The sequence below is a fragment of the Polyodon spathula genome, chromosome 3, assembly GCF_017654505.1.
Source record: "Polyodon spathula isolate WHYD16114869_AA chromosome 3, ASM1765450v1, whole genome shotgun sequence".
Classification (NCBI taxonomy): domain Eukaryota; kingdom Metazoa; phylum Chordata; class Actinopteri; order Acipenseriformes; family Polyodontidae; genus Polyodon; species Polyodon spathula.
Genome location: NC_054536.1, coordinates 61,467,957 through 61,540,045, shown reverse-complemented (window position 1 = coordinate 61,540,045; position 72,089 = coordinate 61,467,957).

Genomic DNA, 72,089 nt, shown 5'->3' with positions numbered 1-72,089 from the left:
TAGTACACATACATGTAAATCAAGTCTAGGCGTCTGAACACTTTGGAAAAAGTCATGACCTGTGTCAGTACTGGACACACTGATTAATAATAATACTATTCAATATAATACTAATTATAAGTTATATAAGTTATAATAATATCGTCAAAATTTATGTCAGAATTACAATTTAAATGAAGTACGACATGCTGTGGCATTCTTTGTAACACATAAGGGGCCATAGGCACCGTTGTTTAACATGGCTGTTATGTTCAGTTTTAAAACTGATGCAGTACTACAGCACTGCTATTACGTTATGGACTGTCGCAGTAGCTACCGTAAATTCATTTTGACAGCAGTTGCAAAAGAGACATGTGCGTCTGTTTGGCTAACAATGAAGTGCCGTTCCTGATCATCGCTAAATTCTGTCTTGTGAATACATCAAAATGGAATCCAAGCAAAGCACTGGGTGGGATTTCTTTAACAAGCAGGAGAAAATGGAATTAGCAAACTGGCAAGGAAATATTTCATTCACAGGAGGAAGTATATTTATTTAATGTAGTCCAAATTAGTTTATATTTATTTTATTTATTTGTTTATTTATTCTTAAATAAAGGCTACTTATTTGATCTCTTTGGTAAGTGATTATATCTGTGCAATAACTATAGATAAAGCATTCCATATTGGAAGCCACACGGTTATTGTTAATGGATACCACAGAGTTATCACTGACATAAACTAACAGGATGTTGTTACGCCCCTGTGGGCCATACAGTGTAATAAGTAGTACCATTTTACGAATTTGTATTTATGCTAAATGTAATTAAAATTGTACACGTTATACATTTAAACTGTACAATAACTGTGCCAGCAAAAACTTACAAGAATAAAAGTAAACTGTAACTGTTTTCCTGCTTGACTTCACAAATGCCACCATGACTGTCATTTACTCTTCTGGAATTTATTTGCATAAAATATCTACCTGAGGAACAGGAAAACTGTATGTATTAAACCATATATACGTTATAAGCGAGTCTGTTTTAAGCAGAGTAATTCCCCATTTAAAATCATGTTGTTTGGCAGGAACATGCCTTCTCAAAAGGTTGTAAATGGAACTCCATAATAACAGTGTAACAGGAGCCATTATAAGTGGAGTGCTCCTGAGTTATTTTTCTCTGTAAAGCCTTTCCCAGGATGCACTAGATATACACATTTTACTTTTAAATGTATTTTATTTCACATGCCCCAGAAAACAGCTGCCATCATATTCATTGTTTTTAAGGTTGAATAGAAAAATGAATCAGGAGACTAAATTAAACATTTACTGAGGCTCACTGAGAGGTTTAATAATGATTGGCACCAAAGCTGCCAAATAACTTCTTTTGATATTGCTGTCAAGAACTAAGGTAAATAAATCATCCATTGCCATTGGTCCATTTCGAGACTATTTTATTGATTGTTTACTTTCTGCGACGAGTGTTTCCTAACAGAAAGCTAGTTGACTGTGTAAGAGTGGATAGAATGCATGTGTGTTGGATGAAAAGCAGGTAAAATACATCCTGGTTCCGACTAACGGTGTCACAGGAAATACGTTAGCCGTGAAATAAGTTAGCGTTTGCCTTTTTGAGCCTTTCTACGCATGCGTGAATCTTAGAGCTTAAAGGCAAGTTTAAGCCGCCGACTTTCTGTCTGTAATTTTATTCAGAACAGACTATTATTGAGATGTTTCCAGTGTGTCAAGTAAATAGTTTTACTCTTGAAATGTTGTCAGGATCTTTTTTGAAAGCTACATTATCTGTGATAAAAATCTAAAACATGTCGCTGTAATATTAATAACATGTTTTTCATATTATTATTTAATAATATGTTAACTTTAGGCTACGTGTATATGGGTTATGACATAAACTAAAATAATTTATCAGTTGTCAAGTGATTTATTTTTATGTGCAATTATATTGGTATGTAATAAGAGTTTCTAATACGACATATTATCTATTTAACAATAGGTGTTGTTTAATTCCCAGTTCACAAAGACGTGGCAAACTCTCACCAGAGTTGTAATTTTTTATTTGTAATCGCCGCGGATATTTATAGTTTTTGTTCGTACAAATAATACAGCGAAAGAGAAATAAATACTTGTATACATTGAATGTGTGGATATACTGTATCAGAAATCATTATGCATTTGTCTTGTGATTTATTTTGATGTGCAATTAGCCTATATACTGTGGTCATAAAACAGTATTGAAAGCTATCAGACAGTTTTGAAATGCCAGTCAAGTGTCAGACACTTATCTTGCATTCAGACGCTTAATATTTGGTTAATGATATATTCCTAAAAAACCTCCAGCATGGAGTTAAACCACACCTTATGTAATCCTTCCCTTCCCATACCCACCCTTACACCTTTGTTTTTATTGTATATATTGTTTTATATTTTATGAAATGTGTACGTGTATTGGTTTGTTTTACTAAAAGTGCATTTTTTAAATATCGATATCTTTGTTATTGAGAAATGTATATAGACATAAGTATTACTGTATGGTATGCAATGTATGCTATATGATATCTACATTATATTCATGATATCTTTATATTTGATAAATGAGATCTGGTGTAAAACATAATAATTAGAAAATAATGTTAAGAGCAAGTTCTCACATGGAGTCGCACATAATAATCGACAATCTACCCTGTGATATGATGTTTTATCTTTCCCGAACTACTGATGAGTTTTATTGTAGAAGTGAGGATCAGAGATTTCCATGGGGTACTATATTAAATAGCAGAGCTATCTGAATTATTAGTACAGTATTTGGTGCTGTGCGAGTACATCCACCATGTCAACTAGGATTACAGATGTTCCTGTAATAATATAACTGCACTTTTGGACGGTATGTATAGGATTTTAAATATCCTGTAGGCTTGATTACAACATCAAAAACACTGTTCTCTACATAAAGAAAAGTGTTTGTACCCACTTTCCCACTCCATTTATTGAAAAGGTTCAAAGTCACCGAGCAATTTACCATGAAATTAATATAGCTGTTAAAGTGACCTTACATAAACTCTTATTAAACACTTATTTGCTTACCTCACAGTATATGACATGTCCACAAACGACATTTTTTAAAGGAAATACACATTTGGCAAGTAGTGATTTTAACTATGTAGACAAATTACACCGACAAATAAATGTTTTTAAAATATTATATTTATTTATTTAAAAAAAAAAAAAAAAAAAAAATACAGCGAGTAATTTCCTGAAGATAAAATGTACTTATAATACAAATGAAATGTAAATATACGTTACGATAAATGTCACCTTTAAAAAAAAAAAAAAGCTGTCTGCAATACACGTCGATAAATAAGATGACAACATATTTAAACAAACAAAAATTACTGTCTGCACTGCAAAACTTGTTTTTGTTTCTCAAAAAAATACAAATGGCATCCTGTAATTTTTAATGACTCTCCAGCAGAACCTTGCCTTTAAATTCTAAAATTCGCACATGCATAGAAAGACTCAAAAAGGCAAACGCTAGCTTATTTCACGGCTAACTTATTTCCAGCGACACAGGCATTAAAATAAGTCCCGGTGTACTGAGTACCAGTGAGTACTGAGCACCGGTGAGTACTGGCAGAATTTCATAATTAAATATTAAAATGTCATACATTTTTTAAATTAAACACTTAAGTATTCACACATTAAGCTGAGCTTCTGTGAGTGACATTTCCCTCATGAATGTGTATGGACTGGCAATAATTCCACTTAAAAAAAAAATAAATAAAAAATAAAAAATCTAATATAACAATTACAGTTGTTGATATACCAACAATCGCCATCTGTTAGGATGCATGGCATTGTCACCTGCTGTCCTGTTCATATTGTGAATCTCAGCAAAAATTATTTTTTCAGGAGGTTATTTGGTTTGTACTTTTTTTTTTTTTTTATTCACTTACTACTCATTGCACCATGTAACAAATTTACAGTATAATCGTAAATCTCGAAAAACTACTCACTTCTAAATCTTTTGTAGTCATTTTTGTATTACTTTAGTATAAATACAAGTTAATTTGGATTCATATGTTGTTTTTTTCTGACTTTATGTGAACAAAAAGACACACATTTGCCCGTTTTCCTATTGGAAATAGTGATATTTTGAAATATCACTGTCCTAGTCACAAAAGCAAAGTCTGTGGGGAGTAATAGCCATTTTCTATACGTTTGAGGCATAAGCAGTTAGGAAATAACACTTACTACCCAGGAACAAAAATTGTGTTACATAGTGTTGTTATTTCCAGTAATGTAACAGTTAGATTGATCTTGCAATTTCCAATAATATAACTAAAGCTAAAAAGCTTCATAAGACGAAAGATACTAACTCCATTCTTGCCTGAAGGTTTGTTTTTGCTGATGCTAAGCAAAAAAATACTTATGTTGGATGAACTTTGAATACAGTGAGGAAATTAGTTGATTACACAGTGCACATTTTGTAAGTTAATGTGGCTAAAACTGAGGATAAAGCATTTTCTAGATTATCTCTTTCCTGGGTTCCTTTTCTCATGCATGCATGATTTCCTTACCAATCGAACTATTTGAACCACAAAGAATAAATAAGAATATATGGCTTACAGTGGAAAATTATTGCCTGTGGCTTTGTACATTATAACTCATATTTTTGTCTAGAGATTTTTTTCATTATCATAAAAAAAATAAACAAATAACTTCAGTCACTACTAAACCAAATTAGAAACCAAAGTACTCCACTTTAACTGGGGTGTGACATCAGAGAGCAATATTAGTTTAAATATTAACCACTACCATGACTAATGGATTATGCCTTGACCACTAGAGTGACTATTCACCTATTTAGTTTAATGCTGAAATTTACAGTTACTAAAATAGTATTTTCATACTAGGTTGTTAAATTTTAAGGTATTGTTTTCATATAAATTGTAAACAGTATTTTTGCTACCTTCAGTGTTGGAATAAAATGTTATTTTAGATTTTTTTCAGCCATGTAAAAATGTCTGGCTCGAGGTCAACTTCTTAATGACCACGTTTAGTTCCTGTACCAATGTGTGAATTACTGGGAGGCAATTAAAATTGCTGGGTATTTATGGATTAAACAATTCAACATTTTTAGCTGAGCCATGGCATGTAAAGATTTATACAATGCTAATACTAATTAGGCAAGAGGAAGAGAAAATGTAGTTGTCAAGGTTATTAATTGCCCAAAAAGCACAAGGCAGAACCAGAAGGAAGGAGACATAGCAGTGTTTAGTTGTGTGTGTGTGTGCGTGTGTTTATGATCATAGTTAAACGTGTGTGTTAGATATGTGAATGTGGTGGCATGTGAGCCTTAAGGTGATCCTTGTACTTGTAAAACACATATCAGTTTTTGTAATTAGGTAAAACGACCTAATTACCAAATTATTTTTTCAGTCTAAAGCTGGGTCCACACCTGAGCGATCAGATGCGCAACTTAATCGCTTTTATGTGGACGTCCCTGCAACCAGATGTGAGCAGTTGCTTGAAGTAGAGCCGGGCTTTACTTTCCAAGCAACCTCCTGAGCGACTTCTGGAGACATAGGCGATCACGTGGCAATTTGCAAACTCTGATTGGTTCTTATAACACTGACTGCACGCCTTGCGAATCCTGTCATAAAGAAGCGCTAATTAAAAAAATGTTGGCGGTAAAATTAAACGGTTTCGTCCAGCTTTTACGTAGCTTTATTTTTTCTTTAGGGAATATGGCATTTAAAATAACAACAGTTGAAAAAATAATAACAGCCAACTCTTCCTCGTAAATTACTGGACATGTTACGACCTGACCAAAAAAAGAGTCACCTCAGTTATCAAAAAAAAATTTAATAATTACAATTCTAAACTTGTAGACAAAAAAAACGTGTCAACTCAGTTGTCAAAACCAAAAAATAAAACAATTTCACCTTATAGATGGAATGAAAAATATCTTTAAAAAATTAAACTTGTAGACATGGGAACCTTGTTGCACAAGTAATTGCTCTGATGTTGCACAATTTCGTGAGCATTTGAGTTGTGCAATTGATCGCTCAGGTGTGGATTCGGCTTAAGGTTGATGTCTATTCTGACATGCCTAATTTCAAAATTATTATATTTCTGATGTCTATAAACATAAAAATAATAATGCCTAAAAGAAGCTCATCCAGGTCTTTAAATATCTAAGTTGTTACCCTTAGTCATTGATCATTCTTCAAAAATGTATTCAATGCCCCCAGCAAAACTGATTTGCGTTGGCAACACAACTGCATTTGGTGCAAAGGGTCAATGCAATGAGAAATTAAACTGCTGTGGTGCATAGGTTCACCGCCAATATCAGCAATAGCTGGTACATGGAGAACGACAAGGAAAAGTGCTGAAGGCTCATTATAGTACAGCAAAGCTACCCCTTGGTTGGTCCCTACCACTACTATCCAATCCAATCCAAGTCTAATATTAGTATGAAGTAAATAACCGCTACTCTTGCATAGGAAATAGACCCCCTTGAAGCTGGTTAAGCTTAGCCACCCTAGCTAGCAGTATCCAGTTCTGCAATTTCAGTTTGAACAAGATGCTGGAGACACCCGCGTGAGGCTTCTAATAAAGGGGTGGAGGATGACTCAAGTTTGGATAACATGGTTAACAGCTTAGGAAAGGAAATGGATACAAGAACAAATACTTTTTACAATGGAAAATGCAATTGTGCAGCTCAAGACCTGCAGTGAGAGCCCTTGGGCAAGATGTGGCACTACAGTTTTGTAGCTATGGCTTGACAAAGCTAACAAATGTCAGGGGTGTGAATAATCATCAAGGGAGAAAGGGTCAAGTCAGATGAGTATTGTTCATGTTTATTTAAACAGGTGATGTAATGGTATGATTTGAATATATTTTGTTATTTTCTTGTTGTTTAGTTTAAGTGTGGTCTGGCAGTGGTGGTGTTAGCAGCTTGTGCGTGGTCGGCAGAAAAGTAATTAACAGAGTTGCTGTATGACCATGCAGATATTAAAAACCCTGTGCAGAATGTGACCAATTGATTAATGTATTGCTAATCTGGAGATGGTCATCGTGTGGGCGTTCAAGAGGAGGAACGTGTGTGAGAGCCAGAGAGAGAGAGAGAGAAAACAAAAATAAACCAGTTATAGGATCAATGAAGGTGACTGCCTCTCCTGATCTAGATATTGTGGTGCTTTATGTGCTCGAGAGTTTGTTTTGTTTAAACATTTTATTTTTGCTCTGTGAGCAGTGTTTGATTGTTGAAATATTTATTTTGTTTTTGAATAAAAACAGTGCACCAGGGTCATTCCGTGTCAAATCAACCAAAATCCAGGAAAATCCCTGCCTCAGGATTTAGATTTAGATCATATTTTGTGTAGTGGAAGATAGTGAGATATGAAACCAGGCCAAATATTTAAGATTGATGAAGATTTGTTGAGATACACCCCCTTCTGAAGGGGCGGCAGGGGGGGAGGTTAGTCATACTTGAAACACGTCTCATTTTGAGTGATTTTGAGGATCTAAAACTGATATTTGGAATATCAGTAGCCCTATGAATGCTTCTGTACAAATAGCCAGGTAGGCCTTCTGTAGAATTTGTGCAAAATACGTACTACCACTTTAGTATTTCTGTGTTGCTGGGGGCCGTAAAACTGGAAAACAGTCCACAGTTTAATAATTCTCCGTCCAGGTGGGGCACCACCACTATTTAAAGACTTTAATCAGTCGACAGCAAGTCACAATCCATCACAAGACTCACCCTTCATTCAAAAACATTTCGTAAAACATTTTCTATACCATTGAAAAAAATTGATGGAGACCGATTGCCAAGTCAATTATTTCACCACAAGTCCTTTAAACGTTCATCTATAACTCATGAATGCAAGATTCATTTTTTAATGAAAAACCACTTGCATATAAAGATTATACACATTTTATGGTTTTAGTTTATGGATTTATTTACTTATACAAGGTTTATGGTTTCTCTTGGTTTAAGCTCAAACTATTTGCTAAAATTATAAAATTTAACCCAAAACATAAATGTGTGTTGTTCATGTTTGTAAATTTATTAAACTGTGAATTATTTTACCACAATTCCTTCAAATCCTCATCTACAAGCCTACCAAAGCTCAGTTTGTTAACTCGTGTCCCACAAGTGGTTTCAGCCCTTCAAAGATCGGGCCATATTCAATACTTTCATCCTGAAGACTTTTTGTGGGTTCATTAAATCGGACAGTAAAGTAGGTAGACAGTGGCAGAGCTGCATACAGAAAGACAGTTAAATTATTAGTGAAAGTGATATCTCTTCTGCTTTAGAAGGAACATGCTTTTAAAAATCACTCAAGAATTTGACAATTGGACAATTTTTCATTTTCAAGGCCTCCAGCAACACAGAATAACTATGACTCCAGAAAAGTCCACATAGCAGCTGGAGATTGAATTCCTGGTTTGATGAAGGAGACAATTCAGAAAGCAGCTGAGGCAGGCTGAAGAAAGTCAGACGCCTCAGTCTTCTGCAAAATGATCTAAAACTTAGTTACACAAGTTTACATAAGTTACACAAAGCAGAGCACCTATGAAAGCACTGTAAAAAGGAGGAGTATGCAAGAACCAGCTTTTCTAAAGAGCAATTCAAGTTTGTGAAGAATGTATTTACCACTGGAAATATTGGCATTCTTGCAGCAACTAAGCCAGTGTTTGAAATATATCTTAACGAGACACACACTAATCCAAGAAAAAGGCAGCCTATGTCAATTCCCTCTGATATTCCACCTATTAATCCACCTGAATATCAAATGGACTATGCCCCTGTGAAAGGAGGTAGAGCAAGCTGTGATCTTCTTTGAGTGATGGTAGTGTGTCACTACTGCCTTGCCCAAAATCTCAGGAAAATTCTGCATTGACACAAACTTGCCAGCCCTCCACATTGTACTGATATCAGTCCTAAATATCCTTTTGGAGGAATTGCAGTCCAATATCATCTATAGCCTTTTGACATCCATGGTACACACTGTTACATTTTGCTCATCACAAAAACGTTCTTGTTTTTTTTTTTGTTTTTTTTTTTGTCAGCATGAAACAACTGCTGGGCTTTCTGTAAAATCTAATTTTGAAGAGTGCCCAATTCAGTACTGCATTTTTACAATGTCATTTAGAAGTTTAGGCTTGTTTTTCCTCCCTGTTACAAGCACTGTCAACTTTCTTTGCAATTGCTTTGCTGTCTGTAGAATGTGAAGAAGTTGTCATGCGACATTATTGCCTTTGGGTCTTAGATTCATTTTTAACACTGCTAGCATCCCCGGATTTCTTTCACTTCACCAAGCATTCCTTGTGTACACTTGTAATTAGTTTTGCAGGTTGCACATATTTTTATGTCATATTTAGTGGGCTTGTTAGGAATATGCTGCCTAAAGGGTCTGCATCCTCTGAAGGGGACGTTACGTTCATCCACTGTAACATTCGATCCTGGAGCAGCTCATTTGTTTCTTTCACGTCGGTTGGCTCTGGTATCACAATTATCAATGCAAATCACTCTAACAATGAAGTGAAATGTTTCCAGTGACATACTGGCTGGAAATATAGCCATACAAGTTTTTGTATTCCACAAACTAGAAATTGCTTCTCATTTGAATCTGTACACTCCAGCTAACAAAAGTAACACAATGTATGCGTGTCTATCAACCTGATAACAAGCCTGCCTTCCAAGTTGGTAATTTCAAGTATTATATTTCCGATTGCTGGTGGTATAAAAATATCAGATGTTGAGGATATGTCATGAATGCGAGTAGCAGCTTTTCGAATAGGCCAACAAACCATTGTGATCACATTGGAATTTGACAGTTGACCTTGAGTAATACATGTTATAAAAATGAAAGCATTTTATTATCTTCATGCATATCTACATAGATAAATACCTCAGGCCACATTGATCCAAGACATTGCGTTTGTTATTCAAGATCAGTTTAAAAAAAAAAAAAAATAATCAAGTTCTTACTTTTTGTTTATAAGTTCCTGACCCCAATATTTAACCCTTTGCAAACTAAAAATTCTACCCTTTAGAGGTCTGTGAACAGGCTGACTGGTGGTGACGTCATGAAGTAAACAGACAACAATAAATATGAGGGTTTATTACAAATCAAAAGGTTTAACATAAATAAAACACTGCACACAAAAGAAAATGGCACTTTGGCCAAAACAGACAGCCAAACAGACACTGGTCCCACTGGTATAAATCCAGCACGAATAGCATTTGTAATGATTAAGCTTTTTAGTTTCTCTTTCACTCACATCTTGTTCAGTCTCTGAACACACTATGTTCAGCCAAAGCTGCTGGTTTTTATATTGTGGCAGAGGGATTAACTGGCTATCAATTGTCTGGTTTATTTGGCACAGGTTTTCTTATATGTGTGGTCAACAGTCAGTTTGTCAATAATCACTCGCTCTTGACTGTGCATTCTCATTTTATCTGGATGGGGCATTTTAACCCCATCCAGGATGTCAAACAATAACAATAAAACTGCATGTTTTAACACACAAACAATACATTTTAAATAATAATAATAATAATAATAATAATAATAATAATAATAATAATAATAATAATAATAGAACCTATAGAAAATATAAAATAATACATATGCACACAGGGTCCAACTGACATGACTTGGCTTTAGGGCATGTATCGGTGCAAATATCCACTGGAAGTATACAGTAATATACTTTTCTAAACAGCTGATGGTCTGATGATTATTAAGAAAATAAGATTTACACTCTATGATGAAATATATCCCAATTTACCTAATTTGAATTCAAAACAATTCACTCAAACCATTTCTTTTTAGAAATGTCCTTATACAGTAAGTGTAATTTAGTGATCTGCCTAAAAACTGTAAAACTACCAGTGGTAGCTACAACCCCGAGGAACTAGGAATTTATAAATACCATGTATGGTTTTGATTTTACACCAAATTGTTTGAGGGCTGCGCAAGCCCATCTACTTCAGATTATTTTCTAGAATCAGTGTGAGCGACCTGTCATCCCATCAACATCTTCTGTGTTAGGGTCGTTAAGCATTCTTAGTTATGTAAAGCAATTGAGTATGTTCTCTGGTAATGCATGTGCTTTAAAGCCAAGAAATACGGTAATCCAAACCATAGATAGTGAAATGCTGCACCACATAAAAGAAGTATCGTTATTGCCATGAGGCTTCAGTAAAATTTATTTCGATTGGGGCGTCATCTGTGAAGTTTCTTCTGTGAATATTTTACTAAGTTAATGTCCCGACAGAAAACAAAAAAACTAAAACGTAGTTATAAAAAAAAAAGAATGATATATTGCTCTTGGCTTTAGAACATAATAATTCAGTTTTGGTTGATTGTCTGTAGTTTATCAAAGGGTTTTATTAACCTCAGACACTTGGGTGCTCACCACCATACACGCCTGTTACACACACCATCACATTCTCTAGTCTGTCCGGCTGGGCGACTGGTTTACTACTGTGGACTTAAAAGACGCGTATTCACGTTCCTATTCATCCTGCACACAGGAAATACCTCTGCTTCACTTTTCAAGGAAGTGTCTTCAAGTTTTTCCGTGCTGCCATTCGGCCTCACCTTTGACCCCTGCACGTTCTCAAAGTGTGTGGACGCCATCCTGGCCTTTGCGGCTGCATGGGACCAGGGTGTTGAATTACCTGGATGACTGGTTGATCTGTTCCCAGTCGCAGGAAGGGGCAGTGGCCCACACTGCTATAGTGACGGAACCTCTGTCGAGGCTGGGTCTCACCCTCAACGATAGCCAATTAATCCCAGTGCAAAGTATGGTTTACTTTGGGACTCTAGCTGGACTCCTTCACAATACCAGCCTATCTGTCAAATGACAGAGGGGCCGCCATTCAGAAGTGTGTATCCCTGTTCCAACAGGGATCGATAGTGCCTCTGGTGTTGTGTCAGAACTTGCTGGCTTCATCAGCCCTCCAGCTGGGGTTACTCCATATGCGGCCGCTTCAGGTGTGGTTCAGTGCCTTCCGGCTACACCCCAAATGCAACAGACACCATGTGCTGGTGGAGGCGAGTATCTCACATGCGCGAAAGTATAAGGATGGGGGTTATCCACAGTCGTCAGGTGGTGACAACGGACACATCCAACTCGGAGTCTGCGGGCCCTGGTCAGGCCTTTGGATATCCCTGCACATAAATGAGCTGAAGTTGCGAGCAATACTGTTGCTCCCGGCCTTCCTAGAGAAAGTCCAGAGAGAACAGACGACAGTTCTGGTGGCTGCCAGGTGGCCCAGGAGAATCTGTTTTTCAAACCTTCACCAGCTGATGCAAGGCTAGCCCTGGGAGAGCCTAGATCTCCTAAGTCAGACGTAGGGCACACTCTGGCACTGAGAACCGGGCAAACTCCAATTGTGAGTCTGGCCCCTGAAGGGGACTGTCTATTTGCCTTAGGGCTCTCAGACGCAGTCATCAGTACACTGCAGAATGCTAGGACCAGAGGTCATGACCCTATTTATTGCCCTATGGCAATTATTTTAGATCTGCTAGGTGGGTAGGTCTCCCTCTATGCTGAAAGTGTACCAGCTCTATCTACATGCCATGTCCCCATTGACTCCTTGGGCGCTTATTTTCTGGTGACCAGTTTTCTAAAGGGTGTTGGCAGTTACGTGCCAACGTTACGTTGAAAGGACTTCCTCCCTGTGTGGAGTCTAGACGTGATATTGGAGGCTCTTACTAAGGCCCCATTTGAGCCTATACATTTCATAGAGTTGAATTATCTCGCTATGAAGACAGCCTTTTTGTTACCCATCACCTCCACTAAGCAGTGCACAGTGCCTGTATGTGTATTTGGGGGATGATGGAAATAGGGTATCGTTATATAAAAAAAACCTAAGCTGGTTACGACTTTCTACTTAAACCAGTCAGTGGAACTAGAGGCATTCCATCCCCCTCCTTTTTCTTTGGAAGAGGATCTGAGATTAAATTCCCTCTGCCCGGTTTGGGCATTGAGAGATTATGTGGATTGGATGAGAGCGCTGCGTCAGTAGACCAAAACTTCGTCTGTCATGGTGAAAGGACCCTGGATCAAGCCCTCTCGAAGCAACGACTGTCCCACTGGGTTGTGGATACATTTTCGATTGCATATACTAATGCCGGCTTACCCCAACCTGGGAGGGTGGCCGCACACTCTACCAGAGGAATGTTTATGTCATGAGCCCTCTGGGCTACTCTGCATACATTCACCATGTTCTACCGACGTAACATGGTAGATTCCTCTATGCCTTCATTAGGCACAAGGGTCCATGAGGTTGCACACTCACACCACAAACATTAGTTTGGAGGTAGCGAGACGTCTCTCATCTACTGTCTCCGCTCACTCTCCCTCGCAATGGTTTTGATATACTTTCCCAAAGTATTGTTGAACGTCTTCGAATTAATCCTTTGCAGCCCTATGTCGGACCAAATCCTACATTACAATTTTCCCTTTCCACTCCGTAAAGATGTAAAGCAGAGGTCTCTAGCCTTTTTTTTCTGTGGAAAAAAATGAGAAAACCTTTCAATGGCCGAGTGAGACCGATAGGAGCCGAATGAAGCCGAGAAAGGGCGTATCTGATAGCCCCATGCACCACAGAGATAACATGGACATAAATAAAGGAGATAGCTGCTTCTGCATCCAGCCTCAAGGAATATTCCAGACATTTGCAGAGCTTTTTGGGATGTTATTGTAATAAAATAATAACTTGGATCGCATTGCTGATGCTTCTGACTTACTGTTGGAATCAACTACTGCCACATGCCCCTGGACCCCTGGCCGACTAACATTGTCCGTCTCTGTGCTTCTGATCTTGCTCTCTCCATTACGCACACTCTCAACCTGTCCCTGGACACTGGCTCAGTTCCTGCTGCCCTCAAGCTTGCCAGGGTCATGCCGGTATTCAAAAAATGCTCCCTTGACCCAGCTGACTTATCTAATTTCCGTGAATCTCTAATCTTGTTTCCAGCCGCATACCAGTACTGAAACTGCTCTACTCCGGATTGTGAATGATCTCCTGCGCAATGCTGATGCTGCTGCTCTCTCTGTGCTTGTCCTTCTTGACCTAATAGCTGCTTTTGACACCATAGATCACAGCATTCTTCTTGACCACCTTCAGAAGTATGCTGGAATCTCTGTAACCTATCTCTTCTGGATGTCCTCTTACCTATCCAGATGCATGCAGTCTGTTTTTTATGCTGGATGCAGTGGTGTTGCAAACCCAGTCACGTGGTGTCCCCCAAGGATCTGTTCTTGGGCCCCTTCTCTTCAATATCTACATACTTCCCTTGGGCCACCTCATCCGCCAATGTTTCACTCCTATGCTGATGACACCCAGCTCTACTTAAAACTCCACCCTCGTAGCCCCTCTGCCATGGTCCAGCTCTCTGCCTGCATTCAAGACATCGAGGCCTGGATGTCTGCCAATATTTCTTCAACTGAACACTAACAAATCTGAACTCCTTTTAGTAGGATCTAAAACTCAACTTAAGAATCTCAACATAGCTGCCCTGAACCTCAGAGACTGTCTGCTGCTGCCTTCCCCCAAAGTAAGAAGCCTTGGTGTACTTCTCCTCCGTGGTCAAATCTTCCTTCTACCATCTTAGAAACATCTTCAAAGTCTGTCCCTGCCTTTCCCTCCTGGATGCGGAGATACTTTGTCATGCATTTGTCTCCTCTCGACTCGACTACAGCAACTCTCTATATGGTGCTAGTTCAGAATGCTGCTGCTAGGATCCTTACCAGATGTAAAAAACGTGATCACATCATCCCCCTGTCTTGCTCAGCTGCACTGGCTACCTGTAAAGTTCAGGATTGTGTTCAAAACTCTCCTGCTCGCCTACAATGCCCTTCATCACACAGGTCCCGAATACCTCCTCAACCTGCTGACTTGCTATGTCCCTGCCCTCAAGCTGAGGTCCTCCAACTCTGGCCTGCTTGTTATCCCCAAGCAAAAGTGCACTGCACTTGGAGAACTCTCATTTAGCTTCATGGCTGCGACTCTCTAGAACTCTCTCCCAGCTTTGGTTCGTGATGCTCCGTCTGTAGCTCTCTTTAAATCAACTCTCAAAACCCACCTGTTCTCTCTTGCTTTCCATGCTCCTTAAACCTGATATCTGTTATAGCTGCTGCTACTATTTCACATATTGTTACTATCATGTGTTCTGCACTTTCCACTGTAATGTACTATTTCATGTATTCTTCACTTTCCACTGCATTTAGTGTACTATTTCCTGTATTATGCACTTTCCACTGTATTCAGTGTACTATGTATTATGCTACTATCATGTATTATGTACTTTCCACTGTATCATGTATTATGCATTTCTCTATTTGAAGTATTATGGATTTTTCTGCATCTTGTAAAGCGTTTTATGATGTTGTTCCACTATGAAAGGCGCTATATAAAATACAGATTGATTGATTGATTATTGAGGAGTTTGGTGATAAAACGAGAGATCAGGAGTGAATTTATTAGTTTGCACGTCTATAAAGAGGTTTGTGAAAAATACAGCAAACAAGGGGTGGGACTTGGCTGGAGATACAGTACTGAGTGTCTTTTCGTGATTCAGTGACTTTTAAATCTGTTTTAAAATAAACATGTAAAATAAACAGCACGTCTGAAAATAAATTGGACCTGACGGGCCTGACAAGCACTGAATTAATGGACTGCAAAGAGTTAAAAGGGAGCGTTAGGTTACAGATGTAACCCCAGTTCCCTGAAAGAGAAGACAACCAAAAAACCTTGCGAGGTCGCATCACTTGCATTCATGGGTTGGATGCAAAAGAGAACGTGATATCCGCAGAGTGGCTACTTATTCTGTTGGTAGGCGGAACCGAGGATGTCACTCCCGGAGGGGTCTATCGGCAGCTCTGACATAAAATGCTCGGTAAATACCTGACCTGTGGCAGGCATATCCCAAAAGTATTGTTGATGGTCGTCTTCTTTTTCAGGGATCCGGGTTTACGTCCATAATGTGAATTAAAACACATATACCCATTAGTATGGTGAAAAAGTTGATTCCCATGACATATATGAACAAGATAGTATAGAATAAGAAATGGTAATGGTAATTTAAATGTAATGTGATACATGATTTTAAGTCCTAAAACACACGTTACAGCCATGAAGCATACTCTTACATGTATGTGATTGCTTACTCTTGTCTCAACATTTAAAAAAAAACTGCAGGAATTTTTGTGTGGATTGTGGAGATTGAAAGGTCTCGTTATAACAAGGTGTGAGGTGTAAAGTCATGCCTATACCTGTTTAAGATATAATAATTTAGTAGTGGTATAACTCTTTTGACTGGACAATTTAAATCCACATAAACGATTACATTTTTAGCATATCCAATTATTTATCACATATATTACATTTTTACACTTTAGTAAACAGCACAACTGTGCCATAAAGATTTACTATCATATTACATTTTTTTATTGACATTTTGAAATCAATTGGCAGCATGAAATGCCTATACATTTCAACAAGTTCTGACTGTAATAGACTTTTTTTTGTGTGTGTGTAAGGTTATTACATATTAATTCTGGGAGAACCTGCATCTCTGCATCCACCGGTTCTAGCTCACAGACAGTTACACATGCTCACTGACTGTTTTTTTTATTTTTATTTTATGAAGGTTTGTAAAGACTTGAAAAGCTTAACCAATATGTGAAATTAATTAAATATCCGAAAAATTAAAACATGCTGCTTTGGGTTTAGGCTTAGCCTGAGGATTGTATCAATTTTAAGTGATTCATGTATTATCTGTATTGGTGGATGTCAACCACAACAATACCTTTAGCTGATACTGTTAGAGTTCACCGGTGTCCTTCATTGAATACTGAAATAGCAGTGAATAGTCTGACCTCGACGAGGCCATCCTCACTCAACAGTGCTGATTGATGAAAGTGAGACTTCAATTTGCTTGCAATCTCAGCATCTCAGTCCCTGTAGGCATTCAAGTCCACTGCAGTCTTAAATATCAATAATTGTAGAGTTCAGGGTTAAACATCTATTATACTTAAGGGGGCAACAGAGTGAAATAGGTCTGCAGTTTATGTGGCTGTCAGACATAGCACATACAGAGCTAGGTAATACAAACAACAGTGAATAATTAAAAATGTTGGTTCCCAAGACATATATAAACAAGATAGTATAGAATAAGAAATGGTAATGAAAAGCTTAATGCAATGCGATTTATGATTTTAAAGACCTACGCTGGTGCAAATTAGGTGCGACAATCATGACTGTGACAGAGAGCGAATTAATCCTAGTCAATCTCCCTCCTAACCTGTGAGGGTGCTATATAACAGGAACAGTGTGCCCCGTACTGGATGGTTTGTCCGTTCATTCCAGTGACAGTCGGAATCTAGCCATCCAGGAAGGGGGCAGAGTCACAATGGGAGAAGTCAGCACCCTAATATGGTACGTGATGTGTCAGTCATGGTTTGGAGGATACGTGATTGAACTAGCTATCGCAGGGGGAGTGACTAAGGGTATTTCAGGGGATGTGACGATGCAATCTGTTACTTTTGTTTTGGTTACAAGCGAACAGACCGAAAAATTATAATTGTGAGTGTTGTATTTTGTTTTGTGTCCAGTCTGTTTATTTATAATTATTAGATGGCTAAACAAACTGGGAGCTGTCGCTGTCAAGCCAACATTAACCCTGGATTACAACTACTGCACCAGTCTCTACTATGTATTCACCTCCAGCACAGAAGCACCGCGAATGGATGTGGAACCGTGCCAGGACATTGCCTTTGTTTATTATTATTATTTCAGGACTGAAACCCAGTATTATTTCGCTGAGCAAACTACACATTGGCGTGTAGTTGCCAGCACTATTATTGAACGGTGCCAATTCACGAAAGAGATAATAAAATAACTGTTTGCACCATGAATTCTGTCTGTGTGTTACTAACTACACACACACACACACACACACACACACACACACACACACACACACACACACACACACTACTAACCACTTTGCCACAAAAATTAATTAAATATCCAAAAAATTAAAACATGCTGCTTTGGGTTTAGGCTTAGCCTGAGGATTGTATCGAGTTTAAGTGATTCGTGTATTATCTGTATTGGTGGATGTCAACCACAACAATACCTTTAGCTGATACTGTTAGAGTTCACCGGTGTCCTTCATTGAATACTGAAATAGCAGTGAAGAGTCTGACCTCAACGAGGCCATCCTCACTCAACAGTGCTGATTGATGAAAGGGAGACTTCAATTTGCTTGCAATCTCAGCATCTCAGTCCCTGTAGGTATTCAAGTCCACTGCAGTCTTAAATACCAATAATTGTAGAGTTCAGGGTTAAACATCTATTATACTTAAGGGGAGCAACAGAGTGAAATAGGTCTGCAGTTTACATGGCTGTTAGACATAGCACATACAGAGCTAGGTAATACAAACAAATGTGAATTAAAACACATATACCCATTAGTATGGTGAAAAAGTTGATTCCCATGACATATATGAACAAGATAGTATAGAATAAGAAATGGTAATGGTAATTTAAATGTAATCCGATACATAATTTTAAAGACCTATACTGGTATGCAAATTAGGTGCTAGAATCGTGACTAATTTACAATATGTGGAATATCTTCTTATGTTCTCACAATACCAATGGTATAACACAGTACTCTTCAGACTTGTGACATACAATCTAAGACATACAATCTGATACTCCCAGAGATGTAAATAAAAGCTAGAAACTGGGAAAAATCTATGGTTATTGTCATAAAATTCCTGCCTATTTTCATGAGATGCTTCTGGAAAAACACAAATTCTTCTTACCTATCTTTTTTCTCCATGACAATTGACTGATTGATATTTTGCTTGAGATTAGGAGATGCAACAGGGGGAGATTGGGGGAGATCTTTAAGCAGTGCATAAAAAATGGATGCCACCCACTTCACAGAGATGATGGATCTCCTGCGCCAGACCCTGACTGCTGCAGTGCAAGCGGCTGCCAGACCGGTTGGACCAGATCCCCGGTTGTTAAGACCCACCAAAATGACAGCAGAGAATAGATCTGAAGCCTACCTGGAGGTGTTTGAGGCCCTGGTGACCTCTGCTGGTTGGGACCCAGCCCAATGGGCTAGTTATCTCTTGCCCCAGCTAACGGGGGAGGTGCAAGCAGCAGCAAGGACGCTGTCTTCCAAGTGGATGATGGACTACCCCATGCTGAAAGCAACCATCCTGAATCGCGTGGGGAGCCACATCGCAGGGATACCGCCGAAAGTTTTGGGAGGAGTGCTTCTCACCGGAGGAGCACCCCAGAACCATCGACCATTAGTTGAATGAGTACGCCCTGGGGTGACTGAATCTGGATGCAATCACCAAAGCCAGGCTGGGGAAAATAATAGTGGTGGAGCGATTTCTGGAATGCTTGGCTCCGGGACCACGACTGTGGGTACGGTGGCAAGCACCCCCCACGCTGGACCAGGCGGTCGCACTGGCAAAGCAGCACCAGGCAGCAGAACCTAAGCCAACTAGGCTGCCTGGGCAAAGAACTACTAGATCACCCCCTCCACTAGCCCTGGATAGGGTGAAGGTACTGGGGGGAAGGGGTAGACAAGTTTGCAGATGGGGGTGGTGGTGGAAGTTCCTGGCTCGGGAACCAGGGCAGGGTGGGGTTACCCACGGACTACTGTGGTGTCGGACCGGGTCTCGTGCAGTCACCTTACCATCGAGCCCCATTAATGGCTCCTGTGTTTCCACCCCTTGCTGAGGTTCCAGGGTGAGAAACTAGTCCACTGCGGTGTTGGATGTGCAGGGAGGTGGGCCACATCGCTCGGGGTTGCCCCGTGATGGAGCACCTCAGCCGACCGGGTAAGCATGTTCAATTACCACAGTCACTTCAGCAGACAGTTTTGTTATTACTGAGATGTGAGATGTGGGAGGAACAGAAGGACAATCTGACCAATACCGTCCGGTATGTGCTGGACCTGTGCAAACATCTTGAGTCTGTAGGAAAATGGGTGCATGACGATTTGCAGCAGGCTCAGCACAGACAGGAGACACAGTACAACCGAGGAGCCCGGTTGCACAAATTTCAGCCAGGGGATAAGGTACTTCTATCATTACCTAGTTCCGAGTCGAAACTTCTGGCTAAGTGGCAAGGACCCTTTGAGGTTACACCCCAGATTGGGAGGGTGGACTATGAGATCTGCCAGCCGGAGCGGCAGAAAGAGAAACACATTTATCATATAAACCTCCTGAAGCCCTGGTTGCAATAGGAGGCATTGTTAGTAGCACAAGCATATGACATCCAAGATCTGGAACCTAATCGTTCTGTGTTGAGGAGAAAATGGTCAGTACAGATTGTGGAGAATCTGACATCAGCAGGAAGCTCCTTTCCTGCGAGAAAAACTATATTACCATCGAGAAGAAGTGTCTCGCGGTAAAATGGGCAGTCGTGTAACTCCGGTATTACCTCCTGGGGCAACACATGACCTCAGATCATGCCCCCTTAGCATGGCTTCACCGAATGAAGGATAGCAATGCCAGAATCTCATGGTGGTACTTGGCCCTGCAACCCTATGCCTTCAGGGTTGTCCACCGAGCAGGAAAGCTGCATCAAAACTCAGATTTTTTCTATTGGGAAGGCATAGGGGTGTAAGATTTTCGAATGAACCAGTGGTGCCATTCTGAAGGGGAGGATATGTAACAGGGGGAGATCTGTGCTGACTCTTCTGGTGTATTCAGTGCTGCAAGAAGAGGGCAGCAGCCGTACAATATCCGTCTTATGGTCATGGCAATGACGCAGACAGGTGGGAGAGAAGGTGTGTGGGCTTTCCCTCTCTCTGAGTGGTTGAGAGGCAGGTCTTGGGGGGGGGGATTGTTAGCCCTATAAAATAACATTCTGCTGTTTCCTCAGGTCTGCCGCTGAGCGTGCAGAAGCTCTGGTCCAGGACCGAGAACGATCGGGAGAAAAAACCCTAAAAGAAAAAGAGAACAAAAGAAATCTAGCGAAAGTGAGGAAACTTTGGGCAGATCCCCCTAAATATTCTTACAGCAGGCTGAGGGAGCGACAAGTGTAGGATGGAGACGCAAGCCATGTGAGTAGTGACGGATGGGGTAACACTGCCGAGTGCAGCACCTTTTATTTGTAGTTTGATTACTGTGTTTTATTTTCCTTTTTCCTTTCACCTTTTGTTTTTGGACATTCTTTTGAGCACCTATGAGTTTTAGACATTCTTTTGAGCACCTGTGAGTGTGCCCGTACTTGAACTTGGTACGGCCTCTGGTATTCCTGTGGTTCAGTCTACCATTGTTGGTACACTGGCCATGGTCAACAGTGCCCTCTGCGAGCTAAAAAGTAGAAGCACCCTCCTTAATAAAACTGGGCACCTGTGCAGTGTTTTCAAGTAAGCCTTTCTGTCTCCCCTATGTCAGTGAATTACCCACCACCCTTCCACAGGGGGATTCAACCGGCTACTTCATTACCAGTTACTGTCACACAAGTTTGCAAGTATCAGTGACAGCAAGAATGTTATTAAACTGGAAAATGAAAAATGACAACATCATGTTTTTTGTTTTTTTTTCCTTGTTTAAATTGGAATATTTTAATCTTACTAATGGTGTGTATGGAAAATAGACTTTTTAGATCTAAGCTATTTGGTACCTAGATTTTGATAGTAGTGCTATTTATATATTATTTTAACTTGTTTTATTGAGAACTAATATTTGCTGTGATTTAAAAAAAACAATACAATTCAGATATTTGCTTTGCAAAGCAATGCAAATATCAATAATAGGACATATAAAATTTGAAATAAAAATAGTCTGCCTATGTTTTATTTCACAATATGGAGGTGTCACTGGCATTGCCCCTTTTATGTTTAATTGTTCATTGTAAATACAGCGTTTCAGCTGTGCAGATGTTTGACATGATGTGTTTGAATAAAACATTTGCGTTGTATCCGATAGTTTGTCTTTCATTTTAATATTGATGTTGTTTAAAATGTAACCCTCATAATGACTGCTGGCAGCGGTTTTAGGTATGAGTACAGTGCTTCCTCGCTAAGGCTCTCGATTATAACACGCCTCGGATATAACGCTCTACAGCATGTCCCCCAATTCCCTATACTAGTGATTCATGCAATATTTCTACACTAAATACAGTACCGGTGTTGTTCAATCTGTAAACAACTTCTTAGTCTAACTTCCGTTTTCTGTCTCTCCCTTTTGATAAGGTGTCTGAACTGAAGAAAAGCTGTGCTGGCACTATATAACACAGACATCTTATTCAACATTTGTTTTATAACTAAATAAATATTAGGCCTATTACGTGGTTATCTTTCCTAACATATTTACTTTTTTGCTGCGAGAGGAGCTGCGGCTTTCTCCAGGAGATGAGACACTTCAGCTTCGCTTCAGCCGCCGAACCTGGGGAATCTAACCTTTTTTTTTTTTTTTTTTTTGTAAAAAATATAGCGTTGATAACATGGTGCTTTATGCATGGTTAGTTCATGGAAAGTTACACATTTGCTTCACTATATGTGCATATATATATAGAGAGGGAGTTATTTTATTTTGTATTTTAGTCAGATGTGTGTTGTTATGTGTCCCGTGGCGCCCCCCACCTCCTCCCCCGTTTATATTGCTCTTCAGTTATAACGCTTATACTGCCCCCCGCCCCGAGGGAGCACTGTATCTAGTGTTAAATGGTGAAATTCACAGTATAGGATTTGCCTGAAAAAAGTGTGCTGTGTAAGTCCACTATAATGTCATTGAAATGTTCATAAAACACACATTAACCTTTAAAGCTGGAGTCTATTGTAAAAAAAAAAAAAATGGATTGTAGCTTAACAGGAAAGTGTAATCAATCGGACTCAGAGTCTGTATGTCAGATCCAAAACGAAAAGTGCTTACAATGTATTCAATCAATGCACAGAGCAACTACTGTACTGCATAGCTTGTTCTATTCACTTGAAGTGTGAAATTTGAAATCTCAGTGATTATTCGCACATGGGTTATTTTATTTTAATTTTATTAGAAACAGTGAAAAATTGACATTCAGCTAAAAGTGGAGGTGGGGGGTGTAGATTTTTCAAGCAAAAACTGATGCACTTCCCCAAGGCTTTTTAACAAAAAATTACTTACAGTACAATTGGGATTCACATTGCTTTTGATTACCTGACCTGGTCCCATAAGGAGAGATTCTAATTTTAACAGGAAAATATTGAAAAGGTTTATTAGACAAAAAATCCCATTATATCAGTATTATTCTGGTAACTAAAATTACAAACAGAATAATGTATGGGTCAGTTCATTTTCGGCAGTAATGCATGAGTGGTGAAGCCACAAGTGCAGTAGCAGTCCAAAACCAATAAGAGGCATATATTATTATGTGACATGGAGCAGGGTTCAGGTAACAATTCATTTCAGGTAACTATAATTCTAGTTGTGATTACTGCAACCTGGTTTTAATTTTGGGCCCGACCAGGCTTATTGTGCTACTAGGCTGGGATGTAGAGTGTGCTGTTGTTGCTTAGAAGCCCTTGAGGTTAATGTGCTAGCTGCTTTGACTAACTACTTTTATTTGCACAGTTGATAGCAACTGCTGTTACAGAAGTATATAACTTCTGACAGTCCCAAAATGCAGCCTCTTTCCTACCTCTGCCTTTTTTTGTCTCTATATACTGTCTACACTGTTCCATACCTCTGCTGCCTTCTAACCACTACTTTGTCCACTTTGTCAAGGAAATTCATGGTTAACTTCTTGCGCCCCCTATGTCCCGCGGGCGGGACATGGTACTGCAATTACACATTATATTACAAAAATCATCTGTAATATTATTACAAAAGCAAAACATCAAAAAAAAAAAAACTGACTCAATGTCAGAAACGTTGTTTTCGTACCGGCAAACAGCGAAGGAATTTTTCGAATTCGCCATTTCACCGCTGAGATATTCCCTTCACAATGTGTTTATTATTATTATTATTATTATTATTATTATTATTATTATTATTTATTATTATTATTCGTAATTTTCAATATGCATTTTTACTGCAAATGTTATTAGAAAATGCAACCATTTGACTCTCAAGGGGCACCTAAAAATATATTTTTTTTTTAAATAATTTTTATTGCATAGTAAAGAGCAACACCATGTCTCATCTATGCTATGCTGCTGTATACGGTCCCTGATCTTTACGATGCAATACATGTTGCAAGAATTAATTGTTGCTTCCCGGTCGTCTTTATTATTTTCTCATTGATGTTCATTGATTTAGATTATTGCATGGGAGTGTTTAGCAAACTTTTTTTATATTTCCATGATTACAAGGAGTGATGTTACTCACCTAGAGGTTTCTTAGCCTTTCAAGATAAGCTGTCTGTCTGCTCCAACAATCACTCACTCAGTTCCTTTGTTTGCCACATGTCAATCAAAGTAAAGATGAAAGGAACTGAGGTGTTTTCAGTCTGGCAGCCTGATTTAGAGCAGCAAAGGTGTCTGCAATCTCATTATTATTATTATTATTATTATTATTATTATTATTATTGTAGACATTTAGCAGAAGCTCCAAAAAGGCCACCTTTTGAATGAAATATTGGACAAATAAGTAAAAAAGACGATTACAAAATCTAATTCATGTGGCAATGTATAGCATGTGAGGTGCCAGAAGGTAACCTCCCTTTTAGATCTTGTTCAAGAGACTAGTGTATGACTGGCCATAAAGATTTACACAATATTCATTTTTGGAGTGGTTTGGGGACCCTTGGGCCTAGCTTTATAAAAACTCATATAGAATTTGATCCCTTTATTCAATCAGTTTTTATCCAATGTAGTAGACATGTTGGGGAAGGACTGGAATAAAATCTGGCTCTTTTTATGTGCTGCAAGGTGAAAAAATGACGATAGAATATAAACAAATGAAAAGCGTTTCTTGTTTTTTATGTTTTTTTTTTCTGGATATCTCCTTCCAGTGTGGTACTGAGTAAGACTTATATCAAATCTGAGGTTTTAGTCCTAATGGCCAGGGGGTTACCTTGAATTCAAACCCTGAACCATGCCTGTGCTGTCTATACTTTGGAAGATAATGTGATTTATTTAAGGCCATAGCCCTCCAGGCGGAAATTGCCTGTGGGAGGCTGGGGGTTTAACTGGTTAAATTCATTTCCCAGATATTTAATTCAGACTGTTGTCTGTGTGGTATGCTGTGTGATTGGGTTGTTAACACCAATTCCAGAGCATTCTTAACCAGATATACTTCAAAGCTTGTTGTTTAGACCAAGGCATAGGCCAAAAACTGTGTTAGCATTTTGGAAGGCGAGCTTCAAAGAGTTATCTGATTGTCTGCTCTCCTAATAAATGTAATAATAATTTGGATTGTTAGGTTTCTTTTTGTCTTATATCAAATACACATTTATGATTGATTTGAAATACTTAAACATACATAATGTTAATTGTTAATCTCTTTTCATCATGAATCATCATCATCTTTCATCATGAATCTTTTCATCCTATCCAGTTTTAAATAACTTTAGCATAACTGAGGCAGAAGTGTTAAAGGGACTAGGAGCTCTTAAAATAAACAAATCCCCTGGGCCGGATGAGATCCTCCCAGTAGTACTCAAAGAAATGAAAGAAGTAATTTACAAACCGCTAACCAAGATCATGCAGCAGTCTCTTGACACAGGGGTGGTACCGACAGACTGGAAAATTGCAAACGTAATACCGATCCACAAAAAGGGAAACAAAACTGAACCAGGTAACTACAGACCAGTAAGCCTGACTTCTATTATATGCAAACTTATGGAAACTATAATAAGATCCAAAATGGAAAATTACCTATATGGTAACAGGGTACTGGGAGACAGTCAACATGGTTTTAGGAAAGGGAGATCGTGCCTAACTAACTTGCTTGATTTTTTTGAGGATGCAACATCGATAATGGATAATTGCAAAGCATATGACATGGTTTATTTAGATTTCCAGAAAGCTTTTGACAAAGTCCCGCACAAAAGATTAATTCTCAAACTGAACGCAGTTGGGATTCAAGGAAACGCATGTACATGGATTAGGGAGTGGTTAACATGTAGAAAACAGAAAGTACTGATTAGAGGAAAAACCTCAGAATGGAGTGTGGTAACCAGCGGTGTACCACAGGGATCAGTATTAGGTCCTCTGCTATTCCTAATCTACATTAATGATTTAGATTCTGGTATAGTAAGCAAACTTGTTAAATTTGCAGACGACACAAAAGTAGGAGGAGTGGCAAACACTGTTGCAGCAGCAAAGGTCATTCAAAATGATCTAGACAAGATTCAGAACTGGGCAGACACATGGCAAATGACATTTAATAGAGAAAAGTGTAAGGTACTGCACGCAGGAAATAAAAATGTACATTATAAATATCATATGGGAGATATTGAAATTGGAGAAGGAATCTATGAAAAAGACCTAGGAGTTTTTGTTGACTCAGAAATGTCTTCATCTAGGCAATGTGGGGAAGCTATAAAAAAGGCTAACAAGATGCTCGGATACATTATGAAAAGTGTTGAATTTAAATCAAGGGAAGTAATGTTAAAACTGTACAATGCACTAGTAAGACCTCATCTTGAATATTGTGTGCAGTTCTGGTCACCTCGCTATAAAAAAGATATTGCTGCTCTAGAAAGAGTGCAAAGAAGAGCGACCAGAATTATTCCGGGCTTAAAAGGCATGTCATATGCAGACAGGCTAAAAGAATTGAATCTGTTCAGTCTTGAACAAAGAAGACTACGTGGCGACCTAATTCAAGCATTCAAAATTCTAAAAGGTATTGACAGTGTTGACCCAAGGGACTTTTTCAGCCTGAAAAAAGAAACAAGGACCAGGGGTCACAAATGGAGTTTAGAAAAAGGGGCATTCAGAACAGAAAATAGGAGACACTTTTTTACACAGAGAATTGTGAGGGTCTGGAATCAACTCCCCAGTAATGTTGTTGAAGCTGACACCCTGGGATCCTTCAAGAAGCTGCTTGATGAGATTTTGGGATCAATAAGCTACTAACAACCAAACGAGCAAGATGGGCCGAATGGCCTCCTCTCGTTTGTAAACTTTCTTATGTTCTTATGTTCTTATAATTATGGCAGAATCACTATTTCTTATTGAAGTATTGTGTTTATTATGGTTAATAATTACATTATGAGCGATTATGGATATTTTCTTTAATGGTAATTGGCGAGGACACAGTTGTGATATAAATCCTAGCTATACAATATAAATATGCATGAAAACTTTATCCACTATGACTATCTCTCCTATCCCAGTCATTCTCTCCTTGTCCTCGCTGAATCTCTAATCAGCAGTTCTCTAACCCTTCCAACCTGATCTCTCTACAACTCCCCCCATCCTATGATCCTTCCTCCTGCTCTCTATCTTGTGCATTCTGAAACTGCCAGTAAGACTGCAACAAGGCTGACTTAAACTCTGCCCATGCCTTGTATCTCTCTATAGATTTTCTGGCCCTTGCAAAACATGGATCACTCCTGAGAACACTGCTACCCCAGATGCCCTCTCCTCGCTCGCTGTTCTTGCTCCTCAGGACTGGATTCCTAATTTCTCCATCCTGGAACTTTTCAATCCCCTCTGCTTTCTCTTCTGCTTCTCCATCTGCTTCTTATTATTCTCCATCGCCCCCTGCTCACTTTTTGTTGACTTCTTCTTCTCTTCTAGCACTACCTCTATTCCTGTCATTATTTTAAGCTATTTTATCATTCATCTCTCCAACACAACACTACTGGCTTCCTCTCTCTCTTTAATTCCTTCTCTCTTCAACTCTCCCCCTCACCTCCTACTCACAAAGCTGGCCACCAACTGGAACTTATTTTCTCCAGAAACTTCTATTTTCCTTCTCCTACTATTACCCCCTTCCCCTTTTTGGATAACTTTTTCATCCCCTTTCCTCGCTGCTCAATTTCCCTAACCAACTTTACTTTCCCTGTTCTCTCCCTTCTTCCCCATTGACTCATTCTCCCAGCTTTTGCAGACTGCCACCATGACTCTTTCTTCCTCCCTCACCGCAACTCTTGACTCCTCCTGTCCTATCGCCTCCGCACCCTGCTCACTCCTCTTCCCCCAGCCCTAGCTATCCTCTACGTCACTCATCCCATAATGAGCTGCGCACTGCTAAGTGGCGATGGCGAGATCCAAACTACCCTCTGATTTAGCCCTCACCTTTGCCATACACTCTAATATCGATCTATTAGACTATTCTCTACTAACAACCCCCGGCAACTTTTCTCCAACCTTCTCTTGACCCTTCCTCTGCCCAGAACTATTGCCCTGTTTCTCCTGTTCCTCTCCAAAACTCAAGCAAGCTGTCCACTGCCAGCTGGCATTCTTCCTCACCAAGCACTCTCTGCTTGACCCTCTTCAATCTGTGGTCTGTCCTGCACATTCCATGGAAACCACCCTCCTTTCTGTAACTGACTCCTTGGCTGCTTCCCTCTCTATTCTAATTCTCCTTGACCTTTCCTCTGCCTTTGACACTGTTGATCATGCTATTCTCCTCTCTCTGACCTAGGGACCTCAGGCACTGCTCTTACCTTTTTTCCTCCTATCTCTCTAATGTTTCTTCCAGGTTTCTGGCTGTGGCAATCACTCTTCTTCTTACCTCTCTACAGTTGTACCTCATGGATCTGTCCTAGAACCCCTCCTGTTATCATTCTATACAACCTTAGGTGTTATTCTTGACCTCTCTGTTTCCTTCTCTCATCACATCTCTTCACTGACATGCACTTTTCGCTTCTTTCTTAGCAACATCTACCAAATCAATCTTTTTCTCACTACTTATTCCAAACAACTCCTGATCCAAGATCTTGTACTCTCCAGATTAGACCACTGTAACTCTCTCCTTGCTGGTCTCCCTGCTTTGGCTTTACAGAAACATCGCTCATTACCGAAGAGCAATGATACAACACCTTCTTGGATGTGCTGCAGAAACAACATGGCTTAAATGCTATGATTGCAGGAGATTTTGGATGACTTGAAGGAGCCAATAAAAAACACAAATGAAACAATCAAAGCTTTAAGGGAAGAATTGCTGTACATAGTAAGTCTCTGAAGATGCTTCAGTTCAAATTTGATAGCTTACAATCCACAGAACAGTCAAACCAACAAGATAACAGATTGAACACTTGCAAAGCAAGGCTGCAGAGATGGAAGACATGAGACAAATAAACAACATATGGCGAGTGGGGTTGGCTAATCTAAAGAAGTCTCGAACCCATCTGATTTTTAAAGACCCTACTGCCAAAGTTAATCCCCTCTTTGAGAGGTCGGCAGATTGAAATAGAAAGAGTGCACAGATTGTATAATGGTAATGATTCTCATCAGAACCATCTTTACACTGATATTTAACCTGCTTAGATACAGTGATAGCCAGCTGATACCGCAAGGAGTAAAAGCATTCCCATTGCCCATTGCTTCCCCCCCCCTGATTTTAGCAATGCTACTGCTCAAAAATTTATAGCAATTAGGAAACTGATGTTGGCAATAGGACTGAAGCTGTTTCTCATTTCTCACTTCTCTCAAAGTTGTTCAAAGCAGCCAGCATTATCTCTTTAACTCTGCAAAAGAAGCTGAGGATTTATTAGCATCCCAGTGAGGTTCCAGGACTTAGCCCCCCATCCCTGCAGACGAAGGCGCTTCAATGTTGGAAACAAAACAAAGCACCTCTACCAACCCATCTATAACTTCAGTCTGACCCTCCTGTGGCTTCTGTTGACCCTGCTGTAGAAGGCATGGAGATAGCCTACTGGACTGGGTATTGGATTCTTAAAAATCCTTAAAGAATAGACTAGATATTAGTAATCTTCTCCCCTTTATCCTTTGCCTTTGAACCCCTGCTCTATCCCTTGCTTGTTCATACTTGTTATGTTATTTATGCAACTGCAATTTCATTTTTACCACAAAGGTTAATACGTGCATAGGAAATTATATTATGCTCTACTTTAAAATATGCATTGCTGTTAGAGAATCACGGCTCCTAAGATTTTTCAGTTTTTCCAAACCAGGTGGGTTTTCAGTGCTGAAATCCTTCTGCAGTTTGTCTTTAACATTTGAGTGAAATTATCATGCATAATGTTGGTGATGGTAAAACAAAAGAGGGGATATTTTACATTGTGTTATTTACATTATGTTTCTCCCAGTGAATGCATATACGACATTGTGAGGTTTATACCAGAAAGTTTTTTTTTTTTTATTGTATTTTAATTTTCTTGCTCTTTTACAAGCATATGTTATTGGTTTGAACCCTATTGTTTTAGAGTTCTTGCCATTGTTTAATTGATTGTCTAACTGTTTATTTTTAATTAATTATTTCTTCTCTGTTGTTCAATGCTTGCTACTAGAGTGATAATAGTGGCAGTTGGTTTTTTAAATGAAGTTGACAACCAGGGAGTGTTATGATTTGGAAACATGTATATTATAAGAGTATACTATTTTTCCACAAACCAACACATGTACGTGAGGGTTACATGGATACATTTTTTTTAAATATTGCGTTCTGTTTCCATGGCAGCATAGAATATTTACAAATGGCCTTCTCTGATGTGATAATTTCCTTTTTTAGATGACATGAACAAATATTTATTCATCAGCATCTTTAGCATTATTTAAGTAAAAGAAAAAGAGCATGCATACAGTTATTTGCCCAGCGCCTTATTTTCACACCCAGGATTGCTACAGCTACCTTTTAAAGAACATAAGAAAGTTTACAAATGAGAGAAGGCCATTCTGCCCATTTTGCTTGTTTGGTTGTTAGTAGCTTATTGAACCCCAAATCTCATCTAGCAACTTCTTGAAAGACCCCAGTGTGTCAGCTTCAACAACATTACTGTGGAGTTGATTCAACCCACGATTCTCTGTGTAAAAAAGTGCCTCCTATTTTCTGTTCTGAATGCCCCTTTATCTAATCTCCATTTGTGACCCCTGGTACTTGTTTCTTTTTTTTCAGTTTGAAAAAGTCCCTTGGGTGAACATTGTTAATACCTTTTTAGAATTTTGAATGCTTGAATTAGGTCGTTGCATAGTCTTCTTTGTTCAAGACTGAATAGGTTCAATTATTTTAGCCTGTCTGCATATGCCATGTCTTTTAAACCCGGAATATTTCTGGTTGCTCTTCTTTGCACTCTTTCTAGAGCAGCAATGTAATTTTTGAAGCAAGGTGACCTGAACTGAATACAATATTCTAGATGAGGTGTTGCTAATGCATTGTACATTTTTAACATTACTTCCCTTGATTTAAATTCAACACTTTTCATTATATATCCGAGCATCTTGTTGGCCTTTTTTATAGCTTCCCCACATTGTTAGACATTTCTGAGTCAAAATAAACTCCTTGGTCTTTTTCATAGATACCTTCTTCGATTTCAGTATCTCCCATATGATATTTATAATGCACATTTTTATTACTTGCATGCAGTATCTTCTTTCTCTCGTAAACGTAATTTGACATATGTCTGCCCAGTTCTGAATGCTGTCTAGATTATTTTGAATGACCTTTGCTGCTGCAACGGTATTTGCCACTCCCCCTATTTTTATGTCATCTGCAAATTTAACAAGTTTTCTTACTATACCAGAATCTAAGTCATTAATGTAGATTAGGAATAGCAGAGGACCTAATATTGATCTCTGTGGTACACCACTGGTTACTTCGATCCATTTTTAGGTTTCTCCTCTAATCATTATTTTCTGTTTTCTACATGTTAATCACCCCCTAATCCATGTGCATGCATTTCCTTGAATCTCTGCTGCGTTCAGTTTGACAATTCATCTTTTATGCGGGACTTTGTCAAAAGCTTTCTGGAAATCTAAATAAACTATGTCATATGCTTTGCAATTATCCATTGTTGATGTTGCATGACTGTCTACCAGGATACTGTTATCGTGTAGATAATTTTCCATTGTGGATCTTATTATAGTTTCCATAAGTTTACATATAATAGAAGTATATTAACTATATATAGGGATATTGGTCTGTAGTTACCTGGTTCGGTTTTGTCTCTGTTTTTGTGGGTCGGTATTATGTTTGCAATTCTCCAGTCTGTCAGTACAACCACTGTGTTAAGAGTCTGTTGCGTGATCTTGTTTAGTGGTTTGTAAATAACTTCTTTCATTTCTTTGAGTACTACTGGGAGGATCTCATCCGGCCCAGGGGATTTGTTTATTTTAAGAGCCCCTAGTCCCTTTAACACTTCTGCCTCTGTTATGCTAAAGTTATCTAAAACTGGATAGGAGGAGGTTGACATGTGGGACATATTGTCACTATCCTCCTTTGTAAAAACTTGTGAAAAGTAATAATTTAATATATTTGCTATATTTTTCTCTTTGTCTGTGATTTTGCCATTTGTATCTCTTAGACATTTTACCTCCTCTTTGAATGTTCTCTTGCTGTTATAATATTGTAAAAACTTTTTGGAATTTCATTTCTATCTGCTCATTGCTATCTCTCTCTTAGCCTTTCAAATGTCCTTTTTGATTTGTTTGCAGTTCCAATTACTCTTTCTGTGTACTTTGTTCTTGGTACTTTTTAAGTGCTCTACAAAGTGCCTTTTTTCTCTGAATATTTTGACTTGGCATTGTCCAGTGGTCAGTCTCAGCACACCTTGTTCTTCTGGTGGAGCTAACAGTGCCATGGTAGGATTCTGTGGTTGAAGCACATGAGAGGAAGAAACTATTCTGAGTTACCTGCTGAGGTGGAACAACAGGTGTGGAGAGTCTGTGTTTATCCAGTAGAAGCAGGTTGTCTGATGATACGTCACGCATTCCATGACCCAGCTTCTCAGAGATATTGGATTCAGTGGACAGGAATTGCAGCGTACAGTGAAGGCTTTATCTGAGGCAGCAGAGAATTAGGAACTGGCTCTGGCTGAGTAGGAAAGAGGCCGATTAGGAAGATAACAACAATGAAAAGGAATGGGTGGCTATGTTATGTAAACTCTGCTAGGTTTTTGGGGGAATGGTAGGGAGTGGTGCTGCAACACCAGTATTGCTGTCGAGCCTTCCCAAGGTTATGCAGACTTGTCGACGAAGCAACGAAAATGGGAAGTATATATCACAGTGAAGATAAATCTTGGTTGTTGACCATAACTACTATCTCATTTTATCTTGGCAATAGCAGCTACTCTCAATCAATAAAAAAATAAATAAAATAACAATTACGGACAATAGGACTGTGTGAGGCGAGAGTGTATTAAATGGAATGTCCAGACAGTAATTTATGTGTACAGAAATAAAATAATTTATTTTTATTTTCTATACACAACAAAAGGATTAAATAACAAACAAAAAAACAAAATGGTGTGAGGGAAGGAGTGCAGGGGTGAAATCCAAAACAAACTGATGACTCGTCTTTAATTTGTCTTCGTGGTGACCATAAACAAAAAAAAGACAAAAGAAATGTTAGTATTTCAAAAATCCCGCTGCACAAAAACCAGTCTCTCCCTTCACCCGTTACTACTTTATTTTTTCGGACCAACCCCGAACACAGTAGTACGTTCCCTTTAGTATGTAATGTCCCGCCTCTGTAGTCAGTGGAACACCAATCCCCAACCGACACGTGTCCTTCTCCTTCACTTGACTCCAGTGGCTGGAATTTACATACTCGTACTTCCGCCCCTCACCAAGGTGCCGCCCCTCAAAAGATGACTTTTGCCATGGTCACGAGATCTTGGTAAGGGAAGTCCCGAGTTGGTTTGATGCCATCTACTGTCGGGAGGCTGAATCACAGACCGAAAACCCTTTGACTCATCACAGACTGTCATACAGAATATTTAGGATGGCCACAAATGAGCAGGACTTTTATGTTCAAGAAAAAGGAACATGTATTTACCATGAAGAATCTGGATTTTGTACAGTATTTTGAATACAAAATTGGTACAATTCCAAGAAAATCACTATTGCTGCCAGGACTAGTTTATTTCCATAATACTGGCTTGTATCAAAAGCCATTTATATCCATCATAATTATGCTTAAGTGTTTACTGCAAATGTATTTTGTAAATGAAAAAAGAATACACTAATTAACTCTGTGAGCTAATTGCATTTACATGTTTAAAATATTGATGGAGACAGACGTAGTCACCTCTATTACTAACAGGAGATGCACAAATCAAGCAGGGAAAGGTTTTTTTTTTCTTTTTTTTTTACCTTGGTCTCATAATGCAAGACTGGCTAATAAGAAATGGTGCATTACGGATGCTCACTGGGACACTATGAAAGGGTAAATGTTTTATGCTATATTAAGGCTTAGTTTTTCTTACTTTGGGTTCAGCTGAACGATCCTTTGTTTGTTAGGGGAAATGGAAATTCATTGCAGTGAATTAATGGAAGAGAGTACAACTTGTGGCCATCTTAGCGTAAACGCAATCACTCTGATAAATGCCATTTTGCCAGGAGGCACCACATGCAGGCTAGGAATTACAGTACACAACCACAGTAGAAACAGTAGGAATACAGTTCACAAACACAATTACATGGATCGCTACAATATATATATATATATATATATATATATATATATATATATATATATATATATATATATATATATATATATTCAACAAAAAATAGGGAAAAGTAATGTTAGGGTTTCAACCCTAAGCCCACATCCAACTGTGTCCCCCCTTACGAGCAGCTGAAGAGGCAAGGCAACATAAGAAACTACACTGGGTAAGATGAACAACATAAAACTCTTTACAGGCAACACAAGAGACATCCATCATCATGGTCCACTCCATGTATGAGGTCCGCTGCCATACCAGTGTGTTGGGGGGGAAACACATGCTGATCGCCATGGAAGGCACACTTGGGATATCAATGTATTTTTTCTTGCAATTGCTTACCTGTTCTCAATGAGCAGCTTTAGAAATCCATATAAAATGGGGGAAAGGCAAGACTGAAAGTGTAAACATTGTAGACATGGCTGTCTCATCAGCCCAATTTGTTAATTTGACTGTTAACACTATTATCAATATTGCCCAACATTGGCTTGATTTACTGCTTCAAGCACAACAGGCCAGTGCCAAATGGAGCTGTTCACTCTAACAGCTTCTATCCTTGCAGTGAAAAGGTCTGCTAAAAGAATATGGAGCAGTGGTGTGCAAAGAACTATTACTCATAATTGTACTATGAAACCAAATTTGCGCGGATGCTCAGAAAGGGTCAAGGCAGGGCTTTAATGTTTATTTATTGAGGATTTCGGTCTTTTTGACATCCTGATCTGTAATTTAAATTAATCTTGTGCAATATATATTATTATTATGTATTTACCAGTTACATGGGGCTTTCTGTTGTTTATTGTGATGGGGTGGTGATTTTTTTCACAGTTGAAGTGTGAATAGACCACTTGGAGCAGATTACATTGACATGATGTAGTTACAGTCTTAGACCAATGTATTGGCACCCTACATTTAAGACAAGTCAAGAAAACATGTTAAAATAAGCATTTAGTGAACATTAGCCACCAATTAATATGACATTTACTAATCTGCAATTAAAAAAAATATATTTTCTCCCAATTTGGCATATTTTTTTCAAACTGCAGCCTCACTGTGCAGCCACCTCAGAGGTACAGCATAGGAGGACAATGCAGCTCTGGCAGCTTACAGGCAAGCCTGCAGGCACCCGGCCAGACAACAGGGGTCATGGTGTGCAGTGAGCTGAGGACACCCTGGCCAACCTAAGCCCTAACCCACCCAGGTGGCGCTCTGCAAATTGTGAACAACTCACTGAGAGCTCCCGTCTATGGTCGGCCATAGAATAGCCTGGACTCAAACCGGTGACCTCCAGACTATAAAGCACATGCTGCACTCCACTCGGGGTGCCTTTACCAGATGCGCCACTTGGGAAGTGTTAATAATGTTAATAAAGATTAATAATCTTTATTAATTAATAAACAAGGAGGACCACAGAACAAATTCAACTGAAATGATTGAAAGAAGTGGACATCTAAAGAAAATTCCAGGTACAGCAAGTAGAAGAATCAACCAAGCAACTAAAAAAAAAAAAAAAAAAAAAAAGATTAACAGCCAAGGACTTAAAGAAAGATTTAGAAGCATTAAACATCATACATACCAACTGAGCACAGAAGAGTTGTATGCATATAGACCTCACCGCAAACCACTTCTAAAGAAAATTCATAAAACAAACCATCTAAAATTAGCCAAGAAATGTATTTGCAAAGGTATCTGAAGCATTTTTCAACAAACTTCTCTGGTCCGATGAGATTAAAATATAACTTTCCCCCAAAAATGGACCATAGTATGTTTGGAGAAAAAAAAAGGACAACCCTTGTTCCAACAGTTAAAAATGGAGGTGGTTTGTTCATGATATATGTGGTGTTTTATTAGTTTAGCAGTTTAGGGACATGGATAGATTCATGTTTTTGAAGGTCAAATGAATGCAGCCATGTATTTAAAAAAAAAAAGTTAAATAATACCATCTGCTCAGAGACTGATTGGCAGACAATGTAACTTCCTAGACAACAACAACCCAAAGCATATGGCCGAGTCAGCTCTGGAATTCTTGAACAAAACAAAGATAAAAGTTCTGGAGTGGCCATCGCAATCACCAGATCTCAATCCAATAGAAATTCTATGGGCTGACTTGAAAAAAGCTGAAGCCAAGCATTGTGTATCCAATCTGTCTGACCTGAAGGAAATATACAAGACAGAATGGGCACCAATTTTTACCAACACGATATAACATACTGGTTAAGAAGTATTATAAATGTCTGAAAGCTGTACTAAAAGCAAAAGGATGCCACACAAAATACTAATGTAGGGGTGCCAATACATTTGTCATGAATGAATACTTGAAATGAAATTAATTTTTTTCATAAAGATTTTTTTTTTAAATTACTATAATTTATGCATTTTGCTTTTTGCTTTGTTAGAAAGTGGTTAAAGTTTACTAAATGCTTGTCCTTAAACTGTTACCTTGATATGGTATGGTACAATATTATTATTATTATTATTATTATTATTATTATTATTATTATTATTATTATTATAAATGTTTATTGGGATGGAGGGGTGCTTGTGTACTGTAGTAAAGTAAGATCAGACAAATCAGCAAGACCTATTGTTTAATATTTACTAGATATTTGGTGTTTGTTGTGACAGAGAGGTGCTTGTGTGCACACATAATAAACTACAATGAGATACATTTATATATACACTACTCAAAAAAAAATGCAAGCAAACTTCAAATATGGCACAAATAACACCATGAACATACAGTCAAAAAAGTTGTTACGCATTAGCTGGGTAGACCTTTTACATCTTCAATAAATTGTGACAGTTGTTGGGCTGCAATTTTCACCAGCTGCTTCCCTTAAAAATAGCTACCCCTTTAGACTTCTGATTTGGCTTCTCAGGTGATAACATTGTTGTTGTTGGTTTAGGAATCATGGCTTCTAATGATGCCAAGTGGTGGCAGTCAAAGATTTTTGACTGAAGTCCAGACTGCAGGTAAAACTAATAATGAAGTGCAAGTATAACAGGCTACCTGAATGTAAGGCATGAAAATGGAGTGCTTTATTTAGCCTTGTATGATACGAGATATAAGTATTTCAAATGTTATACAATGTATATGGAATTGCATCATCAGCTATATCCTATATCCTTTGTGTACCAGTAACTATGTACAATTTTAAACGGCTGTTGTAAAACCGAGACCTAACCTATTACAACCAGATTTGTTGTGTACTCACTTGTTTGTTGCCTCATTCTGCTGAACGGTAAATCAATGCAGCTGATAACTGCACTGAACTCAGCATGTTTATATTTGAATTATTATTTAAGTGTTGTGTATAGAATTGGTGAGCGCACCTTTAATCGTGTATGTCGAGCCCTAGAAAATGCCTCAGTGTGTGTTAAAAGTACCACTTATTGACACCAGGCAGTGTCACAAAAGAAGCAGAAGTGCTGCACAGGCGAGCGAGAAGAAGAGTCAGGTAGAGAGTATTTTGAACCAGGTAGATGTTACTAGGGCTGTGTGAGGAGGAGGTAGTATCTTGATACAGACTGAGCACAGATCACACTAGCCTTATATGTAGGGCCCTGGAAAATTCACGATATCATGAATTGCACAGAAATTGTGTACTTGACTGCCTACCGTGAAAAAAAAAAAAGATTTTATTTTCCTTACAGTATTTTACATTATTCTTCACCTTCCCTGTTCATTTCATACTTTTATAAGATAGAAGCAGCACTACAGTAGCTGTACAAGGTCCAGCATCAATGCTGTGCATTTGGTTAGTACAGCAACAGGTTCAAACAAATACCGGCTTCAAGATTGGTGAATTCCTCATACCATGACGTAACATGCGAGTCAGAGGTGGGAAGTTTAAAATGGTTGTTTAGATAGTGTTGATTTATTAGCTTGTAGTGTATGATTAACATAAAAAATGCAGACAACTGACAAATAAAAAAAGCTAAATTCATTTCAAAAGAAGATTGCGTTCAGAGCTACGAAAAGGGAATGTTGCATACAGATGGTGGGATTTTGTTTTGCTCAACTTCTTGAACCTGCTGCTTAACCACACAACAGACGCTTGTGAAGAATGGCATTGATTTCAACTGCGTCTGCCTTTGTAATAAACAATGCAACAGAGGGAGAAACACCAGCTGTTTACGACTATGCTTAGTCGTATAAGAATATCATTTTTTCAGGTTGATAGGCTCCAGTGGCATATATGATATTATATCATTTACTACTAATTTGACAGTATCTGTGGTTTCCACTTACTACTAGAAATGTAGTGTGTATAAAGAAAAACACAACAATTTTGGATTTGTCCTTTCAGGTTTGCAGTTAACGTTTCTCCTGTGTATAATATTTTGGGGTTAAAGGCAGCAAAACAGGCTATGGGAATTACTCATTTTCATTAATCTGTCAACATAAATTGTAAAGGTTTATAAAAGTTGAAAATGTGGCTGTCATTAAAGTTGTTTAAAATAATCTATTTTGTCTGCTTGTTACTTTTTTGCAGCTAACACAAACTATTTTAAACAACTCTTGTTTGCAGCAGAAGTTCGTTACATTTTTAGCGATTGTTTCAATAGCGACTCGCGTTCCAATGTTACAAAGCACATTTTAAAGAGTCGTAGCTAGGGTACATGTTAAAATGTTTCAGCCTTAGTTTTTGGGTGATTTTCTTTGTGAACTATCAATGATAACATGTTGAGGAAAGAGGGAAATGACGGCGATGGTACAACAAATTGAATTCTACCACTGAACTGACAGCTGACTGTAATAAAAAAAAAAGTGTGTTCTAGAAAGTTCTAGAAATGCGTTCGAGTTCATCTTTGCCCTTGTCCTATAATAACCCCATATCTTATATAACTTGTTTTTGTCACGTTTATATAACTTGTTTTGGTTAGAATGTTCTAGGGAAAGGAATGGTTTATTCAGAGGGCCGAGCCTCGAGTTTGTGATCTGGCCAATTACTCTCGCATGCAAAAGCCTAACTTGGTAGGTTATAAAGGACGGGGTACTCCTCTGCTCTGATGAGAGTCAGCCATGAGGATTAGCGCGCAGTCCTGCTCGGTAATTTCTTGGAGACAGCTGCTTTCTCTTACCAGGGTCGAAGGGCTCTCCCGATCCGCTTGGAAGGGTAAGAATTAGTTCAGTTGCATCTCATGGATTGTATTGATCTGTGATTAATATAATCTTTGTATGTAACCTTGTTGGGTTGTGTCCCGTTAGGGATATCGTTATTCGCAGTATAGCATCTGTGTATGTAACTGCGTGTGTGTGTGTGTGTGTGTATGTGTGTGTGTGTGTGTGAAATAATAAAGGACCTTTTAAAATTACTCTGTGAAGTAATTGTCTTATTTACTTCCACATCAACTTCCTTTTAAATTTAAAGTAATTAAATTTCACACAACACTGACCCAGATTATAAAGGTCAGTACCATTCCAAAAACTCATTTTCAAAGAAGCAAGAGAAGACAGCAAACCTGGTGGGTCAGAGATGTTTAGCACAATGTTCACTAGGAGACGTCAATACATTAGTGCTGTGGTACACAGTATCAATAGTGGAGTTTGACTGGAAAAACAAATGCTTACCAGAAACTGAAATGAGACCTGTTGAAGAGTTACTGGAAGGAGAAACAAAGTTGAAGCTGACATCCGCCAATGGTACAACTGGATACTGGATATAAGTTGAATTCAGTCTATCCACCAACAACAGCATAAGGAATAATGATAGACAACTCTTTCTCCATTCGTAGTAAGTACCAGTTCACTGGAAAGACCAATTTTAGGATTCAATCTAATTGAAGAATTTGTGCTAAGTGGCCTATCAAAAGACTGACACAGTGTGTGCAAAGTTTGAGCTCAGCCTTAGAAGTGGGAACTAAGAAGACCTACTGTCAGTCTACTCAAGAAACCTGAGGGCATTTCTGACTCCGTACTAGTGAGACTGGGTCAATGAGACATCAACATTCCTAAAAGTAAAACAGTAGGTGTGAAATATAGAGCTGTGGGACCCAGTAGACCTCAATCATCTTTCAACAGTGCAGCAGCAGATCTTTTGCCAAATGTTGAGAAAAGAGTGCAAAGCCTTTGCTAAAGATTTTTGGGACACCGGTTGCATTCCTGACCTGAACATGGGGATTCAGCTGAAAGACAGCATGCCATTCTGAGACCATAACTACATCTATGACATGCTCAATTGAGGTTGGATTCAGAAATCATGCTCCTCATATTCATCACCCATCATTTGTGTCAGAAAAAAGATTGTCATCCCATCCCCAGAATCCGAGAAATCCTGGAAAATCTAGGGCAACTTGATTTACTGTGCTAGACCAAGGCAAGGCTTAGGAAAGCAGAGCCTTGTGATAGAGAGCGAATGAATCCGAATCAACAATCTCCCTCTCGACCTGTGAGGGCACTGTACAACAGGAACTGTGTGCCTCATACTGAATGGTTGGGCAGTTCATTCCAGGGGCAGTCAGAAGCCAGCCAGTCAAGATGGGACAGCATCATGGTACCAGGAGTCATCGCGCTAGTACAGTAAGTAACGTTTAAATCATGAATTGGAGGAGACATAAGAACATAAGAACATAAGAAAGTTTACAAACGAGAGGAGGCCATTCGGCCCATCTTGCTCGTTTGGTTGTCAGTAGCTTATTGATCCCAAAATCACATCAAGCAGTTTCTTGAAGGATCCCAGGGTGTCAGCTTCAACAACATTACTGGGGAGTTGATTCCAGACCCCCACAATTCTCTGTGTAAAAAAGTGTCTCCTATTTTCTGTTCTGAATGCCCCTTTTTCTAAACTCCATTTGTGACCCCTGGTTCTTGTTTCTTTTTTCAGGCTGAAAAAGTCCCTTGGGTCGACACTGTCAATACCTTTTAGAATTTTGAATGCTTGAATTAGGTCGCCACGTAGTCTTCTTTGTTCAAGACTGAACAGATTCAATTCTTTTAGCCTGTCTGCATATGACATGCCTTTTAAGCCCGGAATAATTCTGGTCGCTCTTCTTTGCACTCTTTCTAGAGCAGCAATATCTTTTTATAGCGAGGTGACCAGAACTGCACACAATATTCAAGATGAGGTCTTACTAGTGCATTGTACAGTTTTAACATTACTTCCCTTGATTTAAATTCAACACTTTTCACAATGTATCCGAGCATCTTGTTAGCCTTTTTTATAGCTTCCCCACATTGTCTAGATGAAGACATTTCTGAGTCAACAAAAACTCCTAGGTCTTTTTCATAGATTCCTTCTCCAATTTCAATATCTCCCATATGATATTTATAATGTACATTTTTATTTCCTGTGTGCAGTACCTTACACTTTTCTCTATTAAATGTCATTTGCCATGTGTCTGCCCAGTTCTGAATCTTGTCTAGATCATTTTGAATGACCTTTGCTGCTGCAACAGTGTTTGCCACTCCTCCTACTTTTGTGTCGTCTGCAAATTTAACAAGTTTGCTTACTATACCAGAATCTAAATCATTAATGTAGATTAGGAATAGCAGAGGACCTAATACTGATCCCTGTGGTACACTGCTGGTTACCACACTCCATTCTGAGGTTTTTTCTCTAATCAGTACTTTCTGTTTTCTACATGTTAACCACTCCCTAATCCATGTACATGTGTTTCCTTGAATCCCAACTGCCTTCAGTTTGAGAATTAATCTTTTGTGCGGGACTTTGTCAAAAGCTTTCTGGAAATCTAAATAAACCATGCCATATGCTTTGCAATTATCCATTATCGATGTTGCATCCTCAAAAAAATCAAGCAAGTTAGTTAGGCACGATCTCCCTTTCCTAAAATCTTGAAGTTGAACATGATTGAACTAGCTATCGGAAGGGGCTAGGGGGACATGACTGTATCTGTGTTGTGTGTCTGTGGTTTGTATTATTATTTTCGGACTGCAACCCCTTGGTTTATACTCTGTCAATACGCTGGTACCCTGGAAGCCGCCATCAAACAGGCTGAAGATTTCGAGGACTCCAGATTTCCAAAAAAATAATAATTAACCAGCTGGGGATCAGTGCCATCACTGCCACCACCTCTTCCTCCCCTGGCACCCCGACCACCCAGACCACCAACCCCAATGGGCTGACCCACCTCCTTTCCATGGAGGCAGCTGTTGGCCCCCCAGTTGAGGTAGATTTAATACCCCTGACCCGCTGCCTTATCAGCAGTGGGACAGACATCTAACCCCAGTGCCTTATGCCCAATAGTCTGTTTAGCTGCCATGAGCCTGGATACATCGCTGTCACAGAGACGGCCGAAGTGGGCGGCGTCAGAACCAGGAAAGGTAATGCAATACACAAAACACAGGACGGATGAAATGAAGTGATGAAGACGCCTGTTGGCGCCGGTTTAATACAAAATAAAAGGTTTACACAAACACGAAAAACACAGGACACGGCACTCTACGCCAAAATAAATAGACAAACGAAAACAGACTAAACTTAACAAAACGGTGCACGGACAGACACTGACAAACACGGTGAGCGGATACTTTCTCTTATTATTATTACTACTGCTACTAATTTCCTCCGTCTCCAATCCCGTTCTCCGCTCACCGAACACCCAACCGCAGTATGTGACAACATGCATCTATATATACTATTGTGCTGGGATTCAATTACCAATTAATTATTCACTTGAATCCCAGCACGTGAATTAATAAAGTGCAATTCCCCGTGCTCACATATTACTACATTTTACTTGCACGTGAAGTGCTGTGCAATCCTCGTGCCTAAATACACATATACATTTTTTTAAACACTCGTGTTACACAGACCCGTTTATATCCCGTGTACCAATGTCTATACACCAACATTTAAACACACCACACGCAACACATAACAGATAATATACACAGGGGCGGGCACTTTGTTACAATCGCCCACTTGTGCCCCTCAGCAATGGAGTGCAACAGCCGACAATACAAGGGAATGCATATTCGCTTGATTTGCTTGAAGTGTCGAAATATGTAGCCACATGCCAAGGATGCCAGCGAGTAGTGCTGGGCTGAGTGCGCCCCACCTCTTTTGTCCCACTGTGTTTTGCGACCTTCTGATTCAGGGTATACACATATATAAGTAGTGGTGGATTATGCAATGCAATACCCGGAGGCAGTTCCATTGAGGTCCACTAGTGCAGCTGCAATAATCAAGGAACTTGTCCAGATTATGTCGAGAGTGGGGATTGCCAAAGAGATACTGACTGATCATGGAACTGTCTGAAATGTTACAGCAGGTGTACAAAATTTTAAAGATATGTACCATCCGGACATCTCGTAGGAAGCTGTGTGGTCCAGTGGTTAAAGAAATGGGCTTATAACCAGGATGTCACCAGTTCAAATCCCAGCTCAGCCACTAACTCACTATGTGGCCCTGAGCAAGTCACTTAACCTCCTTGTGAGCTGTCTTTTGGGTGAGACGTTGTTGTAAGTGACTCTGCAGCTGATGCGTAATTCACACACCCTAGTCTCGTATCTTGCAAAGTGCTTTGTGATGGTGATCCACTATAGAAGGCGTTATATAAAAATAAAATGTATTATTATTACTATATGTTTATCATCCACAGACAGACGGTTTGGTGGAATGTTTTAATCAAACATTAAAGCAGATGCTGAAACATTGGGCAGTGCTCCTACCCTACCACTTTTTTGCAGTAAGATGCTGCATAGTTCAACAGGGTTCTCCCCCTTCGAGCTCTTGTACGGCCGACAGCCTTGCAGCATCCTTGATCTGTTGAGAGGGGTGGGAAGAGCATAAAGGCTTGTCCAAAAATTTGGTGCAGCATGTGCTCCTACTCCTTGATCGTCTGAATTTGGTCGATCGTTTGGCCCAGGACCTTCTAAAATTGGCTTCATTTTCATTTCTTTAAATCAACAGTTGAACTTTGTAACTCAATGTCTTCATTTTCTGTCATGTCCTGCTTTAAGAAGCCCGTTTTTAACCAAAAAATCAAGTTTCTTACCGCAGGAATGTTTGCATCTCTCCAGTGCCGCAAAAATAATTTTGCTATTTCTGATTGCAGTGCAAATAAAAAAGATGTACTTATTAAGTCTTTATGTATCCATCCACGAAAAACGAAGTGCACAGGACAGTAGCCAATGATTCAATGTGCAGATGGATACAGTACATCCTTTTATATGCACTGCAAAAAAATCTACATTTTATTTTGTCCAAATGTTTTTTGGGAACTTGAAAAAAGCAAAAACCTGGAGTCTCCAGGACTGCGGTTGAGAAACACTGTTAACTACTGAATGAACAATCGCGCAGACATTTTAAAAACTAGCAGAGAAAAACTTTAATTTAAAAAAAGGCCCGCTAAGTTACATGGACTACTTTAAAGAGGCTCACGGGCCATAGTTTGGGAACCACTGCCCTAATATATATGAAAATAAATATCATTGTTCACATAAAAGTGAAATTGTTTATAGATCATTTTACAAACCTCTTTCAACATGTCATTACATGCTTATAACTCTCAGGTCATATTCATATAGTGTATTGCTTATATACTCCTGTTGTCAATGTATCCTCCTTTGTAGAAGATAATGTATGTAGATTGCCCCTTTTTACTCTATAAATAGTCTGTATTTGAATTCTGTGATCTTGTATTAATATGATTGGGCTGTGTTCTGATCCAGCAGTAACTTCATTACATCAATCTTGAAGATAACGTATAGATTGAACTATGCATGTATTACTCTGAGTGGTGAATGTAACAAAAATTTAATTGAGAAAGCCAATGCATCAAACAGCGATGACAAAGCTCAGCACTTGAACTGAAATAACAACTGTCAAATAGACAAAGCTCAACACTCTAATTGATTATATGCCACATTTTAAAATGCTATATACACTAATTGAATTAATGCATGTTAAAAAGCACAATAATTAAAATGGAAACTCGATGAGTGACCAAACAAATATTTATTTGTTCTTTTATAGCATGTGGCCAAACATTTTTTATTTCACTCTACTGTCTCAAATACTTTTTTTAAAGGCAGTAAAAATGATCATAAAATGCTTGGCTGTAAAGAGCTTAAGCTTATACAAGTAAGATGACCACCCATCCCTAATTGGGCAGGACAGTTCTGAAATGTAAAGATCTTTAGTTGAAACACCTTCACATTCCCCCTAGCATGTTGCAGTGTGGGGTATTGTGCTTTTGCAGTCCCAAATTTAGTAGGCAAAGCCTATGTCTCTGGTAATTCAATTTCATCTACTTCAAGGCCCACTATTACCTCGGTCTCCCCTTCCTCACTTGTGGTAGGCACTTCCTCAACCTCTTCAGTTACAGTGGACTCAACAACATTTTCTATTTCAGGTTCGTTTTGTCCTTTTGAGGGGGGACAACAATTTGTTTCCTAACTTCTCAAAGTTAGGAAAATACCGTCCCAATATTACATCATATGGCATGTTGGGGACCACTCCGACTACGTACTCCAGGGTACTTGCCTCCGTTCGCATGGTTACCAGGACAGTGGGATGCAGACGGGTGTCTCCATGTAGCACGTAATACTGGTATGGTATTTATCCAATTTGTGAGGTGGTATTAATTTTAATGAGATTAGGCTGGGGGCTGGTGGGAGCCTGCTACAATGGTAACACATTCCAGTCAAAGGGGGTCGGAACGCAGTGCGACCAAAAAGGCTAGGTTACTGCGCCAACAAGGGCAGATGTTACTCCCGCCCCTCTCAATATACCGGACATGTGGCACTCAAGAGTGGACATAGTGAGGAGCCAAAATAACGTCCCCTCACTAGTGCACACTTGGGGGCAGGTCCGATCTATTGAAGGTTAGGATATTAAAGGCGCTGGTGAGCTAGTATTTACACATTTCATTATCAAGGGGCAATAACTGTATTGGGTAAACCTTGCCACGAGCACAGGACAGCCTGTAACACAATTACTGGTTCCCCCATCTTGTCAGCTGGAGGTCATGAGGCTGCCGCATGATATTCCTTTTGCGGGGCACCTCGGAGTTGACAAGACAAGGGAGCAAATTCTGGCTCGATTTTATAGGGTAGGACTTCATAATGATGTGTTGAAATATGTAGCCACATGCCTAGACTGCCAGCAAGTTGCGCCGGATCAAGTGCACCCCGCCCCTTTGGTCCCACGGCCGATTATTCCCCACTCTCATCACTCCAGACTTCACCAAGATATTCATCCTCCAGACTGATGCATCGGGTGTCGGTTTGGGTGCAGACTTGTCCCAGATGGTAGATGGAGTAGAACATCCCATACAATACATTAGTAAAAAAAGTTTAAAAAAACGCTCCCCCGGGAGCGCAACTACTCCATTGTCGAAAAAGTATGTTTGGCTATCAAATGGACTACTCACTCTTTCAGACACTACTTGTTGGGACACTCATTTGATTTCATCACTGACCACGCCCCACTCAAGTGGTTAAGCACAATGAAGGACAGCAATGCTCGGATAACTCGGTGGTATCTGGCATTGCAGCCCTTCATGTACCACATGGTACACTGTGCGGGGAAAGACCACCAAAATGCAGATTATTTTTCCCAGGAGGGGGGAGTAATGGGAAAGGTAAATTTAGCCGAGTGTTCCTTCAGCTCCACTCTGAGCAGTGGGATATGTGACAGAGATTGAATGATTCTTGGTGTTAGATTTCCCTCCTGACCTGTGAGGGTGCTGTGTAAAATGAAAAGAGTACCCTGGACTAAATGGCATGATAATTTATTTCTTTGGTTAGGTGGAAAGCGGCCAGCTACAAAAGGGGCAGAGCTACGGTACCCAAACTCAGTGACCCAGATGGCAAATGGCATGGCATCCGCGGATTGGAGGAGCGGATGTGCTTGTTAACCTAAGGGTCATGGGTGAGGGTATATAAGGGGTCATAGTGTAAGTAATCTGTTCCTTGGTAAATGGTTAGATTCAACCTACAAGGAGCCCGTGTTGGAAAATTACAAAACCAAAAAGTAAGTGTTGTGTTTGTTTATCTGTGGAAGTAAAAACTGTTGTTTGTCATTTCTAGACTACTAACATGATCCGGAGCTGACACTACTCAGCCAACATCAAACCCGGACACCAGCACTTTCCCTTTGTTCATGGAGAACTGTCTTTGCACAATAAACACCCTTGCACCTGTAAATTGTTGTCTCTTTGTTCATTCTACTCTGCTGCATTGCCTTCGCCTGCACTCACTTTACCACTTGTCAACAGTAACACATTTTCACAGAACATCAATTGTTCACATAGCTACGTACTTGGCTTCCTTCTTGAACTTCTGAATCTAGCAGAACCTGAGGCACTGAAGAGATTAAGCCATTCATAACCTTGTTAGAGGTACCTGAGAATAATATGGTTATTGACAAGTGATTGCTTAACATGTTGTCGCAGTCAGAAATCAGAGAAAGTAATACCACAAAACTACCTCTATTTGAAGAATTGGTGCCTTTAGGTATTTCTGGTGTAGACCTCCAATTTTTCTTCATCTTTGACTCTCACAGGTTAAACCTACTAAAGACCTTCAACTGTTTATGTCCCGCCTTGTGAGGCGTGTGAGTACAAATGGATTTTCCAGACAGTGATTTACGTGTAACAATTAAAATTTTATTTAATATTACACGAGAAAAAAAGAAAAAATAATAAAAAAGGATGTGAGGGAGGGAGTGCGGGAGTAATCAAAAACAAAGGAACGGGAGCCTCTTAGTCCTCGTCGCGTTCTGCTTTAATCCAAAAAAATAAAACAAAAGGAATAAAAACAGAAAAGAACCAGTTAGTAAAGCCCCCGTTCGTGACACAGTCCACAACAACCAAGTCCTCCTCCAGCCTGTTTCTCCCCGCCTCTATTCCTTAGGACCAACCCCGAACACAGTAGCACGTTCCCTTTAGTATGCAAACCCCGCCCCGGTAGTCAGTGGATCACCAATCCCAAACTGACAGGTATCCTTAATTTCACTTGACTCCAGTGGCTGGAATTTACATACTCGTACTTCCGCCCCTCACCAAGGTGCCGCCCCTTAAAAAGATGACTTTTGTCATGGTCACAAGACCTTGGTAAGGGAAATCCCGAGTTGGTTTGATGCCTTCTACTGTTGGGAGGCTGAATTGCAGACCGAAACCCCTTTGACTCATCACATATCCCACCCCTCAGAGTGGAGCCGAAGGAACACTCGGAAACCTCTAACCCCTCCTTTTCCCCTCCCTCCCGGGAAAAAAAATCAGCGTTTTGATGTAACTTACCCGCACGATGCCTTATTTGAAAGGCGAAGGGTTGGAGCGCCAGGTACCACCGCGTAATCCTAGCGTTTGAATCCTTCATTGTGTCTAACCACTTTAAAGGGGCGTGATCTGTGATGAGTACAAAGGGTCGTCCCAGAAGATAGTATTTTAAGGACTCCACCGCCCATTTTACTGCCAGGCATTCTTTCTCTACCACCGAGTACCTTTGTTCTCTCGGCAGTAACTTCCGACTAATATATAGTATCGGGTGTTCTATACCATTTTTTTCCTGGGACAGAACCGCCCCCAGACCAGTCTGTGATGCATCGGTCTGAAGGATGAACTCTCGGCTGAAATCCGGGCTTACTAATGCTGGGGCCTGACTCAAATTAGTTTTAATAGATTCAAAGGCTGTCTGACACTCTGCACTCCACTTAATTTTATTTGGAGCGTTCTTTTTAGTGAGATCAGTGAGAGGGGCGGCTATAGTGGAAAAGTGTGGAATAAAGCGGCGGTAATAACCAGCCAATCCCAACAATGATCTCACCTGGGTTTTTGTGGTAGGTACCGGTGAATCCAACAAAGCCTGGACTTTTGAAACCAACGGTTTCACTCTACCCTTACCCATTATGAAACCTAAATATTTTGTTTCTTCTTTTCCAATAGCGCACTTTGCCATGTTCGCTGTGAGTCCCGCCTTCCTCAGAGACTGTAGGACGGCTTTTAATCTACTCAAATGTTCTTTCCAGGAAGAACTGTATATGACTACATCATCGATATATGCAGCTGCATACTCTCGATGAGGTTGTAATACCCTGTCCATCAGTCTCTGGAAAGTTGCGGGAGCTCCATGAAGTCCGAACGGCATAGTACAAAATTGAAAAAGACCATCTGGGGTTGAGAATGCCGTTTTCTCACGAGAGGCTTTTGCTAATGGAATTTGCCAGTATCCTTTCGTCAGATCCAGAGTTGAAATAAACCGAGCTTGCCCCAGTTTGTCTAAGAGTTCATCTACTCGAGGCATGGGATATGCATCAAACTTAGAGATAGCATTCACCCTCCTAAAGTCTATACATAACCGTAGTGACCCATCTGGTTTGTCTATTGGTACAATTGGGCTACACCACTCACTTCGGGAAGGTTCAATTATCCCAAGTTTCAACATACACTCCACCTCCCTCCGGACAGAATCTCTCCGACTTTCTGGAATGCGATACGGTTTCAGTCTAACTCTCAAACCTGGCGGAGTGATAACAACATGTCCAATCAAATGCGTTCTTCCGGGCACGTTAGAAAACACATCACCAAACATTTTGATTAAATTGCTTACCTCTTTGCGTTGATCAGGAGTTAATTGTTCCCCCATCGGAACCCCAGCTGCTGATACTGGCTCAATTGAGGGTCCATAGTCCTCTCCCTCCTGTTCGGGAGATATAAAATGGACCTCCCGTTCTTTCCACGGTTTGAGGAGATTAACATGATAAATTTGATTTTCCTTCCGACGCCCAGGCTGTCGAATCTCATAATTAACTTTTCCAATTGCTCGAATGACCTCAAAGGGACCCTGCCATTTAGCAAACAACTTAGATTCTGATGAGGGAAGCAACAACAACACTTTGTCTCCAGGTCGAAAGTTCCTAATTCTTGCATTTTTATTGTAGCTTTGCTGCTGCTTCTGCTGTGCCACTTTGAGATTGTCATGTGCCAATCGACCGACTAATTCTAAGCGATCGCGTAGCTGTAATACATATTTCACTATATTTTTAGAGTCTTTTGACTGTTCTTCCCAGCCTTCTCTTATGAGATCCAAGATACCCCGCGGCTGCCGACCGTACAAGAGCTCAAACGGAGAGAACCCCGTTGAGGATTGTGGTACCTCACGAACTGCAAAGAGCAAGTAGGGAAGCAGTTTAGCCCAATTGCGTTTTTCCTGATCTACAAAGCGGCGCAACATATTTTTCAAAGTCTGATTAAATCGTTCAACAAGCCCATCCGTTTGAGGATGAAAAACTGAGGTTCGAATTGAACGGATTTTCAGTAATTTGTATAATTGCTGAATACAGCCAGACATAAAATTAGTGCCCTGATCAGTGAGAATTTCTTTCGGGATTCCCACCCTAGAAAATATTTTAACCAATTCATTTGCTACTACTTCTGCACTCATAGAGCGTAAGGGAACAGCTTCTGGATATCTCGTTGCGTAGTCCACTACTACTAAAATATACCGATATCCTGACTCTGTTCCCTCCAGAGGGCCTACTAAATCTACACCAATCCTCTCAAACGGTACTCCAATAATTGGTAGTGAGACCAGAGGTGCGGGGCGAACTAACTTAGGGGCTGCTAATTGACATTCCGGACACTCAGATACATACTTCCGCACAAGACCATAAACCCCTGGCCAAAAAAACCGGGCCAGAATTCGTTCCTGAGTCTTTTCAGTTCCCAAATGACCTGAAAATGGAATGTCATGCGCCAATCTCATGACTTCTGACTGAAAAGGCCTAGGAACCAATAACTGTTTTACGAGCTGTCCCGTCCCGGGAGCCCGGGTTATTCTATATAATAAGTGCCCAGATACAGAAAAATGCGGAAATACCACTGGTTGTCCTTCCTGCATATCCTTCCCCTCAACATATCTAACCTGTTTCCAAGCATACTGTAATGTGGGATCATTTTGTTGTTCATAGCCCAGGTCAATATCTCGGTCCCAATGATTAGGTACGCTGAGAGGAGTGTCTTTTATTATGTGACCTTCCACATCAGTAACCTCGCAGCCCCGGTCACACTGAACACCTACTCCTTTACCCTGCCGTTTACAAGATTGGTTTACCTTTGAGTCAGACCCCTCCCCTTGTCGTCTCAGAGTTCCCTCATATTTTTCCACCCTGCGCTCTCTCTTTGTTTTTCTCAGGCGGATTTTAGGGTTAAACAGGTCGGATTGTAACGGGAAAATCTCGCCAATTGTTTTCTCCCGTTGTTTAGATTGTCCCCTGGTAGAAACTAAGACCATTTCCCGACCTAAAATACGATCAAAAAACGGCCAGTCTCTTCCCAGGAGAACAGGGTATGGTAAACATTGCGCTACAGCCACTTTAACGTAAGCTGAGTAATCATCAACAGTAAGTCTAACTTTAGTGGTGGGATAAACCCGAGTTTCTCCATGGATACATGAGATAGCCACTTTACCCTGTGGCTCCCAGGTTACCCCCTCCAAAAGAGCTTGTCGAATCAATGTTTGTGCACACCCAGAGTCTGCAAATGCATTAGTACTCTTATCCCCGACCTGTACTCTTAATTGATAAGGGCCCTCCCAACATTCCCCAGTGTTCTTACCTGTTACTGCCGACCAGGATCTTCTTGCCAGGTCTACCTCCATCATTGGACAATCCCTGGCTATATGTCCGGGCTCATTGCATCGATAACAGACTGGGGTAGAAGGCACCAACGGGGTTTGTTTGTCCTGTGAGTCGGTGACCGACAGGTTAGGGGGTTTTTCTCTCGCCCAAGATGGGGCTAACCTCGACCTCCATGGTCTGAAGGTCTGGTTACCTCCTCTGGGCTTCACTGATGGGTTGGTCCTGGTTAGTTTAGGCGCAGGAGTGGGGTCAGAGGCGGCGCCTTCCTTCGCATCCTCATAAGCCTCCGCCAGGATGATGGCCTTCTCGAGAGTGGTAGGTTGATTCCTTTTAACCCACTCCCGATTTCCTGGCGGTAGTATGGAGGTGAACTGCTCTATAGCGATCTTCTGCACCAGTTCTTGGGGTGTGTGTTCTTCCGGTTGCAGCCACCGGGTGCACTGATCCAGGAGATACTGTCCCGCAACCCGGGGCCGCACCCCCTTGGACAGCTGGTATTCCCGGAAACGGCGCCGGTATGTTTCTTCCGTGATCCCGAGGCGTGAGAGAATGGCTTCTTTTACTTTTATATAATCCGCGGCCTCCGGGGCCATCAAGGCTCTGTACGCTGCTTGCGCCTGTCCTGTCAAACAGGGTGCCAATTTCATGGCCCAGTGTTCCTTGGGCCACCCTGCTGCTTCTGCCACTCTCTCAAAGGTGACCAAGAACGCCTCAGGATCATCTTCCGGAGTCATCTTCTGTAGCTTAGGTTGTGAAGAAAACATCCGGGCAACCGCTGTTTCCGCCGCTGGTGTCGAGATTTTCTCTACCAGCTGACCAAAGAACTGGGCGAGCTGTTCCTGGCGCCGTGCTTCCCTCTCCTCTCGCTTCTCCTCCTGCTCCCTAAACATCGCCAAAACTGTAGCTGGATCCATCTCCCACAATGACACCACGTGTGAGGCGTGTGAGTACAAATGGATTTTCCAGACAGTGATTTACGTGTAACAATTAAAATTTTATTTAATATTACACGAGAAAAAAAGAGAAAAATAATAAAGAAGGATGTGAGGGAGGGAGTGCGGGAGTAATCAAAAACAAAGGAACGGGAGCCTCTTAGTCCTCGTCGCGTTCTGCTTTAATCCAAAAAAATAAAACAAAAGGAATAAAAACAGAAAAGAACCAGTTAGTAAAGCCCCCGTTCGTGACACAGTCCACAACAACCAAGTCCTCCTCCAGCCTGTTTCTCCCCGCCTCTATTCCTTAGGACCAACCCCGAACACAGTAGCACGTTCCCTTTAGTATGCAAACCCCGCCCCGGTAGTCAGTGGATCACCAATCCCAAACTGACAGGTATCCTTAATTTCACTTGACTCCAGTGGCTGGAATTTACATACTCGTACTTCCGCCCCTCACCAAGGTGCCGCCCCTCAAAAAGATGACTTTTGTCATGGTCACAAGACCTTGGTAAGGGAAATCCCGAGTTGGTTTGATGCCTTCTACTGTTGGGAGGCTGAATTGCAGACCGAAACCCCTTTGACTCATCACACGGAGGTAAGTGAATACTAACCTGACGGAGTCTTTTACATCTAGAAGATAACCAACTAAAATAAAATATATGTTTTTATCTTGAACGTGCAAGGTTCCGTTTTTTTTTTTTTTTTTTTTTAAATAAATCAGCGATCAACTCTTTAGTTGATTAATCGGTTTGATTAATCTGTTAATTTCATCTCGTCGGGATTACATATATATATATATATATATATATATATATATATATATATATATATATATATATATATATATATATATAGTGCCTTGCAAAAGTATTCAGACCCTCTCACAGTTTTCACACTTTGTTGCCTTAAAGCTTGCAGTCATGACACTTTGAAGTATGAATTAATATGTGTTATATACACAACCTATTCCACACATTCAAAGCAAAAACAAAAAGAAAGAAGTAAATACATAATTATTGTGAACTAAAAATGGAAAAGGTATGATTGCATAAGTATTCAAACATAAATTAATTCAGGCACACAAAATGACCTTAACGAGCCACACAATTAGTTGAATGGCCTCTGTCTGTGTGAAATATTAGTGGTTCTTATGATTTTAGAATAAAAACATCTGTCTCTGTGAGGTTCCTTGGTCAGGTAGTGAATTTCAAGCAAGGACTCAACCATGAAGACCAAGGAGCTTTCAAAGCAAGTCAGGGATAAAGTCATTGAAAAGCACAGATCAGGAGAAGAGTACAAAAAACACAATATTGACGTCTCTGAATATCCCTGTGAGCACAATCTAAGTCATCAAGAAATGGAAGGTGCATTGTACCACCGAGACTCCCTAGATCAGGCCATCCCTCCAAACTGAGCAGCCGGGCAAGGAGGAAACTGGTGAGGGATACCACTGTGAGGCCAACGACAACTTTGAAAGAGCTATAGAGTTCAATGGCTGAGATGGGAGAAAATGTGAATCAGTCAACAATATCCAGAACACTTCACAAAAGTAACCTGTATGGCAGGGTGGCAAGAAGGAAGCCATTACTAAAAATAAGCCATCTCAAAGCCTGCATGGAGTTTACAACAAAGCACTTGAGTGATCCTGCAAAAATGTGGCAAAAAGTGTTGTGGTCAGATGAGACCAAATTGGAACTTTTTGGGCTAAATGCCAAGCGTTACGTTTGGCGCAGACCCAGACAGTCAAGCTTGTTGGTGGCAGCATCATGCAATGGGGATGCTTCTCATCAGCAGGGACTGGAAAGCTTGTTAGGGTTGAAGGAAAAATGGATCGAGCAAAGTACAGGCAAATACTAGAGGAAAACCTATTTCAGTCTGCTAAAGACTTAAAACTGGGGCGAAAATTTACCTTTCAGCAAGACAATGATTCAAAGCACAAGGCCAAAACTACACTGGAGTGGTTTAAGAATAAGAAAGTGAATGTCCTTGAGTGGCCCAGTCAAAGTCTTGACTTGAATCCTATTGAGAATCTGTGGAAAGACTTGAAAACTGCTGTCCATAAGCGATCCCCAAGCAGAGAGCTTGAGCAAATCTGTCAAGAAGAATAGGCACAAATTGCACCAAGCCGGTGTGCAAAGTTTGTAGAGACTTATCTAAAAAGACTTGCGGCTATAATTGCTGCCAAAGGTGCTTCCACTAAATATTGAGTTTATGGGTCTGAATACTTATGCCACCAACATTTTTTAGTTTTTCCTCTTTAGTTTTTGCTAACATTTACTGTTACTTATCTTACCCTTAAAAGTCTTCAGTTTGAGAATTCAAGTTTTGAATAAAATATTAAGTTTAAAAAAATGTATATGCATCATTTTGTAATTTCACAAAATGGGACACCATAGGAAGGGTCTGAATACTTTTGCAAGGCACTATATATATACACCCACCCCTCTATATAGCACCACTTGCTATACTGCGGATTGGGATACATTGCGGTTGGCTCCCCATTTTTACTGTCTAACTGCGCATGCCTTAGCTGCAATATACATAGGCACTTAGAATTGCTGTTCATCTTATTTTGTACCGCACATCTCAAATAAAAATATACCAAACAAATAAAAACAAAACATTGTTTTATTGTGCAGTCTTTTTTTAAGGAATTTATCAGAGTAATCTATGCAGGCAATCTTGCAAAGCTCAGTCAAACAATCAGATACTGACACTTCTCTACACTATATAAAACATCTACGAATTACATTGGCAACAATAAACAATCCTTAACAAGACAACTAGCACAAAGTAAACCTAAAATAATGCTACTTTTCTTATACAGAATAAAACATTATGCAATTAACATGTCATTAACAGCAATGACATTAGTGGAAACCCACAAAAAAGTGCTAATTAGGATGTCAGTAAAGCATTCATTAATCTTGAATTTCAAGCCAATGTCCTTATTTTGTACTTTGACTTTATTTCTACAAAAAAGAATACATTAACCCCTTTGTAGCCTCTATCGGCTGTGTTAGATTCCCCTAGTTGCCATTGGGTAGCCACTATCGGCCATGTTCGATTCCATGCTAGGTGTCCCTTCTTAGCTGTGTCACTATGATAATCGGTCATAGAATTTGCAAACATGTTAGACTTGTCTTTGTCTACTTACATGTGTTGATTGACATGCTGTTCGCTTTGAAGATAGTGTCTTTGAATAGTGTTTCAGCTGTCACTCTCACACACCTACATTCCCAGATAATCTGCAAAATAATAGTAACTGTATTTTCTCTGTATCATGTTTTTTTTGTTTGTTTTGTTATTATTACGTTAGTGTGACAGTGCCAGTTTTTATTATACAGACATATACATGTAAAACACATATAGAATTTTAAAGTAGGAGAATTAACTTTTTTCATTTTTTCACTTGTTTTGTATTGTAGTGAGGCAGCTGCAATGAGGGACCCATGTGCAATGCACTGTGCACTGGGAAAGGGGATGGGACTTTGCTGGTTACAGTCCTGAATAATATCTATTTGTTTTGCTCTGTGCTTGCTGTGACTGGATGTGTTTCGCTGGCTTGGCCATCTCTCTATCTCCTGTTTCTTGGTTGATCCGCTTGGCTGCTGCCTGTGTATGTTTGATGGGAAACTGAAAAAGCACAGCAGACGGGGAGAGGTTGGTTGCATGCATGGCCAATGAGGTGCTGCACTACGAGTAGGCCAATGGGTGAATAGTGGATGGGAACGGTGCCTGCCTCTGAGTTAAGAGTGAAAAGACTGAAAGAGTTATTTCATGCTAAAAGAGCACCTTGAAAGAGCTTTCCACCAGCATCCATTGCCCCGTAGAACAGATAATAAAAATAGCAGCTTTAACTGCTTGAACTCCATGCTGTTGTTTGCTTCTTCCAGCCACTACAGTTTATTTTGTAATCTCAAATAAATGTTACGATGAAAATGTTGTGTTTTGTTGTCAGGGAAAACAATTACTCTACTATCTCAAATATTTATTTAAAAAAAAAATATATATATATAGCACTTTCACAGGGCGTTAGCTGGGGGTGTAAGGATAGGGCAGAAGAATCACAAAGGAACAGTTAGTAGGACAGAGTGCCAGCTAGAGAGGACCGGATCTAGGATAGAAGAGTGGGCGAGGCCCGCTCTAGTGGCAGACCAGCGGAGCTGGACATGGAAACTAGCATAGAATATGGTAACTGACTGAGAGCAACAATGCCGACACATCCCAGGGGCAGAGGAACCAGCAACTTAAACAGGACAGAAAGAAGGTAACTGACTGACGGCGACGATGTCGACACAACCCAGGGGCAAAGGACCCAGCAACCGAAGACAGGGTACAGAAAAGGGAGCCACCCCTTGGGAGGAAGTTGGTCCCGGTAGACCGGGACACGAAAGGAGACAGAAAGAGAGAGAGGTACCCAACATCTAAGACTTCTGTAAAGGGGCACTCGTTAGACTCCCAATTGGCCAAGACTTCATGACCAAGACTTTCAAGACCTGAAATAAGGATAAGGCATAGAGGTTAGTATGGGACTCGAGCACGGAATAGCCACATCCTGAATTGAGGCAGAGTATAGAACAGAGTCTCGAGTGAGTTAAGATAAGCATAGGAGCTGCGAAAGGACAAAGTGTGGCCAGGGGTCCGCTCTGACTCACTTGGTGAGAACCCCCCTGAAGGTAAGGGAGGTGAATGCCTGTGAAACACTTGCCCTCCAAAGGATGGACCGCCAGCTCCTCGCAAAATCTCCCACACCGTGAGACGAACAAAAGACAGCACATGTCAGCGCATAACATAAACAAAAGATCAGAAGGACAAACGGGACAAACAGGAGGACGGTTAGTAATTCAGTAGTATGTGACTGTGTATACCTGCTGCTCTGTGGAGAGGAGAAAAAAAACCCTTGAGGCTAATTAGGGGAAAACCTCTGCTGGCCCCGGCAGACAGGAAGCCCCCACTCTGGGCATAATAGCAATTTTAAAATGAGCAGCAACTCTATCAGAGGAGGATGAATTAATTTAAGAATCCACCGCAGGACCAGCTCCCCACATTCTTGATCAGGCTATGAATGATGTTCGCCTTTGGGGAGGAGGTGGCTGCACCTATATGGAATGATGGGGCAGGGGGCTTGGGAGTCGAGGAGGGAGGCCTGCTCTGGAGACGAGGGAGAGAGGTGGGACGAGTGACGAGTGATGATAGGAGCGACAGGAATCAATGAACAGAGGGTCTGGGGGGAGGGTTCCATGCTGAAATTGATCCGTCTTGGAGGTATGCAGCCAAATGATGAAGTAAGCATCGAAGGAGGCCGAGAGGCAGATGATCTCCATAGGTAGATCCTTGTAGGGAGAGAAGCGGCCTTTCCGAAGAATGGAAATGAGCAAATGAAAAATGTCTGTTTATATCGACAGGCGGGAAGGTGAGGCAGGGGGAAAACTCTTAGAGATCCCACGGAGGGTCAGGCAAACTGCTGGTATGGAGAGAATGGAGGGAGATGGAGAGAATCCCTGGCGTGGACAGTGAGAGCCAGGATCCGGTTTCGATTGAAGGAATATGATTATTCGATTCTGGGTGCAGAATGTTGAAAACTCTGAGCAGGCTGTAAAATAAGAAGCTCTTGAAGAAGGGACGAGGGCTGCAGGCATGTAATGCTGAGCAGATTTAAGGAGGTTACTGAGAGTAGGATTCAATCTAATAGCAGCTGGAAAAGCTGGGGATTCTTGAAGCAGATGGGACCAGCTGACAGAACATGGATACCGAAAGTAGAGACAGAAGGAAAGCTGGAACTGAGGTGGCAGCTGGACTGAACGAGCATATGAATTGGCTGCTGGGGAAGCTCGGCGCCTTGCGCCCCATATGCAAGAAACGAGGGCAGAGAGCCATTCTATGTGTTAGTTAATACAGGATTGATCAGCAGTTTGCTACTATCACGTCTGCTTGAAATGGAAAAGGTGAACTCATGTTCAGAGATTTGGGTTTCGCAACTCCAGTTATTCTCCTAATAGTGGAACTCCTTAACTCATAATCAAGACAGATTTCCAGTCTTTCACTATGTATTAATGCTGTAACATTTGAGAGGATGAGCGGACATATGAATAGATTGCTGAGGAAGTGCCCCATATTTTGATTAGATGGGGATTAGCAATAGCCTTGATTGTGGGGATGCTGCCACAATCTACATATTGAAGGAAAGCTGGAGCATTGGAGGCTCTGGAGAAGTGCACTTGCAGATTTAAACAGTAAACTAAAGCAAATTTTGCATGCTGCAGTAGTGAGCAGATCTGAAGAGGAGCAGAGATCTGCTGTAGTAACGAGCGATTAACAGTAGAGGGCGGGATCTGCTGAACAGAGCGGAGGTCTGAGGAAGAAAACGATGGAGTGCTGTCAGTAGTGTGCAGAGGCCCAACTGTAAAGAACAGAGATCTGCTGAAGCAGAGATCTGCAATAGTGAACAGAGGACTGCTGAATGCGGTGGATATTGATCTTTTAGTGTTAAGGCAGATTTGATGGAGCCAGAGATAGGGTTGCTTTTGGGAGAGATGAAGAATACAGAGATCTGAGACCATTGCAGAACCCGAGAGGATGAAGAATGTGTTGCTCCGAGGCGTCTGCAAAACCTATTGATTGGTCTTGCGCAGTTTATGTGAGTATAGTCTATTGGGGGTAGGAGGACATCAACTGAAACTTTGATAATCATAGGACATGCTTCCGTGTCTGTCCGGTGGCTCACGTTGATGAAATGATGACTTTGAAAGTTGAATAAGGTGTCTTGATGAAGCTGGTCAGATTGGAGGAGCGGAGCCAGATGAGGGAACACGAATCTGGGAACAGGAATAAGTTGCAGGAATGGATGCCTGATGAAGGGAAGCTGGACTTTACTGTGATGGTAGATTCTGAGCATCTCAAAAGCAGCTGGACACGTTGCTCCAAATAAGGGCACCACGTGATGATGAACACCATTACATGTGTCGCAAAGGATACCATTCCTTGAATGTTCAGATAATATGCAACCACCAACTCTTAATTACAAATGTGGTAGCAAAGTGGCCGGGCAGCACACATGATGCATTTAGCTGCACATGTCCAGTCTCGATGGACGTATCGATGCTGCTGCTGCAGATTGAAGTAGTCCGGAGGTACTGGGTTGTTCCTCAGTCCTCCCTTTTCTCCCCCCATATATAGATAATGCATTATTTTCCATTGACCTATGAAACACTTACCCTATTAAGCCCTCTCATATAACAGACAGTACAACAGTTCTTAAATACTTAAATAAAAATAAATATCTCTGGGATCAACTGCCTCCTCTGTTCGTCTTCTATCAGCTGGGACATGAGATGGCAAAGTGTCACATTCACCTGGAACACCATCAATGGTAGACAGCCCCACAATTAGAATTCCTCTCCCTTCTTCTGCAGAAAGAATGTATCAGGGTGTGGACCCTCCACCTGTTTTCTCTCTCTCACGTCTCCACTGCGGATATTTTTTTTTGTGGGTCACGCTACTATAATCTGTCCATTTCTTTTTTGCTTGCAGTACTGACAGCACTCATTTTATTCGCTATCGCTATCCATTTAATCTTTTTTTGCTGAAAAAGTTATTTTGTTGTTCATTTTCGAAAATTTCTTATTATTCTCAACTTCATCTAACAGCACTTGTAAGCTGGGTCTGCTTACTTTTACAACCAGTTGTTTCAGTTTCAATCATCCTTTGTCTCCAAACACATACCACAAATTCCCTTAAGAATTAATATCCTTTTACTTAAATGTTTTAATGTTTCACATGGGTTCTGACAAGTGTAATTAATATGTATTTAACTATAACACTACGACATAGCTAACATTCTGTGTGAATGGTGCACTTCCACACAACTGCATTACATTGGTATAGATACAATTACATAAAGGGTAGCTGAAAATGTGTTTCAGGACATTTAACCTCAAAGGCTTAATACAGTAGTACATGTCTCCTTCAACAACAGTTATATATGTGAATGCAATTTCCCAGACCATTCAAAATTGTGGTGCATAATTCATCTATTTGTCAGGGCGCTCCAGCTTACCTGTCATATTGAAACACAACAGCAATTAAGATCCAACAGGCATATAGAAACTTGCGAGAACCTGAGGTGAGAAGTGATCGAAAGACTTGTCGTGTTTACACATACAACCTTGTGATATAGAAACAAGCCCCAAGAATGTCATTAAGTTAAGTACGTTATATAATACTTTACTTTCTACTTGTATACATATAATTATACATATACACATAAAAATGAGTTTCAAAATGCTAACTAATCAGTGCTAGCCCTACTTGTGATAGCCCATATATATATATGTATGTTCTGATAACAGTATTTGACGGCAAGAAATATACAGAGGAAAGAGGACAGAACCAATTATTGCACAGCAACAGAAATCTACTATACAGCATTCATCATCCTAATAAAACTTTTTACAACTGCAGCATACTATAATTTAGCTTAACAAGTTTGTCACATGAACTAAAAAAAATAAGTCATGAATTTCACCTATAGTATATAACTCTGCATTCTAATAAATGGCTGCAGTATAATGACTATAGTGGGGATATTCATTAGCAAATGTGGAGCTCCTTTAGACACTTAAAAGTAATGTACAGATAAAAAGGTAGTCATGTTTTATTCATAGATTGTAAACCAAAGTTATCAGATGTTATCAATCACCCTGTTTTCTGCAGTGTTTATTCTAAGCTCTAGGCAAGCATATACAGGTTTACAGTGACAATAGAATTAGTGTGCACACCTCTGACTATCGGCATTGAAAGGTTCAGTACTTTTTCAGATCGACAACCTTCTTTATTTGTGAGAAAACATTTTTTTGTCATATGCTGACATTTAGCATCCATTGTTTGTGTATATTAATTGTTCATTATACCAGTTTAAGGGCATGCAATATTAAAATTAATTTAATTTAGGCATAAACGGGAAATATGAAGTATGTGTAATTACAGAAACGATGATTATAAAATGTGTAACCTAATGAAATATGTCATGCCTTACATTTATCAATACATCATTATTTTCTAAGAACATGTGCCTTTTTAGACATTGTGGCAAACTATATACTGAATGCTTGTTATATACAAGGTGCGCAATATTTCACAATTTCCATGTGGATGAATATCAACTCATATTTCTTGCAGCTGTCAGCAAAAGCTGATGTTGCAATAAAGCGATTTTATACTGGAATTATCTGTCTTTATTGTGTGAGCCCTGTGCACAGGGTAAAGCCCTGTTAATCTATTGTTTTTGTTTTAGAACGGGTCAATTTATGGGTGCATTTCAATGTATTGTGTGCACTTATTTACAGGTGTTGTGAATCTATTATTGTGTTATTTTTTAATGTGGTTTCACAGAGGCAATGTTTGCAGCTCATATCTCCTAGACTTTAGCTCGTGAGAATGTGTGGTTGGCAGCTGTTGATTGACAGATTGGCTGTCGACCACGCAGGCTAAAACCCTCGTACAAAATGCGGCCATCTGTGGATTGATTCATTTATTGTTAATTCGGAGATGGCCATGTGTATATAAGCTGGGTTTTGTTTTGTGCCCAGGGGAGGGGGGTGTTCAAAAAGGAGGAATGAGAATGGGAGAGCGAGCGAGCGGGGGAGAGAAAACAAAAAAAACATTACAAATGCTATGCGTGCAGGAAAGACCAGCACAGTACTTGTTTTGGGTGGAGGGATTTTGTTCTGTGAGGAGTGTTTTTGATTAATTAAGTTTTTTTCAATAAATACCAGCACTTTCAACCAGCAGTCCTGTGTTTGAGTCAGCTATCTGGTCTGGGTACATCACAACTCAGTCATCCTACCACAGGGTACAGTTATGCTAAATTTATACATTGATAATATAATTTATATAAAAAATACTATTTCTTTTTTTTTACCACTTTACTTTCAGCATACCTGAGGAGTGTGTTTTACAAGGTGTAGGATATTGAATAAGATCGAACACTACGCAGGATGTGAGCAATACACAGTCTGGGCATTATAATCTAATAATTACGGTAGTGGACAACAGGGCCCGACATCACATATTAAATGGTTTAATATTTCAAAACCACAATCCTACAATACACAAAGAGGTGACAATATTATTCAATATGAACATTACAAAAGCAGATCATAGTGCCAGACATTATAATGTAGTGTTAATTATTGTCTATGGCATTACTTGACATGGATACTCAATTGGAAACATGTTTATTTTTAGATTTTGGTCTGTACTGACCTTCTGTTCTTATAGGCACATGCAACATATGACAACTTGACCAGGAAGATAGCGGATAGGAGGAACAAATAACAATGTTGAACTCGTTGGACATTACCGAATCCTCTGTCCAACAAGGCATAGCTGTGGAAAAAGTCAGTAACTTAAAACATGTTAGACATGCCCCTACTCATTGGAGTCATTGGCAAATGTTGATTATAAGGTGGGATGTAAGATATCCAACTTGTGTACTCTCAGCATTTTTTTTATCTGCCCGCTTATTCAGGCAGTGTTTAATGCAGCTGATTTAATGCAGCTGATCTTAAATAGACAATACATTATGTTAAATCACATATATAATAATAATAATAATAATGACTGGTTAAGTCTCTGCTCATGAAACTAAAACAAGATGTGACATACAATTTTATTTATAAAACATCTATAAAAAATACTTGCCTAATGTCCAGAAGGATTGTACATACTTTAACACACACTGTATAACTCTACTTATCTTTTCAAATGTCCTGGTTTGAATCAATACTTTGCCTTATTAATGGGGACACGACCCATGACACATACTGAAAAAATAGATTACATCATTAAATAACTTTGATTCAGAATATTAGATTGTAGATTTAAAAAAAATGTACTGACATTCTTAAATATGCAGTTACTCCAGTCTACCCTCAAAACTACCTACAATGCATTGCATTTTATATTAGTTAAATTGCTGTTTCTATTCAATATATTGGATTTCCTGAATCTCACAAATCTTTTAATGACATCAATAACAAGACAAGATTTTTAAAAGCCAGCTGGGTTTATCAGATCAGCATTTGCAATGACAGGCCTAGGTTAAAGTACAGAGCAGAGCTTTATAGTTTACAATGACCAATTACAGTACTAAATGACTGATGGCAAAGCTTTGGAATTTCCTAGTTCTGCTAGGTGTGCCTGACGGGGAATAGATAAAATACCTTTTTATACATGCTGATGCAGCAACTTTTATTAAAAGTAAATGATCACCGGTGTGTTATTCTGTCACAGAGTCATGCCTATAAATTGGAAACTGTCGATTGAATAGTTATAGAATGTATTCAGCTCTCAACAGCAGAGCTAAGGAATGTAATTCCTAACAATACTACCTTAAAAACTCACTAGCATCCAGCTAAGGCCAAATTAGCTATGTTTCCATCAACAAGACAAACACATTTCTAGCAAACTTGCAAAAGTTTGCACAAAAATGTATGCAAATCTTATTGTACAAAAACAGGTATCCGTCAAACTGGATTTGAGTGAACAAACAAAAATTGTACACGTTTCCTTGATCCGAACCAAAAAAAAAGTTTGATGCATTGCCATTCATCTTTCTCTATTGGCTCGCTAGATTAGTGTATAAACTCTTACGAATAAGAAAACTCTTACGAAATGGGAGTATAAATCAGACAGCGCATCAGTAATGCTAGCACAGCATATGAAGCTTATTTATTTTATATTATAATTAAATATACATAATACTAACATACATGATATATGATCATTTCATTATGATCATTAGTATTTTGTAAGGTGTCCATCATGTAACATGACTATGCCGACTTTTTTTCTCTTTGGTAGATACCTATGATAGATGCTGGCTAGTATACAATTAATTGTATCTTTTTGCTAAGGGACAGAAATGTCTAGGCTTAAAAACAATCAACTATCAGATGACCAATCACGAAGATAACAAAAGTGTAATGGATGAATGTGCTTTGCAGGGGATTTTTTAACATTTTTATTTGTAGTAGCTTCAGTATTTTCTATAACCCTGCTTATAAAAACAGCTTAACTACAAACCACTTTTTCAGTTGCAATAATTTGAAAGACTGAATAAGTGATGTCACATTAAAAAAAAAAAAAAAAAAAAAAAAAAAAAAAAAAAACACCAAATGAAAAGGTTCTGTATACTGTATGGTTATTTTTTCCTGTTTGGTCAAAGAAGCTTGTCAGGGCTACTTTCAGCAGATAATTGCTTGTTACGGCCTTCAGTTAAAATATAAAGCTGTGGGAAGTTACATCGCAAACTGGATTTTCAAGGCTGAAGCCTCACAAGCATAAATTATGGACATGTTTCCATCCCAAAAAGTTTTTGGTAAATGGTATGGCTTTTTAGAGTGAAAAGGTGATTTACACATCCTTTAAAGCCATACAAGATGCACACTTCCTATAATGTGTGGAACATGCGTGCTACTTCGCATCAGTCATGACGGTAGAGAGACAGTATCGACTTTCTAAACTGCATGGATACCCGGCCACTGTTGAAGGTCAGGGATAATATGAGTCATGGTTTTATAAATAAGGCTTAGTTATTGAAAAATAAGTTGATAGTGGTTTTAGAACAAAACCCTTTTTTTTATTTTGTGATGCAGTACACAAGGGTTTCATTTAAAAAAGGATGTTATGGCTAAATTAGTTGGCTTCCTCATATGCATTACAGCATTATGAAAAGACAGGCTAAGCAGAAGCTTAGTTACTTTTCCATGTGTTTAATATTCTGCATGCATGCTATGTAGAACTGGACTTCCTTGTTTTAACATGACAAGTGAAAAGTGTTTGAAGCATTACAGGTTCAATAAACAAACTGCTTTTGACCTGTTAGCTAGAATCTGTTAGAGACTTTCACTTTATGGTAGCATTATTTGCTAGATTCAGATTTGTGTGCTAGGGAAAGGGCATTCTGCTTTTAGTTCTTGAAATTGGCTTTTTATACAGAAGAACAAGTCAGTCTGTAAAACTGCTATACAGCATTTTATCAGCATTCCCAGATAAAATGTCAAGGCTGACAAGCCAGCTTTTTGTTTTTTACAGTCCTGTCACGGGGCCAGCAAAGGACATGACAATAGTTTTGTGTAAATAACCACAACATGGTTATTTAGTGATTGTGTCCACACGTCAATAATTGCTACTCCACTGCATATACTGAGGTTCTATTCAGGCATTTTATGAAAGGACTAATGTCATAAACAACATGGTTGCCAAACATCTGGATTCTAGCCATAAATAATATGTGAAGAAATACCACTGCTGCTACTTACATGGTTTGACAAACTATTTTATTATATAACATTTTTAATTAATCTTATTGATGTAGCCTAGTTAATTATTCTTTCCAGAATGGGCATGTGTGGCAAAGTGGTTGGTAAGGGGAACAGATGTCACGGTGATGCGGTGCAGGAGTGATGAACAGACAACAGTGATTCAGTGAAAAAAAGTGCTTTTATTTGCAATCCAGGTCTGGTGACCGTCAAATAATAAATCCCCGGCTATACACAACAATGTGTAAAGCCCGGGGATAGAAATAACAGGGCACAGTCCCGAACAAAACAAACACATGGTCACCAGTCCTGGGTGAGTGCAGACGTGCGTGTGCGGTGGTGAAGACACGGGTAATTCGTGACGGTTGGTCCAGTGGTGATCCGGTTCGTGCTGACCCTCGCGACAGCTCCGGATTTGTGCGTTTAGCTGTCTAGTGGTGAAAACACATAGTTATTTACACAGACACAAACAACACACAACGCTCTTTCTTTTCTTTTACTGAGAGCTCCTCTCTCGATCCTTCTGTCTCTCCAGCGTTTTACCCAAACGAAGGAAAAGATCAGCGTTACCCTGGCCCCTATATGTAATCCCGCATGATATCGAGGTAAACGGTTGCAGCTGCCTCTCGTTTACCTTTCAAATCAATACGGTCTTACAACAGAGTCGCGCTTCTTTACAGGCTGACCCACTTCCCTGACCCGGAAACGAACTGTCAGGCCAGCCCTTCCAGATACTTCTCCTCTCGTTCTTTAGCGCCCTCACAGGTCGGGAGGAAGATTCATCACCAGAACTCATCTTTCCGTCACAGCATGTCATTCCAGAACGGCTATGTCACATGTTAACATAATAATGTAGTTTTTTACCTTTTTGTTCTTTGCCATAAGACAAAGGATAGCTTTGAAACAATGCAGCGTTGTTGATGCCATTCTTGGGATCAGTTTTGCCTGAAGCCATTAAATTTGCATTCAGGTCTTAAGAGGCATCCCTTTAAAACAAAGACCCAAGGGAAAAATCTGTCAGTATTTGTTTAATTCCCTTTAACTACCACTGCACATCTGTAGAATCAAACTGTCCCTTCAATACTTTCAAGATTTTCTATAATTCCATACTCAAAGAAGCAGACAGGCTAATCAAAGACATTTACAACTTTTTCAAATTTGTCACTGAGGCAGTTTTATAAATAATGAGATCAATATAGCAGCTGCAGGAATGTATATTCAGAAGCTACACTCAACAGTCCATATTAACAATCTAATTTTTATGCATATCATAGGTCAAATAAGGCTTTAAGTATTAATGGTGTTTTCTGAAAAGTTATACCTTTACTCCCTTTTTTCTTCTCTGTGAGACTAGATATGTGGCAACCAGTTAATCTAAACCAGGGGTCTACAGCCCTGGTCCTGGAGAGTCCCAATCCTGCAGGTGTCTTTATGTCATCAATGGCTAAAGATCTGGAACACCTGTTAGTCTTGACTAATTAAGCAAATACTTGGTTAAATTAAGTAACTGAGAGCTTGGTTAAAACGGAAATCCTGTCCACAAGACCCTGTAGCTCTCGAGGACCACAGCTGGAAACCTCTGTAGTAGCATATCTTTATAGCAGCATTGTTTAAACCTTTAAATTATTAACCTTTCCGAGTTTTCTCATGGTTTCACAGACCGGAATGAACTAAAGAGATCAACATGCACTGCTGGATGTTCGACTTTTGACCTTTTGTAATAAATAATACAGATTAAGTATTTAGTACAACACTGTTTTTATTGATTTATAACCCACTGTGGTTTATAACCCACTGCATGGTGAGAATTATACTGTATATTAAAATAACAATTTATTTCACATACATTTAATTAGTACAAGAAAAAAGCAAAATGTTACATTTTTTTAAACAAATGTCTAACTTTGAGTTTCACTGTACATTATTAGACAAAGAGAAAGTGTTGATATTTTTTTATTTTATTAGAGGTCTTGAAAGCTTTTGATTCATTATTGTTAAGTTAGTCCAATAAAAGGTATTACATCTCCTTCTCTTTGTCTATCATCTCTGGACCGATATGGCTACCATTTAATCTATCATTGTATATTACTGTAGTTTACCAAGAACCTGATCTTGTCATTATTACCATTCTGTCTTTTTTTTCCGGCAGCAGTCTTGGATTGCTTCCAAATCCCTGGTTATATTTTATATAAGCATGACATAAGAAATCCGTTTTGGACACGGGAACAAAACATTTGAATTGCAAATCCATTTCACCACTACAAACTATTATATGTAATGTTTTTTTTTTTTTTTTTTTTTTATGGTAGTTGACATTGCCTGTATATTGACTTCAATAATGAATGCAGAAATCTTGTGGCATCCATGCCGGATGGAAGGGAGTCATACTGTATGCCTAGAAGGGTGAGGGAATCTAATATGATCTGTAAGGAAACATGGGTCATGCCAAGGGTGGTAGGTGGAACTATGTGTGGTGACCTGGGTGGCAATGTATGACAGAGGAAATGTTAAAGTGTATTAAGAACATTTGGCACATAGGAGAGGAGGTTTGTATGGAGGGTATAATGCACAGTCTTAACAAATTAAATCAGGAGATAATGTACGTAGTTATAAGGAAGTATAGGGGAGAAGAAAGAGGCTCTTGTTTAAAAGAATTAGATTTTGGATCACAAACAGCAGACCAGAAGGAAGACCATTTGGTAAAGTCCCTTAGGGGTACCATTCTTTAAAAAAAGTCTGTCATTTCATATTCTTATTCTGGTTTGTCCTACAGCCAAATAATAAAGCAGCATGTGCACAAAGCATTCAGAGGTTGATGACGATAACATTAGTAATGTTTATTGTGGAACCCATAAGCACATTCAACAAGGATAATAATGACATGCAAATGTGAATGTCAGAAACAGAATTCTAACAGTTCATTTTATAGAAAGTGCTAAATGTCTTTATCTGAAACATTTTCAGGGACAGCATGGCAATAGCAAATTTGCAAAAGTTGCTGGAACACTACAGAAGGATTTTTTCCTTTTGCAAAAGCTTTCAGGATGGAACCCTTACTGCTGCTAGTGCCAAATTAATTTTGTGTATTAATTATTTTGCAAAAATAATTCCTTGACCAAGGTTGCATGATTGCAATTGTATTCACTTTTGTAAGAACCCCTTTTGTCAAGTATAGAACTCCAAAGAACTATATGAACTGTATATCTGTAAGAGTTTAGAATATTTCCATGTGGGTTTTTGAAATATACAGTCACAGATGACAGTATCGGTGACCTACACTTAGTACACCACAACTCACGATAACAGATTAAGGACAAGCATTTAGTAAACTTTAAGCACTCTTAAAATAAAAAAAAAAGCAACATACACCATTTCTAATCATTTAACAAATAATCTTTAGCAAAAAACAAACAAACATTTCATTTAAAGAATTCATTCATGACAAAAATATACATAACCATGCTTTAGTATTTTGTGTTTTCAGACATTTATGCTAATTCTTAACCAGTATGTTACATCTTGTTGGTGCAATCAATCAGTACCTTTTTTATTTGTTGTATTACATATGTAGACCTTTACTATAAAGGTACATATACTTTTGCTACGAACAAATATTTCAAATTGATTAGGTGCTACCAGAAAGTGCGTAGTGTGATCTTTTGCATGTTAATTAGTGGCTAATGTTCACTAATGCTTTTATTTAACATGCTTTTTTGAATGCTCTTATATTAAGTGTAAGGTGCCAATACCTTTGCTAATGCTCATATTCATGCCTATCTTTTTCTTTTCAGCAAACAAAAAATATATAGATATTACTGTTTTAATTTTTTTATCTTATTAATCACAGAAAAAGTCAATGAAAAGTTGTAACTCATGATGAATAAGGTCCTGAACCTTAAAGAGGGGTATAGAAATGTAGTTATTGAATGGGTTTATTAGAAGGCCAGATATTTGAATATAAATCAAGTAGTGAATGAGCTACACCCTCAGTCCATAAACTGTGAAAAATGCTGCTGATTGGTCCTATAAAATCTGTTATATATGCTTAGCATTCTGCATATAGCTAGAACAAAGAAGAGAATGGAGGAATGGGATCCAGAAGAGAAAACGGCACAAGGGGGTCTACTTATTCAATTGACCCAAGCAATGACTGATCTATTGCTGTAATTGAAATCATTAGAAGGGGACTTTGTGAAAATCAACATTTCTAATTGTGTCAGTGAGTCTCTCAAGAGAATTTATCTCTTTAAATGTAGGTAACATGCCAAGATTGCTATATTTTAATATTTAAATGGTGTGGTGTTTACAGTATATCTTCCACTGTTAAATTGGGTAGACCCAAAGTGCATTGAAATGTGTAGCCGTTTCAGTGGGCAATTTAAGCTGTGATAAAAACGCTCATGTAATCTATGGTTATAACTATAGGTTTAACTATAATTCCTGATTGATTGGTATTTCTCTTATAATCCAGATAGCTCAAATAAGTTGTGGTACTTAACCATTACCGATAGATTACTTTTATAAAGCACAGTGGGACAAATTACTAAGCTTTTACTCCAAAACTTGCAATTTAAGACAATATTTTATTGAAATGTCCTGGAATTAGTTCATGTGTAGAAAAAACAATGAAACATGTAATAGGCTATTATTCATATTTTCATCATAAATCCACTGTTAATAAAATGAATTATTATTTTTAAAATGTCATACTTCAACAGTAAGATTAGTGGTCTGTTTTTATATTTGGTTTATGTATGATTTCAACTGGCTAATACATAATTTACCAAAATGAGGGGGGAATTCAGAAGGACTCACCAGAGATTATCCAACTGCACTGTCAGTAATGCTTACTGTCACAGAGTAACCCTAAAACCCGTCTTCCCTTATACAAGGTGCGAGCACCTTTGAGTGAAAGCTGTATGCGGCAGAGATGGATGGCTCTTTGATAGAAACACTTTAATTTATTTGAAGTTTGCCCACTGATAATGGGAATGAGAATGTAGAGATGGGAACCCAGCAAGATTTAAGTTTTTGCTGGTATTATTCTGTTAAAGACTGTCACTGCTACTGGAAGAAGGATGATCTTTGGGATTCAAATTGAACATTTGTGAAACTGCAACAAATACTATAATGACTGTAATGTGTTTTAAAGAATATACAACCAGTAGACAATATTATTAGCAGATCTGTGTGAGGCCTGTGTAAAGAAGTTAATTGCATTGAAGGTCAGGCTGACATGCTAAAAGTTCCAATCCTCCCTCATCAGGCAAAAACATCTTTTTTAATTAGACTCAGAGCCTCAAAACATTCTGATCCAGTGAGAGCAGAATGGCAAACTCTATGGAACAGAGTTAATATGCCAGAAGCAATCAATGTATAAGGTTTGATTATAGTAAGATAAAAAGTATTTAAATAAATAAGAAAGCTAATATAATAACATTGAGCAAATGTATGAGCACTCTTAAGTTTTACTATTCAAGGTTGCATCTGCTGCCAAGCAGGTGCCTAATTAAAATTAACCTCTTGCCTTCTGTGCATACCAATGGAGTAAAATAAAATTACAATTTCTAGGAGAGACTGATACATTGAAGTATCTGAATTAGAAATACATGTCATAAAATAATTTAAAGTTAAACTGTTGAAAGAACATATAAAGAGTGTATTATAACAGAAGAATTGATCTGCTTGACATCGACTGACAGTTGTAAACAAATTGTTAAGACA